At 42.9% G+C, this 68,419-nt stretch overlaps 1 protein-coding gene across 3 annotated transcripts; it reads right to left on the reverse strand.

Moving 5' to 3' along the window:
- Positions 1–21,843: 21,843 nt before the first annotated feature.
- On the reverse strand, positions 21,844–60,500 carry Aebp2 (AE binding protein 2). 3 transcript variants are annotated; one of them, XM_038318999.1, is made up of 9 exons: positions 59,837–60,500; positions 50,976–51,183; positions 42,447–42,554; positions 37,931–38,117; positions 35,728–35,852; positions 31,236–31,303; positions 29,592–29,705; positions 26,651–26,677; positions 21,844–22,081 (listed from the first exon to the last, which is right to left on the reverse strand). In XM_038318999.1, exons 1-9 carry the CDS (start codon positions 60,481–60,483, stop codon positions 22,072–22,074), a joined length of 1,494 nt encoding a protein of 497 aa, XP_038174927.1. In that variant the 5' UTR covers positions 60,484–60,500; the 3' UTR covers positions 21,844–22,071. The 3 variants fall into 3 exon arrangements, with proteins under 3 accessions (XP_038174927.1, XP_038174928.1, XP_038174926.1); XM_038319000.2 differs by lacking the exon at positions 21,844–22,081 and adding an exon at positions 23,609–23,814; XM_038318998.1 differs by lacking the exon at positions 21,844–22,081 and adding an exon at positions 23,609–26,120.
- Positions 60,501–68,419: the final 7,919 nt, after the last annotated feature.

Raw genomic sequence — 68,419 nt, forward strand, 5'->3', positions numbered from 1 at the left:
GTGTAGTATGTTTAAGGTCAATCTGGGCCACATAGAAACCTTGTCTCCAACATCAAATTGAAAAATAAAATAGCAAAGAATTTCGTGCCGCTCTTGGTTGATCGGTCTGTCTTTGTACATTTTTCTCCTCTTACTGAACCAGTCAGGAACCTCTGGCTCAGATACCACCTGCACTCTACGTTCCACGACTCCCTGGAGTTGGTGGATCGGGACCAGATGGCCCGTCATGAAGGGAGCTGAAGAATAAAGGGTGGAGCCTAAAGGGTGGAGCCTAGTGGACGTCCCCTCCCAGTTACCTTCAACATCTCCAGCCATGCCTGTCATGCCATGGCACCAACTCACACCCTCAGGCTGGCAAGAGCTCTATCTCCCTAGAGAGACCCTGATCTCAGGGCGCCAATAACACTGGCTGCAGTCAAAGTGGGGTTTGGCTCACCATTGCCTGTGGCTTCCCACAGAAGTTCCAACACGTTCACGAACCTCGATTTCTGTGCTCCCGGTTGGTGGTGAACCAGCTCTATGCATCTGTTCATGCTGAGGTGACAAGGCAGACGTGGCTTCCTCAGCTTCTGCAAACTGTGCCCTGCGAGGTCACAAGACTACACCCTTCACCTAAACCACACGTACACACGCAGCCTGTGCTGTATTCAGCTGTAATGTACATGAACACACGCAGTATATGCTGTATTCAGCCGTAACCTGCACGTACACAAGTGTCCTATGCTGTATTCAACATAACCTGCACATACACACATAGCCTATGCTGTATTCAGCAGTAGTCTGCATGTACACATGTGTCCTATCCTGTATTCAGCCATAATGTACATGTACACACGTGGCCTATGCTGTATTCAACCATGATTTTTTTTAATGCTATCTTGGCGTACAAATACTCAAACAACCACACTGGCAGTCCACCATGCTTATTTACCAGGCAGTACCTGATATAATAGACCCCTGTAGTATGAGATGATTCAGGTCTGATCCTATGGTTGTCTCCTGACCCAGGTCCGAATGCATTTGCCCAAAAGGATAATTTTGTCTGATTGGTCTCTGAAGGATGGTAACATCTGGAAATTAATTTAAAAAGAAATCTGTTTGTGGGGCTGAAGATATGACTTAGCAGTTAAACAACACTTAGTGCTCAGGCAGCGAGAACTCGGTTTGGATTCCCAACACCCACATTGTGGCTCATAACCATCCATAACTCCAGTTCCAGGGGATCCAACAGGCACACAATGACCATATGTGTATGCAGGCAAAACATTCATATACATATGGTCAAATATAAATCTAAAAGTTTTAATGAATAATTTTAAAATATCTCTTCTACAGTGCACAAAAACTCCTTAGTGTCAGAAGGGCTTCATACCTGCTACATCACACACACACACACACACACACACACACACACATACACACACACACACATGCACATGCGTACATACATGTACACATACGCTATTATGCATCTGAAACCATTTAATTCTTCACTTTCTGCTGTCATTTCCTAAGGACGATAGTGTACCACTTAATGGCAGGGCTAAGCTCTGAGAAATGCTTCATTATACAACCACCTTACTATTTTAAGTATAATAGCCAAAAATCACAGAAACTATGATGGGTCTATGTCATTGCATGATATGATCTTTATATTGCAGTCCTGAGGATCCAATCAGAGTCTGAGACTTGCTGGGCAAACTCCGCCATATGCATGCCCAAGCCCTGGAGAGGAAGCCTTTTCTGTCAGAGGATTCATGGGGCCTCTCCCAGTCGAGATACTCTTTTACATAATAGATACAATGCCTGTAGCTTGTGGGTCGGTCTGCCATCCCCATATGCTGTCATCTCTTCAAGAGAAAGGACTGTGTCTCAAGTTGAATCTGCAGAGCTAAAAAAATAAAATAAAATAATAATAAAATAAAATATAAAATAGAACAACAACAAAACGTGGCACACAGTTCATGCTCAAATGTGCTGATGGGATGAAGATGGGATGTGTCTGAGATTTATCGACCACTCTCCCAAGAGTTGACATATTTCATAGTCACAGAAATGACTGTGAAATGAGACAGATTACTTTGCTATGACAGTTTATGATCCGGGTATGTTGGTGTCATGCACACTGAATCCCAACACTCAGGAGGCTGAGACTGATAGGCTATTGTAGTTTGAAGCCTGGATGACATAGTGAGATCCTGTGTCAGAAAACTAAAAAGAAAGCAAGAAGATTGGGGGGGGGGGGGCGGGGGACAGGAATGGTGGGAGGAGGGGCAAGAGAAGAGTGTAGAATTTGACCCAAGACTAAACCCTACACAGCAATCTAAGGATCCAACTTGGCCTGTTGTTACGCCACCACATTCCTGCGAGGCTTTTAAGGGCTTAGGAAAACACCGCCCTTCTTAGGGAGATTACTGTCAAAAAGTTCTTTGCTCTATGGAAACAAATTAGACAAAGCCCTTCCTGCCAGCTAGCTCAGGCGATGCTGCACAAACCCGCACCGAGTTCACGCCCACGACCAGAGCTTTCCACAGTCCATGTGGGAACAGGGGTTCATGTTCATTTCCATCTCGTTTTCCTGAGCTTCCTTTTCCAACTCTAATACATATTTACTATAAAATGCCTTTCCTGGTTTTTGCTTTTTATAGTATATGTAACTCTAAGGCACTGTTGGATGGCGGTGTTTTTAGCCACATCTCAAGGAAATCACTATTTCATAAAAGTCATTTTCTCGCTCTTCGGTCGCCTTCAGCTTCAGATGCTTATATTTCAGATGGAGCCAGATGTGTTTTAAATAGATGCACAGCCTCTTTCCCATAAATCCTCCCTGGCAGGTAGACTTCCCAGCTCAGGAAATGGGACATTGCCTCTTGCTGGATTTGGTTCTTAACGAGTTCATCTGTCTTTGTGCCTAGTAGAATGAGCTGGGGACACCTCTGCCTTTTGTCTGTTGTCAGCCTCCACACTGTACTTTTAATTCTCTTGGCTTTTAATACAGAACAAGCAGATTTAACCATTAAGGAAGCAAAGTGACCCACAGTCCACATACTGTGCCTCCAGTCAGGTCGACACCTTTTTTAAAAGAGAAAATAAAATCACTGTGTGTGTGTCTGTGTACCTGTGTGCCTGTGTGCACATGCAGGTGCGATGGTCAGAAGATGACTTGCAGAAGTTGTTTCTCTTGTTACACCGTGGGGGTCCCGGTCATCAAACACAGTACCTCAGGCTCTGGTTGAACCACTCGCCAGCCCAGCCCAGGTCTGCACTGACACTTGACACACTTACCTTGAAATCATTGTGCGGATGTGAGACATAACCAGCCCAAGCTCCTGAAAATTGTAGTAGTTCTTGCTTAGAAATACACACACACACACACACACACACAGAGAGAGAGAGAGAGAGAGAGAGAGAGAGAGAGAGAGAGAGAGAGAGAGAGAATATATGAATGATCACACGTTTTGTAAGTTTCTGTGCTCTTCTCCCCGGTTTCAAAAGGAAGCATAAGCCTACGCCCTGTTTTAGATTGCCCTCTTTTTTTGCCATCTCTGCGAGGGTCCCTTTCTTCACATCTTTTTGGTGGATGGTTACAGATACTGCTGGGATTTATAAAAAAAATCATTTCCTTTGCATTAGTGAAAAAAAGCCCTCTTGCTTGCCAACTCATTAGAAACAAAAGTTATGATCTTAATTTTGCTCTCTCTTTTCTGACTCCAATCTTTACCGTATGCTCCTTTCATCCCACTTTTTCTATCTTTCTCCATCCTGAGGATCAAGATCAATCTCCCTGCGCCCCCTGCACTCCCCGCAGTTTCCCAGGTCACCCTTTAACCTTTGCACACACTGGGAACGCAACAACTTCAAACGTATGCACAGGCCCAGTCAGCCTCTGCTTTTCCTTCTGTCAATCATTCATCTGGGTTGGACAAATCTTCCCCATCTCCTCTCTAGGCTGCTCCTACACACTTACACAATCTCTGTCCACTCGAGGATGCAATGTGGCCACATGAGCTGATCAACTTCACGGAATTTTAAAAATCGTCCTACTGATCAGCAGTAAGATGGAATGAGAGTGGGAGATAACTAGGAGTCATGGCAACGCCTGCAGAAAACACAGTCAGGTCTGATGGAGGGAAGAGCAAAAGGCAGTTTAGGAGAAGAGATGGCACTAGGTCACCCTTAGCTGGGACAGAAGAGATGGCTTGGTAGTCAACAGCACTTACTGCTGCTGCAGAGGACCCGGGCTCTACTACAAGTGCCTGGAGACCCTGAGCAATAAACTGACAAGACTCTATGATGAGAACTAAGGTCAAACAAGTTGGAGAAAATAGTTCAAAGTTGGGCTGTTGGGCTATGGTGCCTGAAGATGGGGTGGCAGCGGAGGTTGGGGGTTGAGATGGTTGTGCAGCTTAACAGAACGTGTTGCCAAGCCTGAAAACCTGAGTTTACTGAGTTTAATCCCCAGGGCACATGCAGTAGAAGGAGAGACCTGACTGTTGCATACAACAACATACAACTCACTGTATGCACTCGCACGTGTGTACACACACCCACACACAAACACACACACGGGGCTGGGGGGGGGAGTTATTAAAACAACAACAAAGAGTACAACCCAGAAAAACAGAGACATTTGGGTGGAGACAAGATGGATCCCTTTTGGAAGATGCCTGCGATAGTCAATAGTCGCTTTGACGGAAGGGATAAGGTCAATGGTGAGAGGAAGGCGTGGCCACTGGTATGTGAGGATGCTTCCGGACAAAACATCTGAGTGGGTCGGGAAAGGAAAGGGGTTCAGCACCCCACTTTCTTTCTACTGTTTTCCTTTTTGCTCATCCTAGGCCTCCAGTCCTTGAAATGGTGCCATCCACAGTGGGTCAAGCCCTCACCGGCACGCCTAAAATTGAGCCCCAAGGCATTTCTTCAGCCAAAGCTGCAAATATCAAGGCGCACACTCCAGTAGGAAGAACTGGTGAACGGGGATGGGTTGCCAGTGTATCCGATGTCCTGGGAGTGACACGGGGAGGATCTTGGGAGAAACTACTTTTCAGACATAAGCTTCAAAAGGAGAAAATGAGAGAAATAACCCCAAAATATTAGTAAGAAAACAGTCTTTAGATATGAAGGGAAGGAACTAGCCTCCAGCCCATAGTCCAAAAGATAGAATTTTAAATGCACGGTGTCTCCAGAATTCTTTCTCTCTAGGGTGGGGTTTGGTATAAGCAAACATCTGTGCCCTCCTTATAGAGACCAATGACAAACCAAAGTTCAGTTCCACAAAATCCTTCTTGGGGAACCAAGGAGCTTACTGGGCTTACTTAGAGATGAAGGGCTTCTTACAGAGCACGGAGACAGCGAAGCAGCCACAGCACAGGAAAGTCTCAGTCCTACGTGGTTGACGACGTCCCCCGCCCCTTCTGTTAACTTTCTGCTCCCCCTCTAGTACCTCCCGCGAGCCACGTGCAATTAAAGCAAGGTTGCACACAACTGGCCGGGAGATGCAGGAGGCCGCGGCTGGACTCTCAGGTGGGGCTCCAGTGACCCGCACCCACGACTGTGAAGGAGCATCAACAGTCCGCAGACCTGATCTCCAGAGTCTCTTGAGTAGCCACAACTGTTCTGACACCACTGGGAGGACAGCATTCTACACCACCTGTAAACAACGATTGGGTCGCATAAATATTTGCAAAATGAAAGCATGTAAATGAGAGGTGGGGCGTGTCCAGATGCTGTGGGAACCTGGACAGTCATGTGCTTCCAAAGAGAGCCAGTTGTTCTCATGAAAAAACGGAAAGCTATTGTTCCCAGAGCAGCAGAATGTACAGGTTTTTCTGTCAAATTCCTCAATGCTTAAGTGCTGGCAACTACCACATTTTGTTTTGTTTTAGGGTGAGGGACTGACTCGGTATGGGCCTAAAAACACACACACACACACACACACACACACACACACACACACACACACATATATATATATATATATATATATATATATATATATATATGGAAGTTGGTATTAGCTAACAGATTACAATCCTGTGGTTCTTTTCTAGAAGCACAGGGAACTAACATCCTCATGTCTAAGGGCTGGAGAGATGGCCCAGTGGTTAAGACCCTATTCACTTCTTGCAGAGGACCTAAGTTCAGTTCCCAGTACCCATATCAGGCAGCTCACAATCACCAGTAGCTCCAGTTCCATGGGATCCGATGTCCTTTTTGGTCTCTGTAGGCACCTATATTCATGAGCATGCATGCGTGCGCACACACAAATTGAAATCAATCTTTTAAAATCTTCACATTTTCAGTCAGAGACTCCTCAGCTGTAGCTTCAGAAAGTAGGGTGCACTGAGGGGAAGAGGGGATGTGGAGAGAGAAAAATTAGGAGGCAGGAATAATCCCAGCCCTCAGGAAGACTGCTACAAACTCAAGGCCAACGGCGTGGGGGAGGAAGGCCGCACAAATGAGTACCAGGCCAGCCAGATCTACAGAGCAACCTTGTCTCAAAAGGAATGGCAAAAGAGATAAAAATGAAGAGAGACACTGTAGTCTCCTGCTACACAGTGCCGGCAGGGAGTATTTGGAGAGCCTACCCTCTGTGACACTCACAATCCTTTGATTTTTTTTGAGTCAGGGTCTAAGTAGCCCAAGCTGGCCTTGAACTCACATCAATCCACCTGCTTCTGCCTCCTCTACCTCCTAAGTGCTAGGTTTCATGACGTGCCCTACCACCTCCTGCCCATTATTAATTCTTAGAACAAAGGAACAAAATTAGACTGGTGGCCCATACCTTTAATCACAGCACTCGGGAAACAGAGGCTAGGTGAGTCTCCACGAGTTTAAGGCCAGTCTGGTCAATATAGTGAGACCCAGGAAGGGGAAGGAGGCAAAACTGTCTTGATCATTTCTCACCAAAATTCAGTCATAAACAATCACTGCAAATATCCTTATTTCTGTAAATCTTTTTTTTCTCCCTTTTAAGATAGTTTCTCATATAGGCCAAGCTGGCCTTGAACTTAACGAGAGTAATTAACTACACAGCTAAACTTCATACCCTCCTGTTCCCATCTCCCAAGATCCGAAAAAGTGATATCTTATCTATCTAATCCATTAAAAAAAAAAGAAAAGAAAAATCAGGCTGGAGAAATAGCTCAATGTTTAAGAGCACTGACTGTCTTCCAGAGTACCTGGGTTCAATTCCCAGCACCTGCATGGCAGCTCACAACTGCCATGCAATTCCAGGGGAACCGACACTCATGGCAAAACACCAATGCACATAAAATAAAAATAAATTTAAAAAAGAAAATGGTCTGGTGTTGAGCCGCATTCTCAACTCCAGCTAGATGCCATCACGCCCATTAAAAAAAAAATCTTGCTACAAACTCCCTGAGATGGAATGAATTTACCCCTTCATTTAATGTCATAACTTCCTTTTCTGTTGCCGATGAATGCCCGAGACCACAGTAATAAAGGAAAAGCATGCACAGCCGGAGAGAAAGACCTCTTACCCTTGGTTTCTGTATTTTATCGACTGTAGAAGAAGCCACCGGAGTTGTTTTCCGCAGATGGCTCCCTCGTGCCCAGGCCTCTGAATGTAAAATCAACAGTGCAGGCCATGAGGCAGGTGCTTTCAACACGGCAGTGCATTTCGGGAAGCTCTCCACTGTGTTTACAGTCATTTAAAGACATATCCGATCTATCCAATTCATTTTTAGCCTTTAACTTTTTGCCCTTTATTTATTGTTTTTTGAGAGAATGAGAGAATTTGGGAGGTGGTGCTTTTGGTTTTGCCTTAAGCACTCCTATGGATTAGATGCAAGGCTTCATGCCTATTAGACGGAGCTCAAACTTTGAGCCCAGCCCCTAGGAAATTAAATTTCTAAAGAGAAAATGGGACTCGGGCGGGGGGGGGGGGGCTGACCACTCACTTTTCTGAAACCCTAACCCTACTATTTCAGTGTGCGTGTTAATACACAGTCACCAATCACTTGGCCACTGTGGTGCTTGCTGAGAAAGGCATCGTCAGGCAACTTCATCCCTGTGTCACGGTAAGACATACTTATGGGACATATAACACAAGCTCTCTCGTGTGTGAATCGCTGTGCACAGACAGTGGCATCAAGAGAACTTCAGCCACTGTTTCAGATTTTTATTCAGATTTTTCTGTAAACCAACTCTGTGCAAGATAGATTAAATATTTTGTTTCTAGTTCTAACCAATGAAGCCGTTGAGAAATAATAACGTTTTCTTCAAAGCACAGACAGAGTCTGCCAGGTGCTGGCCACGCTGAGTCTTACCCCCTTCCACGAGTTCACGAGGCATGCCCAGGCATGGAGCCAATTCCATTTGTCCCCAGAGTGAAAAGGGAAATGAGGCACTGCATCAATGTCACACTTGGTGCCAGATAGGCTTTGAAGATAGGCCAAGATCCGGGGATGCTGTCGGTCATACACAGTCCTGGCTAGCATGGGAAGAAGCCAAGCCTCACGTACAGGCAGGAAAACTCTGGCTGTTTCCTCAAGTCCTGAGCTCTGGGCTCCGTTCCAGCAGCTTCCAAGCATCTTGTCTTTCCATAAGATGTGTATGGATAGAACGCTGGCACTAGAAACACTGATCTTATTACTAGAAAATTCCCCTTCTCCGTGGGGATAAAAAACCAATGCTCACGTCCACCATGTGTTCTTACTTTGTGGGGCCTCCGGGAAAGAGAGTACTGCTCCCTCATTGACATCAAACAGCAAAATTCCTGGGAATCCTTCTGGAATCGTGACAGGTGGAGATATCTTCCAGACATCCAGAGTTGAAAGTCAGAACACACTTTCCCACAGGAACAAACAGTAGAGTTTATAAAACCCTGTTTAACCCACAACATTCTTGGAATACCCCAGAAAAGTCTATGTAAGTCACTGAATACGCTCTTGCTTTCCCGGCTGATTGTTTTGATGGGCTAGAGTACCTAAGATCTGAGTCCCGGCTGATTGTTTTGATGGGCTAGAGTACCAAAGATCTGACTTTCCCAGACTCCACACTCTTCTCTCACACTGATCAGTTCTCATACACCCAATCTGCCGGACATGCAAAACAGATGAGGCTCATCTGAGAGACGCTGGCTCCAGCGTGGTCCTGCCAGCAAGAAGGTGTGGGTGTGGCCCAGAGCTCCCTCTCTTCCTTCAACATTCATAATCTTCATCTTTCAACGAAAGCTGGGGGAAGGCGAGGGCTCTTTCATCCTACACGCTGAGCTACCGCAGTTGGATTCACCTGGATTTGGAAACGGGACGTTCCCATCATGTAATGAAGAATGGATAACGCCAGTATTGAGAATGCTGCTCCCTTCAGGGTAAAACAAGATCTGAATCCTAAGATTCTCCAGCAGAGAAGCGGATGGGCCTTGCCAGCACTTGGGCATCTTAGTGCGTGGGCTGGTCAGACCCACTGCGCATGGCTGGGGCCCTGAGGGGTGAGGAGTGGTCTCAGAGTGTTAGCTTTACCTTACCTTACACAGACTCAGCAGCCTCCAGGAAATTCACCAGGATCCTAGTGTTGACCCAAAGCTTCCCTCTCTCCCCCAGAGGAGGACCAAGCACCCCCTAACCCTGAGCTTCTGAGGTAGAACTCCAACCTCCCTATCCCAGACACCTGCCCTAGTCTCTCCAAGGCAGCAGATGAAAGAACGATCATTCTTTCTCAAGGTATGACTTCTGCAGCCCCCATCTCCTAACGTGTGTGTGTGTGTGTGTGTGTGTGTGTGTGTGTGTGTGTGTGTGTGCACATCCTGGTTGGAAGAAGAAAGGAAACTATCATGTTTTCTCATATGCAGAATCTAGATTGAAATTTATGTGTATTGATGCTTTGCCTGCCTGGGTGCCTGTGCACTATATTCATTCAGGGCCCACATAGACCAAGAGAGGATGTCAGATTCCCTAAATCTGGAACTACAGACAGCTGTGAGCCACCAAGTGGGTGATGGGAAATTGAACTTGGGTCTTCTACAAGAACAAGTGCTCTTAACCTCTGAGCTGCCTCTCCAGCCCCGAGAACCTAGATTAAAATATGTACATGTGTATACACACCAGATTGCGAAGTTGGTAACATGCTTGTTACCTAGGTTCGAATCCCCAGCACTAGTGTAAAGAAAAAACTAGGGTGGCAACACACACCTGTAACCCCAGCACTGGGGAGGCAGAAACAGGTAGATCCCAAGTTCAGCCAGCCCAGCCTATCAGTGAGCTGGCTGAAAAAAGGCCCCGACTTCAGTGTGATGGACACCTGTAATCCCAACACTCCAGAGGCTGATAGGGATTTCTAGAGAGAAAAACCAAGAAGAGAAGGAATCTAGGTGCACAGGATTTTGTTCTTAAAAACTGTAGCTGATGCAGCTGCCAGCCCAGTGGGCTGGCGTAGCTGCACGGAGACTCGCGGAACACGTGTGACCAAGGTGGTGGGTGAGCACACGTGAACAGGCAGAGGCGAACGGCAGCGGCAGGTTAACGGCACAGACACAGAAAATAGGCATAAAGCTTTATTAAAGGAGAGAGGGAGAGGGAGAGGGAGAGGGAGGGAGGGAGGGAGGGAGGGAGGGAGAGAGAGAGAGAGAGAGAGAGAGAGAGAGAGAGAGAGAGAGAGAGAGAGAGAGAGAGAGAGAGAGAGAGAGAGAGAGAGAAGGGAGAGACGGAGGCGCGTGCGCACACGCAAAAGGGGACAGTGAGAAGAGAGAGGGAAGATAAAAGAATTCAGGATGACTCTGAGAGACCAGAGGTCGCTGGGAGTGGGCGTGGAAAGGGGCGGGGACACCAATGGGAAGCAGAACAAGTTGGACACAGAGGACAGAGAAAAGGTAACCAAGCCACGTGATAGAACTAGAAATAGGCGGTGGTAGCGCATGCGCAGACGCAGGCAGATCTTTGTGAGTTTGGGGCCAGCCTGATCTACAGAGAGTTCCAGGAGAGCTAAGACTACACTGGGAAACCCTGTCTCAGAAAAAAAAAAAAAAAAAAAAAAGCAAAGAAAGAAAAGGAAAAAATTGAAGAAACAATTAAGTCATAAAAGCTAGTTAGAAAAATGCCTAAGCTTTCATAACTAATAATAAGCCTCTGTTTAGTTGTTTGCAGGCTGGTGGTCCCAATGAAAAAAATATCACTAGAGCTCTCAGGAGGAGAAAGAAAAAGGAGTTTCAAAGGCGCAGAGTATTGGTCATGTGGTGGCCGTTCACTGGCGTCTTAGCTTTTCTTTCGCTGTGATAAAACACCTTGACCGAAGCAACTTAGGGGAACCGGATTATACTGGCTTCCAGGACCAGGTTATAGTTCCTCGTGGGGCAGGTCGCAGCAGCAGGAGCTCAAGACAACTGGTCACACTGTAGCCACAATCAAGACGCAGAGAGCAGAGACAGGTGTTTGCATGGACACCCTCGGCTCACTTTCTCCAGTCTCACACTGTCCAGGAGCCCTCTGCTCAGGGAAATGGTGACTGCCGGTGTGCCTGGTGCCTGTGGAGGTCAGAAGACGGCATCGGATCCCCTGGAACTGGAGCTGTGTGTTGAGGACTGGCCTCAGCAAAAATACTTATCAGGGTAGGGGTGTGGGAATTGAAGAAATATAGGTAGAATATGAAGACGCATAAAAATAATAAGACAGAAACATAAAGAGTATCGGGAGGGCATTCCAGTGACTGAGAAGATGATAGATAGATAGATAGATAGATAGATAGATAGATAGATAGATAGATAGATAGATAGATAGATAGACAGACAGATAGATAAGTAGGTAGGTAGATAGATGATAGATAGATAGATAGATAGGTAGGTAGGAAGATAGATAGATAGATAGATAGATAGATAGATAGATAGATAGATAGATAGATAGAGATAGATATTATAATTCCTGTGATTTTGTTTGGTTTTAGTCAGTGGACTTGGTTATTGTTTGTTCCTTTCTTTCTCTCCTGTAATATTAGAGCTCTCCTGGCTATGGTGGACATCCTTCATTCCTCTTTCCTCCTACAAAATTACTCTCTTCCTGTGCCTGTGATTGAGGCTGTCTTCCTCCTTAGTCTGAAGTGTTCCTTTTAGTATCTTCTGCAATTCTGGCTGACTGATCATGAGCTGCCTTCATTGGTGTTCTTGTTTTTAAAGCAGGTCTCACCATGTGGCCCCGGCTGACCTCCAGTTCACAGAGATCCTCCTGCCTCTGCCTCCCACGTGCAGGATTCTGAGTGTTTGTCTTGAAGCATCCTTCTGTCTCCATCAGTCAAAGGATAGTTTTGCAGGGGTCATCTTCTCTGGCTGTTCCTTCTCTCAGGGCGGCCCCAGCTGCTAGGGCTGCTGAAGAAAGGGCTGATACAATCTCTGTGGGCTTGCCTTTGTCAGTGAATTCTGGTTTGCTTTCTGGTCCAGGTGTACTTGGTTATTATGAAGGTTAATCTTCATTGTTAATTTGACCTGGACTGAGAATCATCTAAGAGACGTACCTTATAGTCATGTGTGAGGAGTTCCAGAGAACTCAGAGGAGGGAAATCCTACTCAGAGTTATAAGTAACGTCATGCCATTGGCTGCAGTCCTGGACTGCATGAAAAGGAAAAAGAGCTGGGGGCTGGGGGTACAGATCAGCTGTATTGGAGGCTCTTGCAGTAGATTCATTTGGTTCCCAGTACACATGCAGTGACTCACAGATACTTGGAACTCCAGTTCCAGGGGATCTGACCTCTGCACGTTCCTACATGAATATAGTGCACATACATGCACCCAAGCGCGCGTATTTTTTTAAAATTTTATGTATATAGGTGTTTTACCTTTGTGTATGCCTGTGCATCACTCACAGGAAATGCCTGCAGTGGCCAGAAGAGGGGGTTGGAGTCAGTCATTAGCTGCCATGTGAGTACTGGAAATTGAACCCCTGTCCTCTGGAGCACCAATCAGGACTCCTGACCACTGAGCCATCTCTCCCACCCCATATTTTTAATTAATTAATTAATTAATTAATTAATTAATTAATGGGGGAGTGGGTTGAGCACCAGCATTCATCTCTGTTTCCTGACTGTGGTCTCAATGTGTTCAGCTGCCTCGTGACCCTTCCACCCTGCCTTCCTCACAATGATGGACTGTATCTTCAACTGTCGGCCTAATATAAACCCTCCCTCCCTCCTGCTAGTTGTTGTTTTTGTTTGTTTTCAAGCATTTTTTTTTGGTCACAGCAACAAAACGAATGCAGTTTAGAGCAAACACACAAAGCCACCAATTGGGGCTTGTTCCCTTCCGACAGCGCCCACCATCACCATGGCAGGCACTGGCTCGCAGCTCAGATTATCAAACGAACTGAGACTCAGATCTGCAACTGGGCGTAAACCTCTAACTCCTCATTGTCACCCGGAAGCCATCCAGTTGCTGAGCATATTTTTATTTTATTTTATTTATTTATTTTATTTATTTTTATTTATTTTTTTTCCGAGCATATTTTTAAATGGGGGTGTGGGGGACAGAGCTCAACAAGCACCGAGGGAAAGGCCGAGGGCCTCAGAACACACTTTCATTCTTCACTAAGATTTAGAAAATGCTGTGGTTTGAATTTGTCCTCCCAAAGTGCCTGTGTTGAAAACTTGATTTTCTAATTTGTGTTGTCCATGAATTTGGAGGTGAGGCTTTGGGGAGGTGTGACTGGATGACAAGAGAGGCTTCCGGAGGCACCCTGCCCAGCCTGCTTTCTCTTCCCGTGAGGCCCTCTGCCATGCTATCGTGAAAGAGACACCTGAACAGATGCCATGCTGACGCCACTACCGCACTCTTGAACTCTCACGAGCAAGATAAACTTTTATTTATGCTACCGAGACTCGGGTCATTTGTCACAGGAACAGAAAGAGAACTAATGCCTCTTGCCAGCAGCTTGGTTTAAAAGAATTCTGTGGCAAAACAAGAAAACTGTTCCTTGCATATTATGTGTGAGTTGGCACCCCATATCCCTCTAAAGGCAAAATTCCCTCTCACAAGCAAACAAACAGCAATTCTACAGAGCTCCCTTAGAATGTTCTCATTGCCTCGCTTTAGCTGGAGTTTCCTTAGACATCTTTGCTGCTTTTCCTCAACTGGACAGTACTAAAAGCAGGGGCTTCTTTGCTGCTCTCTCAGGAGGAAACAATCTGTGAATTTTTTAAAACTTATTTCTATTTCATATGCATTGGTATTTTGCCTGTATGCGTGTCTGTGTGAGGTTGTCTGAACCCCTGGAACCGGAGTTACAGTTGTGAGCTGCCATGTGGGTGCTGGTAATTGAACCCGGGTCCTCTGGAAGAGTAACCAGTGCTCTTAACTGCTGAGCCATCTCTCCAGCCCCACTTCTGTAAATGTTTAATGCTAAAATCACAAATGATCTTTATTGCATCATTGGAAACTGGGAGTCCAGTCGGGATAGCTGTGTGTTCTGCGCAGGAAGCATTCGAGCCCTGATAAATCTTGAGTAGAAATCCAAAACAATTCTTTGCATGGTTTCCTGAAGATGGCAGCTTTTCCAGGCAAATAAGGAGTAAATACAGACAGGACCTCAGGCAGCAATCAGCCCACCTGAAGTAAACTGATTTATGATTGTAATAAAGGGACATTTTGTTCCCGCTTCACAGAGAAAAATCCAGAGCAGGATTTTCTGGCTATTTGCCACCTTGGTGTTGGTATACGTTCCTCGTTGTCTTAAGCAGGTTTTGTCAGGCTAGAGAGATGGCCCAATGGTTAAGAGCATTGGCTGTTCTTGCAGAGGACGTGGGTTCAAGTTCCAGCACCCATATGTTAGCTTCCAACTGTCTAATACTATGCTCTCTTTTGTCCTCCTGGGGCCCTATGTATACAAGTGCTGCTTACATACATGCAGGGTAAACACTTATACACAGATCTTTTTTAAAAAAAAATTGAAAGTACCTTTGCCATCCGACTAACAAAATAACCATGCATTTAAGTTTTAGAGCTCTTAGGTTAAAAAAAAGTTCAGAAGTTAGACTGTTAAGACTGTTATAATGATGTGGGATTTCCCTCTGTATGCTATGATTACCAGTAATGAATAAAGAAACTAGCTTGGCCTGTTGATAGGGAAGAACTTAGGTAGGCGGGGAAAACTAAACAGAATGCTGGAAGAAGGAAGTCAGGAAGAGAAGCCATGTAACCCTGCCAGAAACAGATGTCAGAACCTTGCCAGTAGGCCACGAGCCTCATGGTAAAATATAAAATATGGAGATGAGTTAATTCTAGATATAAGAGCTAGCTAGCAATACACTTAAGTAATTGGTCAAGCAGTGTTTTAAATAATATAGTTTCTGTGTAATTATTTCAGTTCTGGGCGGCCAGGACAAACAAGCGGCCTCCCTCCAACATTATAATCCCAAGTATACTAGAAGCCAAGGCAGGAGGATGACAAGTGTGAAGCCAGCTTGGATGACTTAGTGAGACTTTGGTTCAAAAAAGGTCTGAGCCTAGTGCTAGAATACTTACCTAGTACACACAAGGTCTTAAATCCATTCCCAGATTACAACATAAAATAACAAAAGCACTCACATGCTGCCCTCAAATGGAAATGGTGCCTATCAACTGTGTTTAATACCCACAATTTCCCATAAGTACTCAGACCAAAGCTAAGAGCAGGTAAATTAGGCAAATATGCATGGGACAAACACCAATTGCCTGGCTTTGAAAAACCCTCCATCATAAGAACCTGCCAGTTAGGGCTGGGTATGGTGGTGTATGCCTTTAATACTAGCTCTCGGGAGGCAGAGGCCTGCTGCATAGTGAGTCCCAGGAAATTGGGGCTATTTGGAGAGACCCTGTCTCAAAGCAAAACCCAAACCAAAACAAGCTTAATGGTTATAGTAAGTACTCCGGAGAATTCTGGGTGTCTTTAGCTGCAACAGGGAAGCAAAGATGATGGAGGCCTGCAGACTTCTGCATCTTCCTTCCTACGCGAAGGAAATCAAACTGGTTACAAAGGAAGTCATAAAACACGAAGTGTTGAGCCTGGCATGGTGGGTACACACCTTCTGATGGAGGACAGTTATCTGTCTATGTTACTTTCATTGGTTAATTAATAAAGAAAACTGCCTTGGCTCTTTAAGAGAACAGAAAATTAGGTAGGCGGAGTAGACAGAACAGAATGCTGGGTAGCAGGCAGTGGGGAGAGGCTTCAGGCAGTTGCCATATGCAGTCTCCATGCTTCTCCTCTCCGAGATGGGCGCAGGTTAAGATCTCTCCTGGTAAGCCACACCTCGTGGTGCTACACAGATTACTAAATATGGGTTAAAGGAAGATGTGAGAATTAGCCAATTAGAGGCTGAAACTATGGGCCAGGCAGTGTTTAAAAGAATACAGTTTCCGTGTAATTATTTTGGGCAAAGCTAGCGGGTGGTGGGACACAGCCCGCCGCTCCATCTACAACCTTCAGTCCCAGCATGTGGGCGGCAAAGGCTGGGAGGTCTCTGTGAGTGTTCTCAGTGGGCTTTTAAAGAAATGGAATTTGTGGAATATTTTAAATGCTATCAGTTGATGTAATCATTTATAGGATTGTGAAAAAATTTAATCATGTGTATGTGAGTGGGTGTGAGCAAGCACCTATATCTGCCAGGAAACGGCAGTGGGTCCCCTGGACTGGAGTTAAACAGGCAGTTCTGAGCTACATGCTGGGGATGCTGGGGACCCAAACTGTAAAAATTATCTATCATCCTGGTTTTATCCCAAAATTATACACACACACACACACACACACACACACATTTGACAAACTCTAAAATAGAATCTTTCTGGTTTGGAACTAACTTGCTTCCAGAGGGCCCCTCCATCCAAAAACCCACACAATGAACTCCTATATATAGGAACAGAGTTTCTAAAGTTATATGGGATGCCTGGAACTCTACTGTGCTTTTCTGTCACTTAGCATTTCTCTCCTGTTCTGTATTTTACAAGGAAACAGAACTGAACCTCGGTCCTCACTCACGATCTCTCTCCAATGGTGCTCCGCCCCAGTCCTATCTACTTCTCGACTGTGACAGAAGAGTCTATGTTGCCAGGTAGGGCTTAATCGTGAGATCCTCCTGTCTCAGCCTCCTGAATATCTGGGATTACAGGTCTGAGCCAAGAGGTCCAGTTGCAAAATTTCTTAAGAGGGTTGTGATACGGATGTACTCCATCCCAGAGACACTCATTTAGTGCAGCCTTACAAAAATACATTTAAATACATGACCACTTGTCAAACAGGCATGCTTTGTTTGGGGATAGCAATCTGCAAGGAAGGCTGGCTTAGTTACCTGCCTACGCCTCCCAAATGTTGGGGTTACAGGCATACCTGGCTATATCTTGGGGTTCAGTCATTTGCTGGTATGGATTCAGGCAAGTTACCTGAGTTCCACTTGGAATGCTTACAACAGCTGTTCCAGAACAGTCAGGGCTACACAGAGAAACCCTGTCTCAAAAAGGAAAAAGTTACCTTACTCATTTCATGAAATTGTTACGGATTGGGTGAAGGATAAAAGCGTTAAGTTTCATACTTTTGCCAAGGGTTGGGTGAAATGGTCCTAGACAGTAGCGTCTGAAGTGTAGGAGGCTGAGCCCTTCCTTGGTCTAGCGCTCAACTGAGAAGGGCTGGTCCCCTTTCTCCAGCCACAGGAGTTACTTAAGACATGGGTCTGTTTGTTTCACTTTATCCTGATTTATCTTGAAGGTTTTCAGTTAGTTAGCGCTCATTAAATGTCTGGCAGTTCCTTGTGACCACTATCGACCAACCACTCCACACCAAATGTCATTTCCTATTTCAGGCAATGTCATTTTGATAAACTTAGCCCCAAGGAATTAAAAAAAAAAACTAGCCAAACTTATTAAAGGGCAAAAAGGTAATGTTTAGCTCAGGCTAATTTTCCGCCTATCCATATATTTAGGTAGGATTTCTGTCAGGTTTGAATATGCCACCTAGGAAGGCAAGACCTGTTTTAAGAATTTTGTTTTGTATCTTTGCACAAAGCTAAGAGGGACATTTTACTGTAACCTACTTTACCCTAGAATGTTTATATCCTATGTAAAAAGCTGACCAGATATGGTGTCGCGTGTCTTGTAAATGCTGGGAGGCAGGGATAGACAACTTCAAGAACAGCCTGGGAAACAGTTAATTTCCAAGTGAGCCTGTCCTAAAGACAGGGAAAGAAGGGAGGGAGGGAAGGAGGAGCGAAGAAAGGAGAAAAGGGGTAGGGAATGAGAGAAAAGGGGAGAGAAAACAGAAATCTCTTCCTGTGGGCTGAGACTTCATGACTTTTCCAGTGTTCCCAAATGTGATGTCAGAGTTCACTTTTTACACCTTGCAAAGTGGAGGACAGAGCCCTGGCCTCAGAGGGTCACAGAACTGCCTGACACTTGGCTTTTGGTATCTACTCCATATTTCCACACAACGTTAATGGTAGCTTATCCCCATTATTTCACAGGACTCAGGATGCTGACTTCAGTATGGATACACAGGACGGCAAGGCAGTTTTGATGCATGATTTGAACTATAGAGTGGTTTGTTCTTTCATCATCTGGCACTGGTAAGCATACCAGTTTATGGGGAGTAGGAGGGAGAAGTTAAGAAGCTGGGTGTGGTGGCGCACATCTTTCTTTAATCCTAGCACTAGGGAGGCAGAGGCAGGCAGAGTCTGAGTCCAAGGCTAGCCAAGGATACAAGACTTTGCCTCAAAACAAAACAAAAGAACCACAAAGTTGCACTAGGTCATAAGTTGCATCCCACCTGCTCCTTGGTTGTTTAGGTGTCCAAGGTTCTTACTAAGTTCTGCTTAAGCCCAGACTCACCCAGACTTCTACAGAGAGGGAAAATAATAAACTCTTAACAACGTGCAACGATCTTCCCAGACATAAACGAACAGGGAATCCCACCTTCTGTTGAACTCAGTCCTGACACTTGGCTGTCTCCTCAGCACTAAGATGGAAACCACCAGTCTCATTCCTAGAATGTCCTCTCCCCGCCCCCCCCCCCCCAAGCTGTGCACTGAGCTCCCAACACCAGCCAGTTGGTCTTTCCAGTTTAAAGCAAAGTGCCTTTGAGTCATCAGACTCTAACACTGAAGCAATTCCCAACAGCCGACTTCAAACAACACCCAAGACAACCACTTCTATAAGACAATTTTAGTGTGCATTGTGGGTTTAATGACAAAACCATCTCTATTCTACTTAGGTTTTTAAAGAGTCTTCTAACTGCATTTCATGATTCTCACTCAGCCTAATTTAATTCTGCAGCAGTTAGCATGACTGAGAGCGAATGGGTGATGGAATGTGTATGTGTGCATGCACGTGTGGGTGCTGGAATGTGTATGTGTGCATGCATGTGTGGGTGCTGGAATGTGTATGTGTGCATGCATGTGTGGGTGATGGAATGTGTATGTGTGCATGCATGTGTGGGTGGGAGGCCTGTGATCAAGGGTCTTCCTCAATCCCATTCTCCCTTATTTATTGGTTCAGGGTCTTCTCCCTAAACTTCTCACCAATTCATCTAGACTGGTAGGCTCCAGCCTCCTGAATAAAAAAGATAACAAGCACATAGTGCCATGCACAGCTTTTCATGTGGGCTGGGTGCTGGAGAACTGAACTCAGGTCCTCATGGATGCATAGCTGAGTCCTCCTCCAACCTGCCATAGCCCTTTAAATATATATAGCCAGATTTTAACTTTACTCTGCTAAACAAATTATAAAGTCCTTTCCTATGAACTCAGACTTAATCCAAGCATAACACTGCCCTTTTCTTTTTTTTGAAGTTTTATCATCCCCAGCACCTAGAATTATGTCTCCAATAGTATGCGAACAATGCACATCTTAATATTAAAAATCTAGTCTCTCGGTCTTTATTCTTGCTGTGCCCTGTGCTGGCGATTCTTTTCTCTTAGTGTCTGCACAGATTCTCAACTCCTTTATGGCTTTGATCACAAGAGCTTATGTCTACCTGTTTAAAAACCATACCACAAATTCACTTAGCCCCATTACTTTATAGCATTTGCATCCTGATGCCGTACCTCATTCACTTGAATACTGTCTGCCAACTCCCATCCACATACATCTAAAGCTCAAGAAGTTATTGGAGCCAGATAAAGTGGCAACATATTTTTTATCCCAGCACTCAAGAGGCTAAAGCAAAAAAACCTAAGTTCAAGGACAGCCTGAGTGTTGGGGGCGCACTGGGAACGCAGCTCAGTGGCGTGCTTGGCCCAAATTCAATTCCCACTATCAGAGGGATAAGGGGTAGGAATTCACTAAACCCAACTGAAAGGTTTTTCGAGGAAAGGTTTCTCTGCATATACTTTCCCTCCTTCAAGACAGGGTTTCCTCTATGTAACAGCCATGACTGTCCTGGAACTAGCTCCATAGACCAGGTTGGCCTCGAACTCTGAGATATGCCTACCTCTGCCTCCACCACCCGGCTGAAATCTATTTCTAAAATCTACAAAATGGACTGCTTTACTTCTGAGGATTCTATATATAGACATTATATATAATGTCTCATAGCACTGTTAGGGAAACAAGCTTGTTTCTAAGAACTACTTGCCCCAGTAGCTCCCATGTTGGAGTGTAGGGAAATCCATCCCAAATCACATTATCTAAAATCTGACAAGGCAGAGTGGTGCTTCAGCCAGAAACAGGGGTTTGGACAGGCTGAGCTACAGTGAACTTGTGTGACAGAAAATAGCTTGGGGTATAGCTCAATGGTAGCAGTAGCCTAAATGCACAGAGCTCCTGGCCCCAGCAATGCAAAACAAGTCAGCAAATTCTTATCTCTTCTGTTTTTAAATATTTAAGAAGGTCTTAAGTCAGAAGAGTCAGTTCAGCTGCTCTTTAATTTTACGACGCCTACTTCAACTACAACTGGCTCCGGGGGAAGTGGGAAGTCCAGTTTCCGCTACTGCCAACTCTTCTTAGTCATTCACTTGAGTGACAAGAACACTGAGCTCTTGAAAGAGCCCCACCTAGAATTCGAAAAGAAAATGAGACCCAAGTCATGAAAGCAGAAGGCAGGGCAAGTGGAGTATGATATGCATGAACAAATGTCACCATCAAGCCTTTCTCTGTGTATTATTCTGAAATGACGAGGTTGATTCCGGATACCATTCTCTCAGTTCTAACCTGTACCACGAGGTACAAGTTAGTTTTCATTGATGATGAGCAACAGCAAATTGTTTTTAAAATGTATGTGTTTGTGTAGGTTAAGTGCAAGCCCATGGAGTGCTGGATCCTGTGCGGCTGTAGTCACAGATGCCTATGAGCAGCCATCATAGGCACTAGAAAGGACTTCTGCAAAAGCAATATACTATTTTCCCCTAAACGTGTAGCCCAGGCTAGCCTCAAACTCATGATCCTCCTGCCTCCACCTCCTTCAGCACTCTTAACCACTGTCCACCCTTCCAGCCCTCTTTTTGTTCTATGATTTATGATACTTATTTCTGACTGCATGTTCACCGTTTTACTCAGTTTAGATCCACGTGTCATTAAGTGTGTGCTCCACCTTAATTACAATTCCAACCATATCCTTTTGTTCAGAAGTCAGATCACCAAGCTGACCTAGGAGAGGGCATATGCTGTGAGACAGACAACTGAGACACGCGATTATTTCCAGCCACCATGCTTGCACCAGTGGTCATCAGTGAAGAGAAGAGGACCTTAGAACCTTCCCGCACAACATCAGAGGTGTTCCCAGGTAACTCCCTGAAGATGCAGGCTGGAGGGAACTCCCTGGGAGAAGGCTCCAAGTGCACAGCCCTCGTGTGTTCTTTCCTAGTAGTATTCCCTAGCTACATAGATTCCCCAACCATGATTCAAGACTCCCCCAATGTAATCAAGAACCACAGGCATCCGAATATAAATTTGTGAAATTTTTCTTTACGAGAAACATAGAAGTCATTATAAAGTTGTAAGATTTCAAAAACAAGTTTTCTTCAGTCCAAAGAGTGTAAACAATAAAGAAAAGGAACATTGCAACAGAGGACAGCAAGGCTCTGCAGCCACGAAAATCACAGGCCAGGCAGATCCTCAGGACAGGGTTACTGGAAACGCCATTCACAGCAATTTCATCAAGGTCTTACTACTCTTAAAGGGTTCTGCCAAAAACAAGTATTTTTAATGAGATTAAATAAATCAAAATAATTACATTACAACTGAGTTCATGAAATGTAACATCAGTAATCCGTCACATTGAGGATGTTTAGGTTTCCAAGCACAGGTCCCTTTGTTAAGTCTGTATGTAAATGCAGACATCAACCCCTACCCTCAGCCCTAGTGTCTTCTGCCTGTAGTTCTCCACCGCAACTTACTACAACACATTCCTCTTTACAGCTCACCAAGTGACACACACTTTATTTTCTGTTGAATATAATCCTGGCACAGACTGTGCGGGTCAAACACTGAAGACAACTTCACAGCGATATTGAACACACATTTGTCATCATCTTGCTCGCTCTGAAAAACCATCTGGTACAGCAGGGTCTGACCTAGAAAATAACTCCCGCACTAAACTGCTTACAGCCTTTTCCAGATTAACAAAGCCACGTGTGGCACTGTACAAGCTTGACTTGGGAAAGAGATCACACTAGGTAAGTTTTGTTTGTAAATTTTAACAATTTAGAAAAATCAGAATACAACATTTCATGCCTATATTTTAAGGCTCATAGGCTCAAAAGGAAACATTAGAAATTACAAAATATTCTCATCTTTTTTATTACAAATAAAAACTCTGCAAATGATATTTATATTAAAGCTGCAATGTTAGAATTGCAAAATGCCCTACACCAGGTCACAAGATTCAACAATTAAGGAAATATATTTATGCACAAACACTTTCCAATTTTTTATTATTTTATGAAATGGAATAGAAAAATATCTTAAATTAAAACCCCACAAAGTGCCATTCCTCTAAAAAAAAAACCCTCCAAATAATATATGGTTTTAATTATTCTTTATAAATAACCTCTCTATATATATTAATATGTATATGTATTTCTGCAACCTGAGGCCTCCTTAGACACATCAACATGTCAGGCTTTGCATTACAAATCTAAATAGGCTAACATTTGGTTTACCTTTAGAACTTATACGAGGATTATAAACATAAAAAATTAAAGCTGTGACTACAAAGCCACTCAGAGTATTTAAACTAGCTCTCAACCACATTTACCCATTCTGATATTCACTCAATATTAAATATTATCTCATATCTACTGTTAACCATGCATCAAGAAAAATAACTCAAAACACATTTAAACTATGGCAAATCCTACCATCTGTGTGTTTAAAATTTTACTGGTATGTCTCTTTACTTGGGGGTGGGGCAGACAGGACAGCTTCAGAGCTCTCTCCTCATGCCATGTGGATCCCAGGATGGAACTCAGACCGTTAGGCCTGTCACCAAGCACCTTTACTGTTGAGCCACTTCGATGGCCCCTACTTTATTAATATGTAAGACAGAGGGGGGAAAACTATAGCTATGAACATTTTTTGGTTTGTTCTGACTCAAGGTCACACTCTGGGCTTTAACTCCTGGTAATCCTCCTGCTTTGTCCTCCCAATTGCAGGCTTAGTCAGTGATCCCAGCTTTCTACTGTCAATGAGTTAGACACATTTGAAAATACTTGAGGGTTAATTATTTTCCACTTTATTTTCCTTTCATCTGAAATTCAGAATTAATGTGTAACTACATTAGTGTATGAAAAGGTTTAATAGAAAAATAAAGAACTTTAAAATTTTACAATATTTCGTATTTCAAGATTCTTTAGATAAAACCAATGTTACTTGTGGTTGAAACACAGAATCCGATTTACAGATTCTCACTTAATCCCTGTAAGAAAAAAACACAGTTGGTAAAATGGTGGGTTCTCAACAATATTAAGAAATCCAACATGAAAGCTCCACCCAAACACCATGTGTCTCTGGTGCCCATGGGAGTGCTTCTGCAAAGTATATGAGACGGCGTTCTCGGGAGCTTAGTTAGCACTGTGCGCACTAACAATGTCACAACACTGCCGTATTAAGTACAAATAAATTGTATGGTCTAGGTTTACTGCTCCAAAATTTATCAGCTACGCAAGAAAAGAACAAACATTTTTTTATGATGCAGACACTACCTCAGGCTTGCAGGCCCCTGAGGTCTCATTACTCCAGAATGAAGGGGAAAAAATCAAGTAACATACATGAAAATGAATAAATGTGCCTGTGGGCTACAGACTGTCCAATGCTGGATGGACTAGACATGGATTTGTAAACAGAAACATAAGCCTCGGCCCACCACAAAGTGTCATGTGGGCACAGGAAGAGCACACAGAGCTGAGGAAGAAGAAACATTAATGAACATTACAGACTAAAATGTCCACACTTTCCAATCAGACTTGAATGTGTGTCTAAGTATGCATACATACAAGCTATACAACTAGCTTGCTTACTCCATAGTCTTCTTGGTGTGCTAGTAACAGTGTCAAACCCACATCACATCACAAGGGACCATGAATAACTGAGTACTCAGAGGCTAATCATAACCAGCAATATGGTTTTGACATCTAAATTTTTCTATACAATGACAGTAACTAATCTGCTCTATATACACTAAAGAATGTTGGATGTGTATTTCCAGATGTCATCTGAAAATTAAATTGAATTGTTACAATTTGAAGCTAAATGTGATTTGCTTTGTTTTATTAGAAAAAATACTCAAGCAAAGTCTACAATCATCGGTCAATTAAGAACATGAGACAGTAAAATAAAAATACAGGTACAAACTCTATGTCTGAAACACTTCTATTTGGCAATGTTATAACAAACCAAAATTTAAAAGGAACAAAGGAGATTGCAGAGTACTTCGCAGATATAGAATAAAACAAATGATGAAGTGCTTAAGCAAAAGAAAAGAAAAATAGTAAGAACACACTGCTTTTCTTCTTCTGAAAATAGACTCCCATTTGCTACAGAGCACATTAGACGGCCGTTCCAGAGTGTCCTCATTGGCAGTGCTTTCCCATGGGTCCCTCAGCGTCGATGACTCTTTCCATGTCTATGTCTTTCCCCCTGTCCTGTTCAAGCCTCCAATACTTTTAGTACCTTTTCTGTGTGTGGTTTTTCTTTTTAAAGCAAATGAGAAATGATCATGGAACCCTTCCCATTTTGGAACCAAAGGTTTAATTTTATATTGTTGTCTACTTTCTTTTAAAAAATTGAGTGTAAAAACTGCTGGTTTGCCTGTCAGTGCAGGAGTGGGAACTCCCGAGGAGGCGCGCTTCTGCAGTCTAACTGCACAGCACGTGTTTTACAGGATGTGCTCCCACAGTGGGAACAACCACCCAGTCACTGTCAGGGGAGGGCCACGACCCCCCAGGAGACGGTCTGGAAGGACGTCCAATGCTTTGTTCTTAGACATTAACAGTAGTACACAGTCCCTTCCGTCTGCAAAGACATCTCTTGTTAAAGGTGCTTTGTTAGCAATCCCTCTGGCAGCACTAGTGAGTTACAATTTCCTTCAATATTATTTCTACCATAATATATACACCGACTTTCATGCCTCTAAAAAACATCTACAGTACATTTCATAATAGAAAAATATATTACAAATCTGCTCAATTATTTACAAGCAACACTCTATTATCTCTATGCGACATTTGTTTGATACAGTACTGACAAGTTACACATATTTTCCATTTCTGTAAAGTTAAAAAAATTCCATATGGCTTCTTGCTTGCCAAGCAAGAAAGTGATTTTATTTTCCTTTTCAAAACCAACTTTGGTGCATAAAAGATTCGGTTTGAAGATACTTTAAAAAAAATACTTTTTTTCTTTTACATTAAGAAAAAAAAAACTCAAAAAACCAACACTCAGGAAAAAAAATTAGAGTCATAGGTTAAGTGAAAATATGAAGATTATTCAAATAATTTGAAATTGCGGTTTTTTTCAAAAACCATTAACAAGAGTAGTTATGTAGGTAAATATAACACACTGTACCCCATGAAAGACCCTACGCCTGAAAAGGGAGCCAACAGACATACGGCAACACTCTAATAGTAATTCTCAGACCTAATTCAATAGACGAATTTTTAGTTGATTGCAAATGTCGTTCACTGTTTGCTTAAATACAAACTGAACATTTTTCTTATCAGAGTTCTGCAAAAGAACACAAATGGCAACCAATCACATCTATTTATCATAACTGAAAGATTATCTCTCGGTAATTTCCACTGTCTAGATATTTTCTATTAGGACTTTAAATCAATACACACTGTCAAGATAAGTATCTTACAGTGCTTTCGGTATTTTTAAGGTCAATTGTTTGTCTTTCCAATAAAACTACTGTAATCACTAAAGGGAAGAAAAAAAAGCAGCTTAAGCAGCGAGCGCAAGCATGCAAAGCCTTTCAGAAGCTGTTCAACTGAGTTGCCAGAGTGTCTGCGCAGTCTCCCACAGAGCCATTCCATGACATGTGGACTACAGTAATATATTAATATATTCCACAGAAGACCTACTTCATTCACAGAATGTCCACACTAAGCATAAATATTACTCTAAATACTGGACTTAAAAATAAAAGAGGAAGGGGTTGACTCTAATGTGCAACTTTCCCTAAGCCCATTGTCAGTGACTAAGACTGCAGGTGGCCCCGCTTGTTTGCTTTTATGTATTTATGTATGCTTTACCTCTTCAACCTCTTCTGTGGCATTGTTCTAGAAAAAGAAAAAGAAAGAGAAATTCTTTATTCAATTGAATCAAAAAACAGTGAGTACTTCCACAGAAACATTAAAAATCCTTGTAGATCTGAACGCAGTGATGATGACAGGTATTTCCAAGCCTTCAGTCCCAACTACTCAAGACTGAGGTAGGGGAGTACTTGAGCCCAGGATTTCAAGAATATCTGAGGCATCATAGAAAAACCCTATCCCAGGAAACAAACATATATTAAAAACAAAAGTAATTATTTCTAAAATGTACAGGTATAATGAATATAAATTTATTTACATGTTTTTAATAAAAATCTCTATAATCTGATGTTTCTATTTATCAAGAGTTCCACATCTAACAAACATTTTTAACTACTACTTTAAATGTATATTTAAATTTCAAAGAAATGCTCTTATAGTTTCATTGCAAATAAAGTGTGTATTTCTAGTGGAACAGTAATACTTTCATTTTGAGATGTATATTAGCAAGACATCATTCCTCAAAAAGCTGAAATAATGGTTTTCCAGTCAAATTCCAGACCCTTAAACCCTAATCACACCAAGAAACACCCAATCCTTTATGAATGCACTACATTAAAGTACCCTCTCTGTTCCAACTTCCAGAAGAGAAGAAGCACCAAAGACAAAATTCAGTGCTAAGGTTTGAGGGGGAAGGGGTTCATTTTGGCTGGTTGTTTTCACAGCTAACGTACAAGCCAGATGTGCTGAGGCATGCCTATAAACCAAGTTACTTGGGAGACTGAGGCAAGAGAATGTGGAATTCCAGGATAGTCTGAGCTACATAAAAGCACCTCATGTCTTAAGAACGTCCTCATTTCCCAAGAAACCTTTTAAAAAACAGAAGAATCAAATATCTTGAACCAGCTAACCTTGCTTCTATCAACTATTTCTGAATATAAATTCCGAGCATGGAGAATATTTTAAATCATCTTCACTAACACATCTAAACTGCTTTGTACAAAGCACAATAGCACAAAAATAAGTTGATGTGTGAAGAAAGAAGAAAGAGAACACAGATTAGAAGCATGGGGACGCATCCCAACTGTCAACTCTGAGGGTGTTTACAGCCAGTTCTAAGACGGCTCTCCCACAACACTGTTCTCCTAGGTGCAGTTTCAATCACCCCCAGTCAGCAGAAGTGAACTCCCAACCATCTTTCTCTTAAAGTATGACTTTCCCATATTCTTGGTATGATTTCCTCAATATTCTCTCCTTTACAATCTATCCCATTCTTCAAAGAACATGCTTCATTTCAATACAGCACCTTCCACAAAGGATATTTATAAAGGCGGAAAGCAGGGAAAGCTCAAGAGCCCATGAATGTTATAACTTTGCTCTCTAAAGAATGTCTCAAATAAGAATCCTGACACACTGAACAGCATCATAACCAGGAGAGTCACAGGAGGAGCAGAGCCTCTGAAGGTATTTTTGATTACTGTCTTAGGGACAAGGCTATAAACAAGCTGGATGCTGGGTCCCGCAGTTTAATCCCCATTACTCTAACCTATACTACTCCAAAACAGCTCATTTATGACAGTTAAAAAATATGCCAGGTGGTGGCGGCACACACCTTTACTCTCAGGGAGGAGGGGGCAGGTGGATCTCTGAATTTGAAGGCCAGCCTGATCTACAGGACAGCAAAACATTCAGGAATTATCAGTATCATATCTGACTTCTGGCCAACCCATTCTCATGAGAAAAACATTAAATGTGTCTTCGTTTTAAAAATATGAAGTCAAGTGCCTTTTTAATCACTGGTTTAAACACCCAAACAGTCAGTCTGTTATTTGGATACAGCATTCAAGTGTGACCTTGGACTTCCTACTGCAGTTTCCAATCTACATTGACACCAGACAGGCTGCTGTGCTGAGTACTAAGCACTTACAAAAGTGACTTCTCACCTAAGAAAAACTCCTGGCCACTTCTCTTCCTAGCGCCACCATCTAGAAGAGCCAGGTCAACCAAGCTTAGAAACAGGAGCCTCTGAAATACTTAAGAAGCACACTGCTACTTAAATTGCTCTTTGGAAAAGTTTGTGGAGAAAGGAAATGAAATACATGGCATTTAGGACACATTCATTTTATTCTCTGGCCCACAAAATTCTGATTTAAATACCGATAACCACATCTGTTTAAATTAAGGTTTACATTTATTAACAGGTTTGTGAGCATATCTGAGTGAGTGACGATCATATGTGCACTGGTGTCCATGGGGTCAGGAGGTATGAGATTCCCCTAGAGCCAGAGCTAATGTGGGTGCTTAGAACTAACCTGTGGTCCTCTGCAAAAGCAGCCATTTTCCCAGCCTCAGTATCACATTTTCAAAATAATTTCAGAATACTTATGTATCATAATCTAAGCCATTCAAAATAAATTTAGAATTAAACATGCATATAAACTTTATCAAAATACTGTTTCTGGATTCTAAAACTCTTAGCTCTTTGTGATATCACACCCACACTTTTAAAAAGCACGGAATACCAATGTGTTATAAATGCCCCCAAACTACTGGTGAAGCAGCACTGACTACATAGCAAGTCTGGGTAGCCTGAGCTACATAAGACCCTGATCCCCACAAACCCTGTACCCCTCAAAAAAGTAAATAAAAAAATACTACAAAGTCTATTGGACAGAGAAACCCAGAACAAGTTGATGGTTTCAAGTCCAAAAATCTACCCTCTCGAAGTAGATTCTAAAGGTAGAATCATCAACATGATTTTGAGCATTCTGATGAAAGATGCTAAGTTAGCCATGTCTAGGTAAAATGAAAACAAAAGCTCAGCATTTTGGATAAGGAGTAGTCAATATGTACTGAAAAATCAACCCCAACTTATGCAAAATTTAGAAAACTTCAAGATAGCAATTCAAAATGGAAAGCATATTGTCATGAAATCAATTACCTGTAAATGTTTGGGTCCAACAGCAAGGCAGTATCTTTGGGCAGCTTTGATAAATGAACTACTTTAGTTTTTAACTGATGTCGTTCACTTTCATTCACCCACACATCTGGCAGACTATGAATTAAAGAAAAGCCAATAATTTGCAATTGTTCCAAATTAATTGTCCCTTGGTCTTCATACTCCCTAGGCTTTCCTGTCCCTTTCTTTGACAGGGACACCTATGTACTTCTGCAAAGACAATGTGTCAGGCCATCTATATTCAGGAGCCAGACACAGACTGCAGCACACAGTAGGGTGGACTAGGAATTTGTATAATGTGGCTTCTAACTGAGAGAAATTAATGAAAATCTAACTATTTCTTCACTAACAAAGGAAAACTCCATCAATCCATGAGCTCAGCAGTACAGCAAATACCAAGAGTACCAAGGACAGAGAGTCCCCCTCATGAGACTGAGCCCATATTGAAAGGAAAGAAAATAAAATGTATATGTAACCAAATTGTGAATTTGAAGATATTTAATCTTACAGAACATTCAAAGTACTTTAATATCTATACTGTTCAAAGTCCACAATAGTAGGATAATAAAAGCATTTAAATTTGACATGTTTTTAAAGATTTGTTTTTATATGTATGAGTGTTCTGTGTGTCTATCTGTGTACTTACTATGCGTGTGCCTGGTGCCCTGGGAGGTCACAAGATTATGAAAAGTGTGAGGAGCCATGTGGTTGTTGGGTATCAAAAAGCTCCTCAAAGATCATCATCAACAAAGAATAAATCTAAAAATATTTTTATAAAATCAGTATCAAACAAGGAAGACATGGTAGTACAAGCCTTGAAATAGAAAACAGAAGAGGCAAGAACTCAAAAACTGCCTAGGTTCCATATGACCTTGTCTCAAAATCCCTTCCCTCCCTCCAAAAAAAAAAAGAGAGAGAGAAAGAAAGAAAAACAATCAGTACAAGTACAACAAGTACAAGGCAGACATAGTGGCTAACATCTACAATCCCATCACTTAAAAAGGCAGAGGCAGGAAGTTCATGAGTTCACCGATAGTGGGTTAAATGAAGAGACCTTATCTAAATGAAAACTTCCGATAGTTGCATGGATGTTACCCATGAGCAGCTTTCTGAATGAATGCAAGACCCACTTGACAGAGATGGTTAATGCTGGCCTCCTAACCTGGCCAGGCAGCCATGGAAGAAGGGGTCAGAAGCCCCAGGGAGAACCTGCTGCTAATCTTTACTGAGGGGACAGCTATCAAGCTGCCCTGAAGTTATACACACTGACTAGTGCTCCTCTTAGCCCTCATAAGAAGCTTCCTTATGAAGTGGGTGCAGTGAACTAAAAAAAGTATAAAAAGCTCCTAGAACATTCAGCTGCCAACTCAACAACCTCAAAGCACAGTACGATTCAATTTCTCTTAAGATTTCTATTTTAATAAATTAAATAGTTTTTACATTCAAGATTTTGAGACAGGGTTTCTCTGTGTAACAGCCCTGGTTGTCCTGGAACTTATGTTCTAGAGCAAGCTGGCCTCAAACTCAGAGACCTCCCTGTGTCTGCCTCTCAAGTGCTGGGATTAAAGGTGTGTGTCACCTTCAGCTGGCAAAATAAAATTTCTTACACACAGTGAAAACACTTACATGTCTTCAGGCGTCCAATGAAGCAAGAGCTTTATCTTTCCAGATTCTTCCTTTCTCTTAGCTATTACCTAGTAACATTACAAAAAGAAAGAAAGGACAAAAACTATGAGACACCATTTTTCTACACTATTAGGAAGAACTTGAAGTGGCCATGCAGCAGCAAAGGCACTGCCGCCACAAAATTCTTGTCATTCTGCTTTGTACACTCCAACCTCTTCCCATAACACTGAAATCGCCATAGGCTTGCACTAATATGAAAACACCGAAACATATACTCATGATTTTAAAATAAATAAATGAATTTTTAAAATTACAAAACAAATGTTAAAGCAACTAATGGCTGTCAAGATGAATCAGCAGTTAAAAGCACTTTCTACAAAAGCTGAGTTTGACCCTTGATCTACATGGGAGAAAGTGAACAAACTCAAGTGTCTTCTGATCTCTACAAGGGGAGATGAACAGAACAAAAAACAAAGAAGCAATAATTAATGCCAGAAACCAGGCTTAGTGGCACACACCTATAATCCCAAGCAGGAGGGTCAAGGAGTTCAAGTCTATTCTTGGCTACATGGTTAGCTTCTACATAACCTGGGCTACAGGAAACCCAAAACTGCTGCAAAGAAAAAGATCTACTCTACAACTGAGACATCTTTCTGCTGGGTTTCTACTGCTGTTCTCGGTGGGCCAATTCATCTTTAAGTCTACCCCTAAGTAACCTATGGATCTAGTCAGTGTATTAAACCACGGTCACATTAGCAGTCTGAAAACCAATGTCCACTCTAACATTGATGCTTTAGCTTGTTTTGTTACAATGTGCCAAATACCATTTACCAAATTCAAGTTACAAATATCCAAATAATAATACAATGTTATTCTGAAAACATACAGAAACTGAAAAGAGAACTTTAAATAAAAACAGTTACTTCCTCCATTATATAAAAACTGGTGGTTGAATAAATCCCTAATTTTAGACTTGGCAATTAATGATAAAGCTCAAAAGTAGATTTGGAAGTACTAAAGCAGAACCCTACAAATGACAGAACAACATAAGCCAAGCAAGCACAGTAACCCAACTGGAAATGAGGGTTCTGCTGACCTCTTCTGGAGAAAACTTCAATTAAGACATGCATTAGCACACGAAAGCAGTCTAAACTGTTTCATGACCACTAAGGTTATTTCCTATGACAGTTACAGGGAAATTTACATTTGAAGTTTGTATTAAGCATTTTCACTTAAAGTAGATGTTTAAGATGTTCTGAGATGGTATCTTGTTATGTAAACCTGGCTGACCCAGAACTCAAGAGATTCATTTGCCTCTGTCTCCCTAATGATCAGATTAAATGTGTTGCTTCCTGGTGAGTGTGCGTGTCTCTGTGTTTTAGCAGGAAGCCAAAGTCTGTATAGACTGTAATTAAATATGTGATTCACTAAACCTGACATGGGAGGGAGGGACGCGCATATGCAGTGAGGGTTTGTGTATATGCGTGAGTACGTGTTGTTTTAGCAGGAAGTTGAAGACTCAAGTTTGAAGCCAGCCTGTGTAGACTGTGATTAAATGTGCTTCATTAAACCTTACAAGGGCAAGGGGTGCACGTGCAGTGAAGGTGTGTGCACGATGCATGTGTGCAGTGTGTGTTTTAGCAGGAAGCTGAAGTCTGAAGTTTGAAGCCAGCCTGTGTAAACTGTGTTCCAAACTTTTTTCTTATTTAAAGGTGGCTTATAATTAACACACTGGTATCCACTGAAGTACCACCTTGAGAACTTGCTCTCTAATTCACGAGGATGCCCTGCCCATCACTGGCTTTCCCAGGCAGGTTCAGTTGATGCCCTCTCCACCCTCTTCTCAGGCTGGGGCTTATGTTCATGGACTTACAGGTTTGCACTGCTCAATGCTCAATTACTAAGCATACAAGAGACACGAGAATGCCATTAATTTCCTATCATTCTTTTTTTTTCTTTTCTTTTGGAGAAGCAGGATCCCTATTTTCTCCTAGTGAGCCTAAGTGTTATCAAAATGATAGGGATATTTAATTGGGGTTATTTACACACGCAATACATAGAAAAAAACAATCGACCAATCAAAAAAAATATGGGGCATGCATGTGTTCAACACCCACCCACACACACACTCACTCACTCAATAAGGTGTCTTCCTCAATTGTTTATCATATTACTTTTAAATAGTTTTTTAAGGTCAGGATTGGTGAAGCACACTTTTTGTTACTGCTGTCTGTTTTTAAGACAGGGTTTCTCTGTGTAACAGTCCTGACTGTCTTGTAACTCATTTGGCAGACCAGGCTGGTCTTGAGCTCACAGAGTTCCTCCTGCTTCTGCCTCCCAAGTGCTTCCTTCCTCTCTTTCTCTTGTGTCTCTGTCTCTCTTCCTCTCTCTATTTGCTATGTGCACTTAGTTCTCTTCTAACATATGGGGCTCCGGGATCAAACTCAGCCTGTTCGGCTCGGCAGCAGAGCTCTCACCACTAGGCTGTCCTGCCAGCTTTCCACTGCATTAGTTTTGTTGTTGCTGGGTTGTCTGCACAGTGCCTTTTGAGATAGGGATTCTCACTTAGCCTGGAACTCACTGACTGGCAGACTGGGTGCTCAGTGAGCTCCAGGAACCCTGCTCGTCTCACTCAGGCCTTAAATCTACCTTTCCTCTTGCGCTTAACAAGATTAAACGTCGGCTCTAAAAAAGCTGCAGAGAAACCCTGTCTCGAAAAACCAAAAAAAAAAAAAAAAAAAGATTAAACGTCAATTAACTTGTTATCAAACCAGAATCTAGGATCTATACATATTAGAAAAAATTTAAGTGGGGCAGTGGCAGCTCACAAGGAAGGCAGAGACAGAGGCAGGCGGATCTCTGTAAGGCCAGCCTGGTCTACAGAGCAAGAGTTCCAAGACAGCCAGGGCTACACAAGAAACCCTGTCTAGAAAAACACAATAAAACAAAACCAGTAGGTTCCATAGGCTGGGCACAGAAGCATAGGTGACTCGCTCCGCTCATTTCCCCACATCTCTCACGTATCTCTGACTTCATTTATACTATCTTGTTTTTTAAGCATAGTCAAACCTGAAATACTATCAACAACTCAAAGTGTTTTCCTTAACCTCTGGAGCTATGACATTCATCCCTCAAAAACTGAGTGAAACAAATGTCATTATAGGAGATAAAGTGAGATGCCAATCTATGATCTACTCCAACAATTAATACTTCAAATCTTCATTTTGCTGAAATGGAAAGCAAAAGTTGCCCAATTCTAGCTTATGTGTTTCAAAATGAAAACTAAACTAGAGAATGGTAATTGGTAAAGACACTTGCTGCATAAGCCTGGCGATCTGAATGTCATCCTTACAAACTATAAAGGTGAAGGAAAGAACTCTGCCTCCTCACATGCATCACAGTATGTGCACTCGCATATATATCACAACTCTGTACAATCAAGATTTCTACCAGAGAGAGAGAGAATGACCACAAACCACAAGAGGGTGTTGGTTCCCATGGAGTTGAGTTACAGATGGCTATGAGCCACCTGACACGATGCCAGGTCCTCTGCAAGAACAGCAAGCACTCTTAACTACTGAGCCATCTCTCCACAGCACCAATCATAATTTTAAAAGACAAAATTACACATTCATTTTTCCAAGAATTCGAAATGCCAGAAGTCTAGAAACCTTTGCAAAACTACATCCATTGACTGCAAAGAGACAAAGGTCTCTTTGGCTGCCCTTGAAGAGAACTTGAGTTCAGATACCAGCAACCATGCAGCACCGTACAAATGTTTGTGAATCCAGTTTCATGATATTCAATCTTCTCAGACACCAAAAACACATGGTACACAGATGTACATCCAAGCACATATACATGTACATAAAATTAGTTTTTTTTTAAAAAAAAAAAGAATGAACAATAAAATTAGTTCCTAGCTAACCAAAGACTAAACTGATCTTACAGCTTTGTTTTTTCAAAGTGGCATTCTCCTTATTCTGAGTTGAAGGCTTAGCCCCTAGAAATAGTGACTATTCACAGTGTGCTGGTCAGCCACAAATCTAGAAAACAGGGTTATACCTATGAAACAAAGCACGTTTAAGTATCTCCTCCTGCCTTGTGATTTGATGACCTCAATTACACCTCCACCCCCAGCCCTGCATGGCTTTGGTTTCTGGTACTAGGGACAGGGGATTGAAGATATATGTATATGTATGCTAGAAAGTGTTCTATCACTGAACTACATCCCTATTCTTCTTTTTGAGTAACTCTGCTGCCTGGATTGGCCTGATACTTCTTCTGTAGTCTAGGCGGGTCTTTACCCTAAGATGCTCCTGCTTCAGCCTGCACAGTACTGGGATTGCAGGCATGTACTACCACATCCAACATATTTTATGACTGTTAACAAAATTTCCTAAATTTTGAGCAATTCAGAAATATAATCGTGAAAAACACATACTTCCCTCCCCCAAATCCATATAATTTGAAAGAAAAACAGAATACTTACAGTACTATGAAAAACAACACTGTGTCCCTTCCCTAAACTTTCTATATGAGCCGAGAGGTTAAAGCATATGGCTCGATGTCTTATGGCATCCAGTGTTTGTGCATCGAAGAAATCATGTGGTCGTGCTAAAAGTCAACACACAAGAAAAAGTTAAAAACAGTTTAGAAAATTTCAACAATCTGCTAAATGCTCAGGTATTTACCAAACCAAGGAGAGCGCTGCAAGTCCTGCCCAGTGCCTAGTTGCATGTGTCTTTGTGTTCAGGGTAGAGCTCTGATAAGTTGAGGACAGGCAGAATTCCAATTATCAGTGAACACAGCAACTCCTTTATTCCCCCAGCTTCTTACCCACACACTCCACCATTCTATACCCCAGCAGCTTTATTTTTTCATAAAAATCCTCAAAACCAAATTGGGTTTTCAGCAATAACCATTTCACCATCACCCAGTACAACAAGGAGGTTTCAAACTTGCCTTGTAATTTCATGAACACTCTATTTTTTATGCTATCAAAATCTTTCCAAATTTGTGACAAAGAGGCAATATTAGTTCCAAGCTTTCAACCAGTATTTTCTTGATAAATAAATGTCCCAAGTGAAAACAATTTAAGAAAAATTGTACATAAAAATCTGAGATGGCACGTATGTTGCCAATCAAGCCTTGGAACACTAGAGAGTTCAAATAATCCTTTCACTTTAGCCAGACACAAGCCACTGCACTCAGCCAAATATGTAACTAAAATCCTAGGGACTGAAGCCAGGGCCTCCAACATGTAAGAAAGGCACTCTACCCCATCAATACATTTCTAAATAACAATTAATTAGTTCAAAGTCTCAACCAGTTCTCAACTGTGTAACTGTGCACATGGCTTAACCTTAACCTTCATTCATAGATTGTTGTTGTCTTTAAAATCTTTGATTTCACTATAGAACCCAGGCTGGTACGAAATGACTTATGCAGACAGCCAAGGTTGGCCTCAAACTCACAGCAATCTCTTTTTTTAGTATATCAAAAATAAAACCACAGTTAAGCCAGGTTCAGCAGCTCACTCTAAACTCTTGGGAAGAATGAGAGCAGAGTCAGGAGTTCAGGGCCTGTACCAAGATCCATTCTCCAGACACTCAGAAAAGGTAATCTCCAGTTAAATATTGATAACCCTGATTCTAATCCAGCCTTTACCGGAGAGGAGACAGGAAAGAAGTAATGCTTTAGTTCTACTGAAGACCTACGATAGATGAAGTAAAACAACTGCATTAAATTCCTGGAGTAAAATACTGACAAACTGACTCTCAGAATCCATGCATGGCTATGTGTTTTAGAGGAAAAATGGAATTCAAACCACAGCAGTATCTGTCTGAACAGTGGTCCCCAAAACTGAAAGGCTCTGCATGTTTTAAAGTTGAGAGCAACATCCATTCTCCCCAAACAAACAAACCCACAACAGTAAGAAGTGCTCACTCCCATCCACAGCTGTCACTAGCACTCGGCCCCTCAGCAGCTGCCTTAACAGAAACTGCAGGGCAGAGCACCATCTCCTCAAGCAACACGTATGCCAGCCCTAAGCACGACTGGGGACTCAACTATGCCCACTTTCACTTTCTAAGAACGCTCAACAGGCAGAAGTGGGATCAGGGAATAGAGTTGGAGGCCAGCCTGGGCTAGGCTGAGAGTGCCGTAAAAAGAAACCAAAAAGGGGGTCTAGGTTAGTGGCACACAGCTATAATCTCAGCACTGGGAATCTCTAATTATCTAATTATTTTGACACTAAGTATCAAAGGAGTATTTTATAACCCACTAATTAAGAACAAAATATTCATATGTTCATATTGCAAACATACATTCTACATTTTGGTTGATGGATTACTTAACTTTTATGTAATTTTTACTTCTGATACACTCGGTATTTTTCTAAAGTATTCTGGAAACAAACACTGCTGTGTTTAAAATTTTCCTAATTTATAATAAATTAAATTACCCTGGCATCTGATTCTCTAAATATATATAGTTTATATTCTAAGATCACATATACTTAACACTCTTCTAGCTTAGCTTCTACAAACATTTCTCACTAGGCTCTCATGTTGACAGGCAGGTACCGTATGTATATTACTTCCCATGGATAGCAACAAGCCAAACTCAATACCAGTAAGACTGGACTCGCATAAAGCCCTTTTTCTACACAGGCTTTCTAAGTGAACACTTACGTAATGAGCGTCGTCTTTTGTTCTTTAGTTTCCTCCTCTTGTTCATTCCAGCTTTAGAAGGAGATTCTTCTTTGGCCTTTGGCTGGCTAGAAACTTTTGAGGAATTCTGTTGACTGAAGTGTGTGGGTACATGGCGAGCGAGCCCTCCCTGAGAAGCAAAGCTGGCATTGCAGCCACCAACTACACACTAAAAAGAAAGAAAGGGGCTGTCAAGGTTACATATGAAGTGTGAGCAGAACTGCAGGCCAAGGATGGTTTTAGCAGTAAACTCCAGCACAACAGAACTGATTCTAGAAAAGAAACATGAAGCACTTCTTTTACAAGCTTACTTTAAAAACAAACACGTTATCCAACAAGTACACCACTTAGCAGTGGCACGGCTATTTCCAAACTTAATTTCTCTGCTCTCCCCACTATACAACACCTACAGGATCAGTTTCCTAGAAGAGATGATTTTGAATAAACCATGTTTATAACCAGGACAGGAAGGTTACTCCCCAATGGTTACTCCAATTCCTCGAAACTGTTGATTTTTATTAAAAAAATAAAAAATTAAAAAAAAAATCTCCCTAAAAGCCCTAGCTAGCCTGAAATTTACTTCTAGAACAGATTGGCCTCCAATTCAGAGATCCTCCTGCCTTTCCCATCAGAGTACTAGGATTAAAGCCATGCTGCATAACCGGCTGGGCGGCGGTGGTACATGCTTTCAACCCCAGCACTTGGAAGGCAGAAGAAGTGACCTCTGAGTGTGAGCATGAGGTGTGTATCCACAAAACCTTTCAGATGCCTCCTTGTTTTTCTATGCTGTTTAACAAGTAGGAAAGAAATTTGAAAAGAATTTGAAAAGCTTTATGTAATTGTTAGACTTCTGGATCTAATGTTATGTTAGAGGACATTCTCATAGATCCAATCTATTCAGTTTCTGACTTAGAAAATAAACTACAAATATGTAATTAGTAAAGTTCAACACTAAAATGTCCAAAATACCATCCTCCATGCTTCCCGGCTCTTCTATCCAAGACACTACCAATCCTAACTTCAGAAAAAAATCAGCACATTATGCTATCAGTGAGTACCAAGCTGTGTCCTCACCTGGGTCTGCCATTACACATTCACTGTGTATACAAACCCCAACACACACTTTCAATGTATCTTGGAAATATGAACAACTTTATACATATTTTAAGCCCAGAACACCTTGTGAATCAGACATGTTTTTGTATATACTGGAATGATCTTATCAATGGGACTATCCTCAAATAATTGTGTTAAATGTAATTAGTAAATTTCAATTTTCAAATGTGTCAGCAACATATAATAAGAAAAGATAGCCTGGAGCTGGATATGGTTCGGCAGCTAAGACATGAAACCAGCCACACTGAACCTTATAGAAAAGAAATGCATTGGCACAGGAGACCACTTCCTAAATATAACCCCAGCAGCACAGAGAGAAACAATTAATAAATGGGACCTCCTGAAACTGAAAAGCTTCTGTAAAGCAAATGACACAGTCTGCAATACAAAACAACAGCCTACAGAATGGGAAAAGATCTTCACTAACCCCACATCAGACAGAGGTCTGATCTCCAAAATATACAAAGAACTCAAGAAATTACACCAAAAGATCACATAATCCAATAAAAAAAGTGGAGTACAGACCTAAATAGAGAACTCTCAACAGAAGAATCTAAAATGGCTGAAAAACACTTAAGGAAATGTTCAAAATCCTTAGTTATCAGACAGATGCAAATCAAAACAACTCTGAGATTCCATCTTACACCTGAAAGAATGGCCAAGATCAAAAACACTGATGACAACTTATGCTGGAGAGGTTGTGGGGAAAAGGGAACACTTCTGCATTGCTGGTGGGAATGCAAGCTGGTACACCCCTTTGGATGTAAGTGTGGTGATTTCTTAGAAAATTAGGAAACAACCTCCCTCAATACCCAGTAATACCACTTTTGGGTATATATCCAAAGGATGCTCAATCGTGCCGCAAGGATACGTACTCAGCTATGTTCACAGCAGCATTGTTTGTCATAGCCAGAACCGGGAAACAACCTAAATGCCCCTCGACCGAAGAATGGGTAAGGAAAATGTGGTACATTTACACAATGGAGTACCACAGTACAGCAGAAAAAAATAACAACAGCTTGAATTTTGCAGGAAAATGGATGGAGCTAGAAAACATTATTTTGAGTGAGGTAACCCAGACCCAGAAAGACAATTATCACATGTACTCACTCATAGGTGGTTTTTAAACATAAAGCAAAGAAAGCCAGCCTACAAACCACAATCCCAGAGAACCTAGACAACAATGAGGACACTAAGAGAGACTTACATAGATCTAATCTACATGGGAAGTAGAAAGTAGAAAAAGACAAGATCTCCTGGGTAAATGGGGAGCATAAGGACCTTGGGGGAGGATTGAAGGGGAGAGGGGAGAGGCAGGGAGAGGAGAAGAGAAAAATGTAGAGCTCAATAAATATCAATTTAAAAAAAAAATCAGCCTCACTCATGGGAAACATGGAGTGGAAGCAGAGAGCCAGACAGAGCTTTGAAGAAGAGTGCTTACCTAATGTGCAAAGGCCATTGTGGGAACACACACAGATGAGAGCCTGTTCTATCTTAACTGGAGGTCAGAGTTTGAGTGTTTTTTTTTTTTTTTTTTTTGTTCTCTCAAAGCTGTTGACAAAAGGTTGCTACAAACAAGACATTCTGACCTACGGTGTGGTTAATTAGTATTTTGGATATAGAGGTGAATCTGCTCCACCTGGACCAAAGGTCGGAGAATTCAAGTCTATTCCTTATATCATGCTAATGAAATCTGTTGCATACCCCTCCCCTTTTGGAGTGAAATATATAAACATGTGGAAAATAAACAAGGCGAAATCAGTATTAACTGAATGTCCCTCCTGATGATGTTCTGTGTTTCTGTCTCTTTTTTCTCTTATATCTCTGTTCCTTTTTCTTACTAATTCTAATCCTCATGCTCCTACCCTGGAATGTACAAGTCAACAGGCCATGCGGTCACATCTCTGGAAAGATCAAAATTTAAAGCTATAATGAGGAAAGATTATTCAAACTTCTTAGCCAAAATCAGAAATACTGGTAATATTAAGACATTGTGTACAAAGAAAACCAAATGTGTGTGTACAATCTAGAGGTGAGTGGAAGATGTTCATAGGCAGCTTAATGAATAGCAGGCAAAGATCAGAAACAATCCACAGCCAGTGAGAAACAGGAACAAACTGACAGAAACACTGTAGTAGTTTAACGCTTCTGTGGAACCTAACACAGGTATTTCGTAGAAAGGAAAAAATCCTGCTTCATACAATTTTGATTTATCTTACCAATAACTTACTGAATGAAAGAAAAAGCAGAGCAGAGGGCTTATTCAACTAAAGCAAGATAGCAGATAGCAGAATAGGAGTGACCTAGGACAAGGGACAAGCTGGTTAAAAGAATGGAATTTGGTTCTCAACACCTGTACAGCTTGTAGCTAACAGCTCCTGGGGAAATCCAACTCCTTGGAGACATTGGTCTCCAAGGGCAAATGCATTCATATGCACTGAATCGAGACACAGACACACTCAAAGATACATGGGGGGGGAGGGTATACGGTAGGTATGCCTTTAATCCCAGCACTCAGGAGGCAGAAGCAACAAGATCTCTGAATTAGGAGGTCAGCTTGCTCTACACGGAGACTATCTCATAAAACAAAATAAAATAATAATAATAATAATAATAATAATAATAATAATAAATTTTTAAAGGCTAATTTCCTGAAGGGGAGAAAATCTATTTATCTAGACAGCACTGTTTTACTTATTTATGTGATTCCTACGGAGCAACCAAGAAAAGGGAGCTTGATTAGATGAGTACATGCTATATACATACAAGTGTTTATCAAGCTGAACCCAACCAACAGAGAGAATTATTGTAACAGTGAAAATATGGGTTTCTGTAATACTCTAAACACACTCCTAACACCTTTAGAAATACTGCCTTGCCTGTCTCCAGTGGGAGCTAGGCACCGGGAACCGTCTGTGGGAAAATGTTTCAAAATCCTATTTTTGCACCTCAGCACTGAAAAGAAATGTTTAGAAGGGTCAAAGCATGCTCGGGCCGGGCGGTGGTGGTGCACGCCTTTAATCCCAGCACTCGGGAGGCAGAGGCAGGCGGATCTCTGTGAGTTCGAGACCAGCCTGGTCTACAAGAGCTAGTTCCAGGACAGGCTCCAAAGCCACAGAGAAACCCTGTCTCGAAAAACCAAAAAAAAAAAAAAAAAAAAAAAAAAAAAAAGCATGCTCGGTACACAGGTTAGCTAGACATGGTGGCTCAGCCTGTAACCCAAAAAACTGGAGAGGCCAAAGCAGCAAGGCTGTCAACTTTGAAGCCAAAATTTGGCTTACATTAGGAGTTCAGGATCACATGAGCTAATATTAGGGTGAGAGCTAACCTTAAGAAGGAGATGAGCTCACGAAGCGACTTTAAGAGGGCTGCACATACGTACCTTGAAAGGTTTGTCTCCACTGTGCGTCAGCATGTGCCGCTGCAACCAACTCTGACTGGTGGACGGGGTGTTATACACCTTACAACCTTTCCACAAGCAAACAAATACCTGCAAGGAAAGCAATGGCTGTCATTTATCTCAATAAAGACTGATCACTCAAAATTTCAAATATGATGAAAATCTTATGAAAATATGATGCTCAATCAAAATACATTTAACCCTAGTTTCCCAATAGGGAGCAGTTTTGCCCCACTCTCAATGCTAGGTCCTTTTCCCTTGGTAAGAAACTAGCAGACCCCTCAGGACGAGGGTACATAAAAACTTCCACACACTAAGACAAGCTTACTTCTGTTTTTATAAAGGATTTGCTACTTCTCAATACTAAGAAAATATAAAAACTAAAGATAAACATTAACATAAGCTTTTAACATCAAAGAAATGAGTCAAAAAATACACTTTGCATAAGTCACATTCAAATTTTAAAAGAAATAAAAATTTTGCTGTCAAGCTTTTCTATTCATGGGTTCCTATTCTGACATGCCTAACATTCTACATTCCTATACTGTTCTTCCCATTAAGAAGTATTTTTAGCTATCTTAATTCTGTAGCAAATATATGAAGCTAGGGAACAAAGACTGATCTTTCATTGTGAAGAACTACATTCTCAGCCTCAGGAAACCAAATCTGACCAGGTCTGGAAAATTCCAGCACTAGCAGCCTAGTCTTCCCTTCTGAGATTTCCGAAGGATTCCAAACACTGGCAACTGTCCCATACACTGCAGTCTCTGAAAAAACTGGCACAGAGTGAGACCCTGCCTCAAAACAAAAACAACAAAAGAGCTACTTTTGAGAATCTTCTTCCTATGAATAATTACAAACAGAATCACTTCAGTATTACAGAGTACTACATATAAAACATACCGAAAAACAGACTGCAGAAAAATATTTTAAGGGCTGAGAATGCAGCTCTGCAGTAGAGTGCTTGCCTACCATGCACAGAGCCTGGGGCTGAATCCCAGGAAGCAACAAGAAAATAAACTAAAAACAAAACATGGGGCTGGAGAGTCAGCTCAGTGTACAAGAGCACTGGCCACTCTTGCAGAGACCTGCGTTAAATTCACAGCACCCACTTGGTGGCTCCCATCAATCTATCTCCAGTTCCAGAAAATCTGACATTTTCTCCTGGTCTCCTTCCTTGAGAATCAGGCACACATTTGAACATCCAGGTGCAGCAAGCATCTCAGTCTGTGAACTAATAACGAGTCAGGTAGACTCTGATCTACTCTGGCTTCTGGTTTTCTCAGGTAGAGCTATGTGCCATTCTAACACAAGCTGGACCTGGTGACACAGGCCTGACCCCAGTTTCTTAGCAGGTACTACAAGATCTGGGACTTCTGTATGACCCAGCAGTTGGTAAAGTACTTGCCTAGCAACTGGGAGGTGAAGGCAAGGGGATCCAAAGTTCAAAGTCAATCTTTAGCTACATAGCAAATCTGAGGCCAGCCTGGACTACATGAGACTCATCTCAAAACAGAACTGAGTCTAACAAGGCAGCATCACTGCTGCCCTCCTAAATGACTGATCCTGTGGTACTACACATAAATGTCAGTTAAGCAGACAGTTCATTTCAAAACACTTCCTCTTCCTCCTCTCACCAATTTCTGGCCCTCCTATATTCATCCTATGTTTCACAGTTCAAGTTTTAAAAGTTACTTTAAACAAGCCTGGCAGAGCAGGCCTATAATTGCAGCTGCTCAACAGGATGAAGCAGGAAGATGAATGCAAAGCCTGCTTGGGCTATAAGCGAAGTTCAAAGGGTAAATCACAGAGGACTCATGTTCAATAGACCCACCAGAAAAACATTTCCAAGATTACTTTCAGACCAGTGAGGTGGCTCAGTAGACAAAGGCATTTACTGCCCTGAGTTCAATCCCTAGACCCACATGGTGGAAGAGCCAATTCTGGCAAACTTCATTCTGATCGCTATCCATTCCCCCTCTTCTCACACTCACTCACTCACTCACACATACACAAACACACACACAAATAAACACTGGATAAATTTAATACAAACACATTTAAACAGATATTTAAGAATTTACTTAAATCTACTGGGTATAGTGAGCGACACGCCTTTAAACCTATCACTTTGGAGGCAGAAGCAGGTAGATCTGTGAATTTAAGGCCAGCCTGGTCTACATAGTAAAACTCTATCTCAAAATTGTTTAGATGGGGGGCTGGATGGCTCAGAGGTTAAGAGCACTGGCTGCTCTTCCAGAGGTCCTGAGTTCAATTCCCAGCAACCACATGGTGGCTCACAACCATCTAAAATGAGATCTGGCGCCCTCCTCTGGCGTGCGGGCATACATTGAGGCAGAACGTTGTATACATAATAAATAAATCTTAAAAAAAATTGTTCGGATAGCTTGGTTTTTTGATAGGTACCCTCAATGTAGCCCAAGCTGTCCTCTATGATCCTCCTGACTCAACCTCTCCTGCCAAGAATTTAACAGATCTGCTCTATTAATCTAAAATTTTAAGTGACTAGTCTTAATTAAAAAGGGACCCTGTTTCTCAAAGCAAGAATCAACAGAGAGGGGAAGGGAAGAGAGAAGGATCAGATACAGAAGGGGAAGGCAGAACCTAAGGCTATAGATGCATGAATGTAGTTGTTCATGCGTGGCTATGGTTTGCTTTATGGTATTTTTTTAAATACTCTTTTTAAAATGTGTGTTTTCCCTCAATCCACATCTGTGCTCAATACCTATATATTGCCTTTGGAGGGCAGACGAGTAGACCGGAGTGACAGACAGATGTTAGCCACCAAGTTAAGTGCTAGGATGGAACATGAGTCCTCCAGAAGATCAGCCTGTGCTCTGAAGCACTGAACCACCTCTCTCACATGTAACCTCAGAACCTCTCTAAGTAGGCATCATCCTGCCTCAGCCTTGAAAAGTACTTTTATACTTGATTTTTAGAAATACTTCTAACATAAAATGATTTTATTTTTCTGCTGCTGTTGTTATTGTTGTTGTTCTGAGGCAGGGTTCCACTATGTAGTCTTGACTGGAACTTGCTATGTAGACAAGGCTGACCTCAAACTCACGAAGATCCAACTCTCACGGCCTCCCAGTGCTGGGATTAAAGGTTTGCCTCACCATATTCAGCAGTAGGCCCTATAAATGAATTAAGGTTTATCTATTTTAATAAATACACAGTCCATTCTCATGTGATATGGAGAATCTTGTGTACTATTAGGGAACACTGGGCAAAACAGTAACAGATTAAACAGAACTCAGAAGACAAAAAGTGCTACAAAGTCAAGGCCAACAATAAGATAAACCCAAAAAGTTGCAGGCCAGAATCTCAAATCACACCCACGCCACTACGGGAGTATCCAAAGTACAGACACAATTTATTATACGTGACACAAAAGCTTCATTTTTACCCCTTTTTTAATTATACAAAACATTCTCATGTTTTTTTATGATTGTTGTTATTCTTTGATACTAATCCAGTGTAGCCTAGATATTCCTACCTCAGTCTGAGTGCTAGAATTATATAACACCCAGGCTGTCTCATAATTCTCTGAAGTATATTCATAATCTATTGCTTAAGTAATTTAATCTCTCATATGCCCATCCACACTTACATATAAAAAGTCAGGAGGGGTACTGAACAAACGGCTCAGCAGTTAAGAGCACTGGCTTCTCTTCCAGAGGACCTGAGTTCAATTCCCCGCACTCAAATGGCAGCTCAAAGCTGTCTATACCCCCAGTCTGCAGGCACCAGGCAGGCACCAGGCATGCACAGAGAGCACAGACATGCATACAACCAAAACACCAACATACATAAAAATGAACAAAAATTTTAAGGGGTTGGAAAGATGGTTCAGCAGTTAAGAACACTTGCTATTCTTGCAGAGACCTGGTTTTAGTTCACAGTACCCACATGGTAGCTCACAACCATCCACTGGCAAGCACAAAATATACAGATATATAAGCAAAACATCCACAAAAGTAAAATAAATGTCTAAATTTATGATTTTATTATTATTATTATTATTATTAACAAGATAGGCTGTCCTAGAACTTGCTCTGTGGACAAAGACTGCCCTTGAACTCAAGCCTGCCTCTGCCTCCCAAATGCTGGCATCAAAGGCAAGTGTCACCACTTGCCTAAAAAACAAAAACAAAAACAAAAAAACTTAAGAAAAAAAACTACTGTTCAGTAGCCAACAAAAATTAAAGCTCACACGGACATGGCAACACAGCCAACTCGGAACTGGTAGAGGGGAGCTCTTACGTCTCCCAGGGTAAAGATCAACAGAGGAAGAGGAAAACAGAGCGGGAGATAATATAATATTCAGATCGTACTCACTTACTGCTCCAGTAAAACTCATCTTTTTCTGTTTCATGATGGCATTTTAACCTCTAAAGGCAAAAGAAATCTAAAAACATCACTAGGCAATCAAAGTCAGATATTCCCTACTCATGAGGTACAAAGAGGCTGTGCCTTGGGCTCAGTGTTAAGTTGCTTATCAAGCATGTTTGAGAACCTAGCTTCTAGATCCAGCATTGGAGAAAATACGAGTCCTCGTAGAAGATATGTAGACAACATTGAGACAGAAAGTGGTCACCAAAACATCCATTCACTTAAGGGGATGAGCGTAAGTGGTCCAGATTTCATCAAGATGATAATGGAAAAGCCATAAAAACAGATAACCAAAACTACACAATGGTATAGACTTACACAGTGCCACTGAATTACACACTTAAAAACAATTAAAACAATTTCTTGAGGCTGGAGGGATGCCTCCCTAATTAAGAAAACTGGGAAAAGGTAGTTATCACTTACATCTTTAATCCTAGTAGTACTTAGGAGGCAGAGGCAGGCAGATCTGTGAGGCCAGCCTGGACTACAGAGTGAGTTCCAGGACAACCAGGGTAACAGAGAAACCCTGTCTGGAAAAACAAACAAACAAACAAAATTATAGAAATTCTAAGGCTTTGTGGCAGGTCCTGTAATACCATTAAGACACCTGTACTAACAGTCATCAAATGACATATCAAGTGACAGAATTTTTATAAAGTTTCACCTAATGAGAGGGCTACAGAGATTGCTCAAGAGGTTAAGAGTATTTTTCTGCTCCTACAAAAGACTTGAATTCTGTGCCCAACACACGGTACATATACATACACTCAGGCAAAAACACTCATACATACATAAAATAATTCTTTTAAAAAAAAGTGGATCTCTGTGGGTTCGAGGCCAGGCTGGTATGCAAGAGCTAGTTCCAGGACAGCCAGGACTGTTACACAGAGAAACTGTCTCGAAAGGGAGAAAAAAAAAAAAAAAAAAAAAAAAAAAAAAAGCCAGGCCAGGCAGTGGTGAAAGAGGTAAGGCGAACAGAGCTCACCAGGAGACCAAGTGGAAGTATGCCACTTGACTGGTCACTCAGACATGAAACAGTGGCACTGGTTTTTAATCCTAGCACTTAGGAGGCAGAGGCAGGTGGATCTCTATGAATTCCGAGTCCACCCTCATATACAGAGCAAGTTCCAGGATAGCCAATGCTACACAGAGAAACCCTGCTTCAAACAAATGAAATATCTTGAACCACTAAAATTTTATATATATATATATATATATATATATATATATATATATATATATATATAAAACTCAGGCATTCATTCTCCCATCTCTCTTTACCCTGCCCTCTCCTTTTCAGGAAGCCCACACCCAAGCAGTATGTACTGTCCATCCCTTTCCTAAAGAACTCCACTTCTATTTCTGGTTTAACTCTCTCTCTCTCTGCTTCTATGTGTTTGATGTGTATCACAGCTCATGCAAGGAGAATAATTTTGTGGCATCAGCCCTTCGACCTTTGCCTAAAATCTTCGGATTTGAGCACAGGTAGTCAGGCTCAGGATTGGCCACTACCTCTCTTCATTGCATGTCCAGTAGGTTCCTGGAGGTTTTGTTTTTGGTGTTTTGTTTTTTTTTTTTTTTTGGTTTTTCGAGACAGGTTTCTCTGTAGCCTTGGAGTCTATCCTAGAACTAGCTCTTGTAGACCAAGTTGACCTCGAACTCACGGAGATCTGCCTGCCTCCTGAGTACTGGTATTAAAGGCATGTGCCACCACCACCTGACTGACACTGGAGTTACCGATGGACATGAATGTAAACTTAGGTTCACTGCAAGAGCAACAAATACTCTTAAACACTACTAGGCCAACTGTCCGGCCCCAAAACTCTTCATTACTATTATTCATTTTTTTTTTTAGATTTTATTTACTTTTATGTGTTTCAATGTTTTACCTTCATGTATGTATGTGCACCATGTGCATGCCCGGTACCCTCAGAGGTCAGAAGAAGGCATTATACATGACTATGGGCCACCACGTGGGTCCTGGAGACTGAATCCAGGTCCTTCACAAGAGCAGCCAGTATTAACCACTCCAGCACTGTTGAAATTGTCATTGCGTGTACGCAGGCTTTCGTGAAACAACATTCACGTGGAGGATACAGGACAACTTTGCGCAAACCCATTTACCCACTGAGCCATTTCATCAGCACACAAAATTTTTTAATAATAAACTTCAACTTTGTTTCACAAAAAGGAAACTTAGTCTCACTTCATTTTTCCGATGAGATTCAAATAGCTGAGAATATTCACAAAGGCTGTGTGCTAATTTAATTCATAGGATCCAAGATTCAATTCTCTCAAACCTACCAGGAAATGCCGAGTGATCTCTATGTAAATAGTGATCCTAAGTCTATATATAGTAGATAAGTCAAGTGCCAAAACTGCTTATGCCACAGTAGGAAGTAACAAATACCAAACAGGCATGTGCTCATGAAAGGCAGAATGGTGGTACCCGGCTACAATTGGGACATAAAGCTAAGGTAGGACTGTGGATGCCAGACAGCCTGGGCTACACGATGAGATTGCATCTGTAAGAGGGTGCTATCTAGCCAGGCGGTGATGGCGCACTCCTTTAATCCCAGCACTTGGGAGGCAGAGGCAGGCGGATCTTTGTGAGTTTGAGACTAGCCTGGTCTACAAGAGCTAGTTCCAGGACAGGCTCTAAAAAAGCTGCAGAGAAACCCTGTCTCGAAAAACCAAAAAAAAAAAAAAATGCAATGGGGGATTTAGAACAAAGCTGCAGAGAAACCCTGCCTCGAAAAGCCGAAAATAAATATAAAAATAAAAAAAAGAGGGCATTATCTGTAACAGGAAACCAATGTGGTTAAGATATGTTAAGATACTAATATTTGCTGGACCAGGTGGGGAACTGGATTTCACTCCTGTCAGAGAGGTAAGGTGATCAGAGTTCACCAGTAGACCAAGTGGAAGTACACCACTTGAGGGTCACTCAGACATGAAACTTAGACAACCATTTACTCCTCGGGTTCCTCATTATAAGAAGGATGATTATTTCTTAAAAGAAATTTTGGTTGGTGTTTTTGATTTTTCTGAGACAGGGCTCACTATGTAGACCAGGCTGGCCTCAAACTCAGATGAGTCTGCCTGTCTCCCCAAAGTGCTGGGATTAATGGTGTGTGTCACAGCATCCAACTTGAAAGGCAACCACACTGATGACAAAATGTTAGCCAAGTCTAGTCCCCATGACTCAGCAATTCTCTCACCCAAGCATTCTCTCAGAGTTACACACTCCACCTCAATATTTTAAGTATCGATCTGGCTCCAGAGAGTCACTCACTTGAACTACAACAATTTAAATCATATTAGCATCAGTCTACCTCACAGTGAAGAAGACAACAATGAGCTCTAGGCCAGCCAGGACTACATAGTGAATGAAACCCTATCTCAAACAAACAAAAACAGTAAAGGCAAACTAATAAGATATACGGCCTAGTATTATCTGTATTTACAAGATAATATCAGTTTCTGAAAAATGTACTAACTATGGCCAACTAGACATAGTTGAGAATAATTACTCAGGCAAGGCTATCCTAGATAAGAGAGTAAGACCCTACATGAAAATAAAACAAAAAAGTTAATGTACTTTGAACTTGACTGACTCTATATCCACTGCCCATCCCATTATATTAGATGACAAATTAAATATACTCCGGAAGGTACAGGTTAGCACTGACTAATCAGAACCTCTTCTTACATGAACCCCTGACCTAGGAGGGATGTCCAGGCACTGATCACAAATGAGAAGCACCCTCTGCAGTATGAGCTCCATGTGCTGACTGAAGTTCTTCCGAGAGTCGCCAGGGTGCTTTCCCTTCGGTGTCTGAACCTGGGAACTCACTGCATCCATTTACGTATTTCTAAGAACTACAACTTTAAAAGGTTCATTTCTTCAAAACATTATCTAGGAGGAAACCAAAACCCAAAAAATTACATATCCTACTTTCATATAATCCTTGCAAGTAACAGAAAATGAAGGGGAAATTCCCAATTCCTTTATTAAGAGAAAAATAAAATTCTATTAGCAATTATAAATAAATATAATCAAAACAGAATGAAAAACAAAATGGTAAAACCAACCCCTCCGCGCTGACCATCTACGTGTATGGAACGGATGTGGTCTGCCAGGTCTGGGCTAGAGTTGAAGCACGCCTGGCACTGGTCCCAACAACAATTATAGGCAATGTGCTTGCTTGAAGAAGTAGTGCTCCCTTGTCCGTTCATCATTGCTGGAGTTGAACGCCCACTGGAAATTGTGCTGTCTACGTCCATTAGAGTACTGCTTATGCTACAAGAGAAGAAAAAGGCTGTTACTCCTAGAAATTTACCAACATAAATATGATCTTACAAATACTGAATTACATATAACATTCTGTTCTATACAAATAACAGTGACCAAAATTCTCCATTCAACTGCAACACTTTGAAATTAGCTGGCAATAAAGTATAAGGGCCTCAAAACTAAATACAAAACTGGGTGCCGTGGGTACTGACTATAATCCTAGTACTTGGGAGGCTGAGGCAGGATTGCAAGAATTTGAAGACAGCTTGGAAGAGAGTAAGAATAAGATCCACTGTGAATAAATCTTAAAGGAGTAAACAGTGTCCAGACATGTAGGCAATGGGAGAACATTTCTTAGCATAAGCTAGACCCTACAAGTCAAACCATTACACACTTAACACACACCACACACACACACACACACCACAGAATGAGAAAGAAAAAGAAAAGAAAAAACACAAAAATTGGGGGGGGGGTGGAGAAAAAAAATGAGCTAGGGGCATAGCTCAGATGGCTTACCTAGCATGCACAGACCTCCTGGGTTCAATCTCTAACACCACATAAACCATAATAATCCTACTACTTAGTAGGTGAAAATAGAAGAATATGAAATGCAAGATCCCCCTCAACTACAAACAAATTAAAAAGAAACACTCACTTTGAAACTGGGAATGGGAGTTCACACCTGTAATCCCCACACTAAGGGGCTGAGAGGATCACCATGGCCAACCTGGGTTACAATCTGGGACTGTCTCAAAACAAAACAATGTAACATCGATAGAGCTGAGAGACACAGCTCAGTGACTAGGCACTTGTTCAGCATGCTCAAGACCTAACATGAGGAAGCAAACAGACTTCTGCAAAGCTGCTCTGACCTCCACACCCATGTTTCAGCATGCATGTCTTTACACATGCACATGGAGTAAATTAAAATGCAACATAATTAACAATTTTAAAGATATGCCTCCCCAATCAATTGTAATTAAATATCATTTTAACTTTTATGTACTGGGGTTCCATACAAATTTTCATTTGAGGAAAAAAATTCAACCATTACTGGAAATTCTTAATTTTTAAAATTTTGATTGATACATAGCTGTATATATTTATAGGGTAAAGAGATGTTTCAATAACTGTACAAAGGATGATGAGCAAACAAGACTAATAAGCATCCCATAACCTTGAACATTTATCATCTCTTGTAGTACACCTAAAACTCTCTCCCAGCTATTTTGTTATTTACAATAATTGCCCTGCTGGGCAGTACAGAACACTAGAATTTATTCTAACTGCAGCACTGTACCCTGTAAATTGTTTTTAAATTCTATTTTCTCAACAACAGACATCAAAATGTCCACTACTGTGATAACAGCACTTTTATATTAAAGGGCTGGAAACCACTGAGCACTTAGCGTGACAGGAAAGGATTAAGGTACCATGAACTTAAGAGAATGCACACTCCAAACCCTTCAAGAAATGAGGCTTCCATTAAGAATTTCCCTAATCTCTAACAGATCAAGCTTTCTTCCCCCTATTAACGAAAAACACGATCTTTAGGACCACTCCAATTCACCTAGTTATCACAAACTCCTGGTGGCTGTAGGGAGAGAGGGACAGAACCACATCTATAGTCTATAAAACAAGTCTTCCAAAAGTCCCATTTTTAGGACAGACCTTGGGCCAGCCACCTAGTGTGACCCGTCTGTAACCCTCTAGCGGGGGAGGAGGTCAGCCTCAAGAGGCCAGGTACGTGACTCACACCTGGAAACCTGGTTTCAGAGGGCGGCAGGAAGATTGCAGAAAGTTCAAGGGTAGTCTCCTACTTAGCTTCTGTTGTCTACTGAATACAACCTCAAGTTACCTGAGGGAAATCTTAATTGGGGACAAGCAGCTTGATCAACCGTCAATTCCACACCAGTCTGAGCAAACAGTGAGACCCTGTGTCTCAAGAAGGGAGAAGGGAAATGAACAGATGACCACACATATGGAATAAAAATTGTTTAAAATGGAGGGGAAAATTTTAGGTCTAAGCGAATTTAACAGGATCATAGTGAACAATATAACCTTAGGGTTTTTTGTTGTGTTGTTTTTTACTCATGGTCTTGCTGTGTAGCCCAGGCTGGCTTTGAGATCATAAAGCAAGAGCCATGTCTAGAAAACCTGCAGCTTCCTGAGTGAGGAAGAGCAAACTACTATTAAGAGAATTGTAGATAACCTTAAGACCATACAAAAGATCCTGAATTTAACTGTTAACAGGGAAAACACAATTTTGGTAACAGGCGGTTCTGTTTTCACCTATAATACTGCCACTTACTAAAAGGATTGCTCTAGCTAGGCATGGTGGTGCAAGCCTTTAATGCAAGCCCTTTGGGAAACACAGGCAGGTAGATCCTTGAAAGTTCCTAGTCAGCCAGAGACAGTATGACACTGTCTCAAAAAATAAATGAAAACTCAGGGTGAGAGGTTGGAGAGAATGCTTAAGGTAAGTAAAATATATGGCTCTGTCACACTGAGCTGATCATAAAAAAAATTAGAAGCACATTAAAAATCATTAACCAAAACCAAGATAGCATTACTATTATTACTCTAATTACAACCCATTATCACTGTAAACCAAACAGCCAAAATGGGTTCTTCTAATCAAAATAAAAAAAGATTACTGTCTATCCTCACAATGACTTCTCTCGAGAAAGACAAAGGATTTTTCTCCCCAAGACCCAGCAGCATTCACTAAATTGGTCAAAAGGGACTTTATGCAACAATGATGAAATGCAGTCTGTGGAAAACAAACAAGCTGCTTTACTCTCCGGCCACTCACTCCCCATTTCAGAGTTTGTTTCTGAAGCACACAGCCCTTCAGCCTGACTCCATCCTCAGTTCTCATCTCGTCAGAGACAGAGCAATCACAATCGTGTTCAAACTAAGAGTGGAAACACCTTACTTTAATACAATTCTAAAGTATGACCTTTCACTTTGTTAAAAAACATTTCCAGGGGGCTGAAGACAGCTCTTGCACAGAGACCCAAGTTCTGTTCTCAGTCACCCACTGAGCGGCTGCTTCACGAGCAACTCCAAGGGATCTCATCTCTGACACCTGCACTCACACATACCCAACACAGACACAAACACACAAACAACAAAAACAAAGTATTTTTATAAATCCCAGAAAAAGTAATATAATCAAAAATAGACACTGAAAAAAAAGGTGAGGTGAATCTCTGTGAGTTCAAGGCCAGCCTGATCTACAAATCGAGTTCCAGGACAGCTAGAGTACAGAGAAACACTCTCGAAAAACCAGAATCTTCCAGGCCAGTGAGGTGGTTCAGGTGGGTAAAGGCACTTACTGACAAAGTCCAGGTACCTGAGTTCAATCCCCAAAATCCACATGAAAATAAAGGGAGAGAACTGACTCCTACAAGTTGCCATCTGATCTCTACACACAAATAAATGTGTAAGAAAGTAAAAACAAAACAAAAAAATTCTTTAAGAACTGCCATGGGGTATAGGTGACACTGTCTATAATCCCAGCAACCAATTTGTTTGAGGCCAGCCTGGTCTACAAAGTGAGTTTCAGGTTAGCTTAGACTAGATTTTTTTTTGGGGGGGGGGGGGTGCTGGAGAGATGGCTCAGGAGTGAAGATGATGCAGGTTCGATTCCCATCACCCACATGGTGTCTTGCAACTGTCTCTAACTTCAGTTTCAGGGGATCTAGACAATGAGTACAGGGCTGGAGAGATGGCTCAGAGGTTAAGAGCACAGACTGCTCTCCCAGAGGTCCTGAGTTCAATTCCCAGCAACCACATGGTGGCTCACAACCATCTGTACTGAGATCTGGCGCCCTCCTCTGGCGTGCGGGCATACATCGAGTCAGAATGTTGTATGCATAATAAATAAATAAATCTAAAAAAAAAAAAAGATTTGTCCTTGACAATGAGTACAACCAAGTACTAACACGATAGAAGGAAAAACCCAACTCCCACAAGTTCTCTGCTTCCAACACCAGAATATACACACACTCCAAAATAAATAAACAAACAAATGTAGTGGAAAAATTTTTTAAGGGAATGGTGGCTCATGCCTGCAATTCCAGCACAAGGGAGACTAAGGCAGGACAATCAACATGGGCTCAAGGCTAGCCTGAGCTAAAAAGTTAAGTCCCAGGCCACCCAAAGTGGCCAGAAAAGCAGTAAGTTGTGTTGTTTGTATTTGGTTGCATTTTGGGAGGATGGGGTTGGGGGGACTGCTATGTGACAGAATCTAGATAGAAGCCCTGGCTGGCCTGAACTCATGGAGGCTAAGCCAACCTCATACTAGCTGCATGGTCTCCCTGCCTCTGCCTATCAGTGATGAGATTACAGGAGTGTACCACACTCCCCAGGAAAACTGCAGAGTTTTGAGGGTTTAAAAGCTTGCTTCACTCATAAGTGAACAAGCAATTAAATGTGTCAGAGACTAAATAAAATAAAAACAGAAAAGGCTTAGAGGAGCTGCAGATCACATGGTTGGTAAGAACACTAGCTACTCTTCCATAGAACCTGAGTTCAATTCCCAAAATCACATGGTGGCTCAGAATCATACATAACTCCAGTCCCAGGGCTCCCAATGGCACCAAGCACACACGTGGTACAGACATAATCACAGACAAAACACCCATACACAAACTAAATAAAAAACTTATCAGAGGTCTAATCTGGCTCAAAGAGCTCTGTGGCTTTCCCTTTGCTCCTTCCCAGTCCAAGCTAGGTAAAACCACCTAATCCATATTGATGCTGCAAACTACCTTATGCAAGTGTTGAGGCACTGAACTTAAGCTCCTGCCAAACTGCATAAGTGGTCTGTGCTGAAATGGCATTTACAGTCCACTGCACTATAACTAAATTCTCCACTGCAACTTCAACCATAACAAATGCGACTTTCCATTTGGACTTTATATCCATTTGGACTTTATATCTTTCCATCCATTACAGAACTTACAAGTCCCTTCCAGGAAATCAACTATGAATCTACAGATTGGTGCAATCTAAAGTGGAAATCAAGAATTTTGGCTATTAGGCAGCATGACAGCTCACCTGTAATCCCAACATTCAGAAGACTAAGGTCGAAGCAGGAAGACTGCCGTGAGACTAGCTTGGGTTACATAGTGAGCATCAGGCCATTCTATATCAGAAAAAAAAAAAAGAAAGAAAAAAAAGAAAAAAAAGAAAAAAAAACAAAAAAAAAAACTGGATCTTTTCCCAACTTAAACCAACTCAACATATAAAAGTCAAAGCCAACAGGAGGTATTTCAAAACTATCAAGGTCGGATCTCTGAGTTCGAGGCCAGCCTGGTTGGTCTACAAGAGCTAGTTCCAGGACAGGATCTAGAAACTACAGAAAACTACTGTCTCGAAAAAAGCAAAAAAAAAAAAAAAAAAAGCAAAAAAAAAAAGCAAAAAACTATCAAGGCTACAATCCAATTTCATTAGTAAGGGTTCTTCACACCGGTGATAAAGCTACTGCCTTGAAATGATCACATAGCCTTTTTTTTCAGTGATTAAAACATTATGAAAGTAAGAATGGGCCAGTGAGGTGGTTCAGGAGGTAAAATCATTTGCTGCAAAGCCAGCTGACAGGAGTTTGATTCCCACAGACCATACAAGATGGAAAGAGAGAACTAGCAAGTCCTTCTCCACAAGTGCGCCATGGTATACGTGCACGCCTACCAATACATAAAATGTTTAAAAATTAAAGGAAAAATGAAGTATGTTGATTGTTGTTTTAACCTTACCTGAAATATTGACAAGTTATTCTTCACTGAGTTATATCAAAATTAAGACATTTAATAACAAATGAAACCAAATTACTGAACTCCTGCTTAACCAGAAACTCAATGTCTCTTGAAAGGAAGCAATGGGGGAGGGGGCAGCAACACCTCTAAGGCACACAGCTTCCCCAGCCATGAGGGACTTTATTCCTCCCTCCCACAACCATGCTCTGGACAGCTCCCTAGGGTGTCTGGTACAGGTGTGACCCAGTCCAAGCTGCTTCTCTCGGCCGTGTGTTGTCCAATGGAAACAGGCAGGAGGATCTCTCAGTGTGAGCCTGGTCTACAAACAAGAGTTCCAAGACAGCCAGGACTACACAGAGATCATATCTAAAAAACAAACCCCAATGCCCTGCCTGCATGCTGCCATGTACTCCCTGCCATGATAGGTGGTTCCACCCCCCAGAACTGTAAGTCAAAATAAACCCTTTCTTCCTTAAAAATTAAAAAAGTGAACTATTCCAGCTCTTGTGAGGAAGAAGTAGGAGCATTGAGAACTCTGTTTCACATCCAGCTGCACCTCCACAAGCACTGTTTTCAGTAAGACACTCAATTTGCTTCCCTATCTGCTAAGTGGAAGTTAAAATAACCCCTTTCATGCATCATAAATGTGAGGATGAAATGGAGACTGGCAAATATGAATGTGGACATGTGTGCACTAAGAGCAAACAGAAGAGCTGCCTACACTTCGTGAATAATAGCACATGCTTCACTGTGTAGTTTGAAATCAACTAGTGTTTCTCCAGGACAGACAAGTTTTTACTGAGTAACAGCTTCCTGCAGCAAAGAGCAACGCCCCCCCCCCCATAAGCACTCCCACATGAACTTTTAATTCTTTTTAAAGGTACTAACTCCAACTACAATCCACCCAGTTCAGCACAATTTTTCTACATTTTTCTAAGGAGCAGTCTGTTTTACACCCATTCAAGATTCATTTCGTGAGTTCCATTCAAGATTCATTTCGTGAGTTCCATATACGGTGACTCTTGCATTTGGGAGTCTGAGGATTTCTGTGAATCCCAGACTAGCCTCGGCTACAGAGAGAAACCCTGTTGTAAAGAATGGAGGAGTGGGAACAAGTATTCACTTGTCTAGGTTTTAAAGTGTCAAAGAGAATTCCTATATCGTTAACTATGTAACATGGTCATTTTTATTAGTTAGCAACCAGAATTCCTGAAGACTTCAGAATGCTTAAACTTAAAATCAAATCAAAATCCAAACATGCTGGTGGGTGTGAACACAGTATTCAGAGGCTAAGTAGGTAAGAAAGACTGGATTGTCAAGTGACAGCAACTGTGTTAATGTTATTACCCAGATACCCAACACCACCCCCCAAAAAATACAATCCAAGGAGAGAAATCACTATTGGCTTATAAAATCCTCATCAAAACACTAGCAGATGGCCAAAAGTAAATGCTAGTGCACTTTAGGAGCATAATCAACATGAGATTCCTTTAAAGTACATTAAAAATAGACCACTTCGATTAAGAAATCCTACAAAGCAATCAGAAATTAGAGCAGCAACCGAAGCATGCTACATTTCTTAAATGTTCTATCTAGCAAAATGGTAGTGCATTGTTACTTCGAACAAGCTCTAGAAAAGAGCTAATTCCTCCAGACACCTCCCCCATACGTGACTTAAAAAAAAAAATCACCAAGGGGGACGTGACTCCCACATCAAAGTATCACTATATAGTGCCGTTTTTAAGGCCACATCCTAATTTTTTTAAACCTTCGCGGCTGCATCTTGTGACTTCAATTCTTTCCGATTCGGCAAAGTTACTGTAAAGGACATCAGTTCACACTGTTCCTTTCCACAATGGTCTTTCTGTGTTTTAAACTTTCGCCCAGATTTGATGACCAAGATTCAAATCCCCTAAGAGATGATACAACTGACTTACATGAGGGATTTGGGGGAGCAGCGATTACATATAACAAACCAACAATCTTTTCAAAAGTAAAGAAAAGCCAGGGTTAGGGGTCTCCTCCCTGCACAAGTTAGTTCTGTGAGATCCAGGAGATCAGCCATATTGGAAAACACTTGTCAATTACAGTTCTGACAAGTGTTCCCGAACACCGATGCACGAAGCTAACCTTGTGTACCGAGGTGTACATCAAGGGCCTCTGGAGCTCGGCTGGAGCGTCTGGGCCACTTTGGGGGGCTGTCTCCGGGACAGAGTCGTCCTTCGGTCCAAAGGGAAAGCCGCGCCGAGGGAAGGAGGGTGGGGAAAGGAGAGTTGAGGGGGATGGTGAGGAGTTGGAAGCCGCTCAGTGGCGAGAGAGGGGCGCGGCGGCCGCCAGGGATTTCCGAGTTGAGATCTGGGGGAGGGGCCGAGAATTCAGGGGGCGGGAGATCGCGGAGGGAAAGTATTACGGGTCTGGGGTCCCAAAGTCGGGGGCAGGGGGAGATTGCGACGAAGCCGTTCCCAGGGCAAGCCAGCGAGCGGGCGGGGTCGGAAAGGAGGGGCAAGAAACGGAAAGGACCGCGGCGAGAAAGTCCCCTCGGACCCCTTGGCAGAGCCGGGGAGTCTAGATAAGAGCGAAGGGATCGCTGCAAGGAGGGCCCGCTGGCTGGGCCAGGGCAAAGGGACCGCCCCGATGGGGTCCAAGAGGAGTCCCCTAGAGAGGGTCCAAAGGGAGTCCCCTGGGCCCCCTCGGTGGGGTCCGGGAGGAGTCCCCTAGACGAGATCCACGCAGAGTCCGAGAGAGAGAGAGAGAGAGAGAGAGAGAGAGAGAGAGAGAGAGAGAGAGAGAGAGAGAGAGAGAGAGAGAGAGAGAGAGAGCGAGATTCAGGAAGGAGTTCCTCGAGTCCCCACGACTGGGTCCTGTAAGAGTCCCCTCGGCGGCGCACTGACCTGTCCTCCGAGTCCATGCGGCTCAGTGGCTCCCCGTCGGACGACATCTCCAGGCTGCCCCTCCGGCCCCCGGAGGTCGCGCTGCTCCCGCCTCCCCCGGTGCCGTAGCCCTCGTCGCCGCCGCTCGACACCACGCTACTGCTGCTACTACCGCCGCCACTGCCCGGGCCGCCCGGGCCGCCCCTCGGTCCCTTGGGCTCCTCCAGGCCCTCCTTCCCGTCCCCATCGCCGCTGCTGCTGCTCGCCGCGCCCGGGCTCAGCGAGCGCGTCTCGTCGCCGCTGCAGCCGCCGCTGCTGCTGCCCACCAGGCTCTCGGCGCTGCTCTCCTCCTCGGCGCCGCCGCTGCTGCTGCCCTCGTCCTCGTCGTCCTCCTCTTCGTCGTCCTCGTCCCCGCCCGCCTGGCTGGCGCTCTCGGGGCTCGGCTCAGACATGGTCTCCGCCTCGCCGCCCCCCGCGCCGCCGCCCGCTCCGCCGTTCAGCAGCAGCGCGGCCACCGCCTCCGCCTCCGCCTCGTCGTCGTCGTCCTCCTCCTCTTCCTCCGGCGGCTCGGCCCGGCCGCGCGCCGCGGACCCGGGGCTGCCGGGGGGCAGCGGGCTGAGGCGGGAGAGCTCCTCCAGGTCGGCCATGTCGGTGAGCGCCGCGGCCATGGCGGTGACTACTGCTCCTCCGCCTCCTCTCGCCGCCGCCTCCTCTCGCGGCGCGCCGCCTCGCCCCCCCTCCCGCCCGTGCGCCCGCCCGCCGGCCCGCCCCGAACTCCTCTCGGCCGCGGCCGCCGCAGAGCGGGAGGAGGGCCCGCGGGGCTGCGTCAGGCGGCACACGCGCTACGGAGCCCGCGCGGGGACACGCGCCGGAACGCGCGCACTCACGCGGAGGAGGCAGCGCGCCTGCGCGGCGGCCGGACCGCGGCGGCCACGCCTCCTGCCAGCAGGCCCGGCCTCTCCGAGTTTCTCGCGGCCTTCCCACGCCTTCCCGTGCCCGGTGGCGGCGGGACCGAGCCACAGAAACCCGAAGTCAGAGGGGGTTTTCACCGTCCTGTACTTCTCTAGAGAAAAGCATCCGCCCAGAGAGTCTGGGGAGGGTGTCCTGAAGAAGGGAGCCATAAGTGGAGCAAGTGTCTGGCCTTCTGAGCGTTTGCTGCACTCAGAGACAACCCACGAAAATGTGCAGAAAGTAAAATAAATCGGGTTTTTTGTTTTTTTTTTTTTTTTTTTTTTTTGCTTTCGGTTTTTGGTTTGTTGTCTGTTTTTTGAGGGATCGAGCCCGCGCACACAACAGGGTGCCATGAGCCTCACTCTCAGCCGGGCCTGCTTACCTGTCCCAGTGTCCCAACGTTCCAGAGGGCAGCTCAGACGAAGCCGGCAGCCATTCGGCTCCAGGCCCCCGGAGTTTTTAGTTCAGGAGCCGCTAATAAAAATTGTGGAAGAAGCAGGCTGTACGCATGCTGTGACTTCTTGCGGGTGGAGTGACAACGGTTCAGCCGTTAAGAGCAGTGGCCACTCGGCCAGAGGACCCGGCAGTCGGTTCCCAGCACCCACATAGCAGCTCACAACTGTCTCCACACCCGAAGATCTGTCGCCCTCTCCTGGCCTCAGCGGTCAGCAGTCACGTGGGTGGGGCACAGACGGACCTGCGGGCCAAGCCTTTAATACTGGCCTAACATGGGAGAGGCAGGAGGGTCCTTGAGATTTCGCGGTCAGCCTGGTCTACATACAGAGTTCTAGGCTGGCCAGTGATACACAATAAAACTGTCTTAAAAGAGAAAGGGAGGATGTGAAGAAAAAAAAAAGCCAGGAACTAGTGAAAGAGCCCCCCCCCCCCCCCGCCCCCCATCCTGGGGCCAGAGTCCCTTTCCTTCCGGGCGAAATTTTCAGTAAGGAAAAGTGGGGCCTTTGTTTTGTAAAACCAGGAGATTGCAAGGAAGGCTGGTGAAAGGTCAAAACACACCCTGACTCCAGGGCACGTCTCCTGAGGCTCTGGTGCAGGCAGGCATTCTCAAAGACAGTGAGCTTCCTCTCAGGCAGGCTTAGCTCCTCACACACACACCCAGAACTCCCAGGTAGAGCACTTTCACTTTTCTAGAATTCACTGTGCTAATTAAAAAAAAAAAAAAAAAGCGACGCATAGCCTACCAAGATATTCGCGGACTCAAGAGTGAATCAGAAGGATTACTGCGATGTTGAGGAAGGATTACTGCCAGCTAGTGTGGACCACAAAGTATCGCTGCCAATACTCCAGTACTATGGCCACAGCCCTAACCTTTGGAAATACCAGTGTATATAATGCGTTAATGCCAAAAGTGTTCCCCCGGTGGAAGGAAACATCTTAAAATGTTACTCAAGAGAAAGCAAAAAATAAAATAACAATGGGGGATCCTGTGTTTTACAATTGCTTCTACAGTGCAAGGAGCTGTCCTTAAACACTAGACCTCCAAGTCATCTTGGATTGTACGCCAAGAGTTACCAGAACCGGACTGAAATGCATGGAGAGTGTGCGCCGCTCGGTTGCACCCTGGAGATCAGGACTCATTGTGACTGACAGGAAATTCAAATCTTATCTCCCCCACCTTCTAAGAACCTTATGCGAATATTTTAATACTCCTCACCCAATAAAACCTGTGTTAGAGCCAGGCATGGTAGCGCATGCCTTCAATCCAAGCACTCAGAAAGCAGAGGCACATGGATCTCTGTGAGTTCCAGGACAGCCTGGTCTACAGATTGAGTTGCGGGGAGGGGGGAGGACCTGCATTTGTAAGCCCTATTCTAGGAATTTGATGGCCAGGAGCCATGACCCTTTTTTCCTCAGAGCAGTGACTGCCTTCCTCGATTTCCTGTGCACAGAAATCATTCTTTTTAGACTACCCAATTGAATAAAACTGTGAGGTGTGTCAGACCCCAGCCAAGGAGGAAAAGGCACCACCACCACCTGAGTTAGAATAAAACCAAACGCACTCTTGTCTCTGTGTTCGAACTCATGTGCACACCCTCTTGGTCAAGAGTTGCAGACCCTTCAGTAGCAGCTATGGTCTCTTTCTTTGTGACCCCAAGTTTCTAACATGCATAATTATCAATTGCCACTTCATAAGATATTTTGGATAAGGCACTACATTCAAACACACCAAGCACAGTACAAATGGGGTCCAGTAAATGGACCTCACTGATTCTAATGCCCCTCAGGAGCACCTAAGTTAATACACTGTGGGACCCTTGGGGTCTGAAAAGTCACTTGACTGCTGTTTGAGGCACCAACTATGCCTACCAGGATCGGAAATACAAACCAAATAGGCAGCACCAGCTCATACTCCGGAGAAACTGGGATCACTGAGTTGAGCAGCACTGGTAGGGGAACCGGGAGTGGACTGCTGTGCTCAGTGTTCCAGACTGTCTTTCTGTGAAACAGGTCTTTACGTTTTGCTCTGAGTTTTGTTTCCTTTAGAAACCCAGAGAGGTTTTCATGGGCCTAGACTTGCGGCAGATTTGAGTCACCGTCACCCCAAGCTGCATTTATGACTCTCCACCGAGTGACTAAGTCTTACACCGCTTCTCTCATTCTCTCTTCACCAAAATGAGTCCTGTTCTAGGAAGCAACCTCCACCCCAGGCTGAAGGAGCAGAATGTGCTCCCACAGCACCTTATCAGCCCGTTTGCCTGTCTTGCCTCAGCAGGTCAACAGACATGCCCAGGCGTGCTTGACCACAGAACGACAGACCCACTTCAGCTAGTGAACTAGAAACTTGGATTCATGCCACACTGCAAATTAGATGTTTCTAAAATTTCTCTAAAATTGGCAGCCGGGTTACATTTTGCACCTAGGTTTTATGTCCCTTTATTTAGTTTCTGTGTGTGGATACTGCCCCAGTGAGCAAGATCAATAGTACCAGGATGACCTCATCCCCTGAGCGACTTGGCCCTGCACAGAAATACGCATGAAGAGAACAGCATCTTACAGAAGTTAAAGCTAGAAACAATGACAAGAATTCCATGCCATCTTTCACATGATTATAGTTTTGGAGTTGAAGTTCATCACCATAACCTGGCTACTTTGAGACTGTATCCACCAGACCCCCATTATGAGGTCGTATTAAGCCAAGCTGTGCTGGTACATTTCCTGGTCTACAAATCGAGTTCCAGGACAGGCAGGACTGTTACACAGAGAAACCCTGTCTCAAAACAAACAAAAAGAGAGGGCATAAGAAGTGGTTATATGTATCGGTAGAATTTCTATGCTGAAGTTAGCCTTGAGTTTCTCCGTTTCCCTCTATCTGGTGTCCATCTTTCTGTCTGTTTGCCTGTCTCTATGTCTCATTTAATTTTTCTTTTCTTTTTTTAAAAACAGGGTCTCTCTTTGTAGCACTGGCTAGCCTGGAACTTTAACATGTAGAACACGCTGGCCTCCATTAAAGATGTTACATGCCTGGGTTGCTTAATTTTTGTTGCCTTGTTTTATTTTATGGGGCCTGGTATTTTGCCTGCATGTATATCTATGCATCACATTCATATACTATACCCACAGAGGCCAGAAGAGGCTATCAGATCCCCTGGAATCAGAGTTACAGTTGTCAGCAACCATGTGGATGCAGGAAATCAAAGCTGGATTGTCTGGAAGAGCAGTCAATGCTCTTAACTGCTGAGCCATTTCTCCATCCCTGCTTAGTTTTTGTTTTCTGAGACAAAGGTTTATGTGACCCAAAATGACCTTTAATTTGATGTGTATCTGAGAATGACCTTGAATTTTTATTTTAAAGGTTTTATTTATTTGTTGGTGTTATCACAGAGTCCCCCAGAACCAACTAGGAGACCGAGTTCTGTGTGTAAAAGCAAATAGCCTTTATTCTTACACAAGTTTGCAAACTTGAATTCTCCGTGTGTCCATTGTATTGGAGTGATGGGAGAGCCCCGAACTCAGTTAGAGTTGGGTTTTTATAGTAGCAAAGGTGGGGGTGAGGGATTTCTAAGGTTCAGGACCCCTGATTGCCTCACATTTGTCTAGGGGTGTCCTGGTGAAAAGCCATGGGTGTGTGCTGGCAGGAGATCTTGTCTACGGTGGTGGGAACGTAGGAATTTCCTTTGGATGGTCTGTTCCTGGCTGGTGGTCTCAGTTTAAGGTCTTTCTTGGAAGCAGGTACTGCCTTAGGGTAAACTACGGAGACTCAGGCCTCTATTGAGCTTATCGTTGCTGGGCCCTACACGGGGTGGTGAGGCACACGCCTTTAATCCCAGCACTTGGGAAGCAGAAGCAGGCGGGGCTCGGTGAGTTCGGCCAGCCTGGTCTACAAAGCAAGCACCAGGACAGCCAGTACTGTTATATAGAGAAACCTTCTCTACACTGGCAAGAGTCTGAGAAGAAAGTCAATAAACATGCCTGCTCTCATGAAACTTCCACTTTGGTCACGTGTTCACACATGACGTTCATGAAAGAGTGTCGGGGTGGTGAAGCCATCCTCAGGAGATCTGGGGCACCATTCATTTCACCAGTAAAAATATTTTTCTGACATTTCTGCCAATTAATGAACCTTGTGGTGTACATTTCAATAAGGATTCTTGAAATGCTTAAGTAGCCACCTGGGGAGTATGGATTCCTGATTAGGGCACTTCAGACTCTAACTATCTTCCCCCGGAGTGTGAGTTCCTAATAGAACTCTAATGGTAACTCACCTCCCCTAGAGAGTAGATTAAAGTTAATTTACACATAAATACATTACATTGTTTGTAAGGAAGTATTTGAAAGTAAATTATAGTCCAGGAACCTGATGCCAGGGCAGGATATGTGGTTTCCCTGGCTCAAGGGTCACAAACCACTTTTTATTTTATTCTTTTTTCTTTAAGACAAGTTCTCTTGTATCCCATGGTGGCCTTGAACGCAGTATGTTCTTCAAGATGACTTTGAATTCCCAATCCACATGCCTCTGCCTGCTCTGTGCCTGGCTATACCCTACCACATCCACATATAAGGAGCAAGAGATTAAACCCAGGCCTTCTTACCCTAGCCAAACTCTCTAAAGAACCGAACTATATCTATCCCGTCACTGCCTTTTAGTGTTTTGATATTGGGCCTGTTTGTTTCTTTTGGTTTTTGTTTTTAGAAAGTGTCTTCACTTTCTAATGTTCAAGAACCCAGTCTGTCCTGTGTTAAGCCCAGATCACAAAGTCCCCCGCAAAACCAACTAGGAGACCGGATACTAAACCCAGGACCTCAGCCGTGGTAGGCAAGCAGCTGTGGTTGGAATGCCTCAGTCAAGGTAGACATTTGTCTAGAGTGTCCTGGTGAAAAGCCATGGCAATGTGCTAGCAGGTGATCCTGTCCACAGTGGTTGGAATGTTAGGAATTTCCTTTGGATGGTCTGTTCCTGGGGGTGCCTGGGTGACGCAGTCTGTGGTCTTTCTTGCAACCAAGTATTGCTTCAGGGTAAACTACTGAGACTCAGGCCTCTATTGAGTTTGTCATGGCTGAGCCCTGCATCCTGGAACTCACTATGTAGTCTACCCTTACCTCAAACTCATGACCAGACTCCAGAAGAAGAAAACAAAATCCAAAACCAAGGCCAGCAAGATGGCTCAAAGGGTAAGGGTGCTCTCTACCAAGCTCAAACACCAGAGTCTGATCCTAGATGGTGGAAGGAGAGAAGAAGCTGCCCAGAGTTACAAATTAGGGCTCCGTCAGAGTTATCCTCTGACTTCTGCATGTGTGCCGTGCTCATGCCCGCACACACACAAAATAAGAAACATTTTTTTCAATCCCACAAACAAACAAAAAAATGCCCTGTCTCAAAGTTTTTCATTAAAGTAAGAAAAAGGAAAAAAAAAGTCTAGATTTTTATTTATTTTCTTGCTTGGTTTTCAGTTCTAGGGATTCAATCTAGAGCCTTGAACTTACAAACTTGCTTAGTAAGTACTCCCAGCCCTGAAATACCTGCTTGTAACTTTGTAAATCCAAACCTATATTTCAGGGGCTGGCGAGATTGCCCCGTGGTTCAGCATGCACTGCTCTCGCAGATGACTTGAGTTCTGCCCACAGTATTCACATGGCAGCTCACAACGCCCTGCAACTCCAGCTCCTGCACTCACATGCCCACCACACCCACGACACATGTAATTGCAAATAAAATAGAGGGGGCTGGAAAGATGGTTCAGAGGTTAAGAACACTTGCTGTTCTTCCCGAGGTCCTGAGTTCAATTCCCAGCAATCATATGGTGGTTCACAACCATCTGTAATGAGAAATGGTGCCCTCTTCTGGCCTGCAGCCATACATGCAGACAGAACATATATATAATATATAAATATATACATATATAAATATATACATATATATGTATACCTAATAAATCTTTAAAAAATAAAATACATCAGCCAGGCACTGGTGATCCCATGCCTTTAATCCCAGCACTCAGGAGGCAGAGGCAGGAGGATCTCTATGAGTTCAAGGCCAGCCTGGTCTACAGAGCAAGTTCCCGGACAGCCAGGACTGTTACACAGAGAAACTTTGTCCAAAAAACAAAAACAAAACAAAACAAAAAAAAAACAAAAAAAGTTTTATTTTAAAGGGTGTGTGTGTGTGTGTGTGTGTGTGTGTGTGTGTGCCTGTGCGTATTCAAGTCAGAGAATCACGGGCTGGAGAGATGGCTTAGAGGTTAAGAGCACTGGCTGCTCTTCCAAAGGTCCTGAGTTCAATTCCCAGCAACCACATGATGGCTTACAACCATCTATAATGTGCAGGCAGAACACTGTATACATAATAAATAAATAAATCTTTTTAAAAAAAAAAACAAAAATCAAGTCAGAGAATCATTTTCTGGTATCCTCTCCTTTCACCATGTGGTTTCCAAGGTTGAACTTCAGCCATCAGACTAAGTGGCAAGTATCTTTACCCAGTGAGCCCTCTCGGAAGCCCCCAGCTTTGTTTTTTTCAAATATGGTCTCATTGTATTGATCAAAGTGAAAGACCCCCAGTGTGGAGAGACTCTCACTCAAGTCTCAGGATAACATGACCCACCCCGCCCCCCCAGTAACTCACGAGAGACCGTCCTTGCTGCAATCACACGAGGTTTTAAAGATGAGATGAGACAGGAACCAGTGCACTGGGGCCGAGACTCATAACCCATCCAGGGAAAGAGTTTGATCCTCCGAGTGGTTGGGAGAAGGAGTTTTTAAGGGAAGAAACCACAGCCCAGTGATCCGAAAGGGGCAGGGAGGGTGTAGAAAATTCAGAAAATACCAGTGATGATCACAAGGGGGGCAACTCCCTGCCTCTCACGATCACTCTCAGGGTCATAATCAGCTAGTTCCTGAACCACAGTATTCCAAAATCCCAATGATAATCACAAGGGGGAAACTCCCTGTTTCCCAAGATTATTCTCAAGATTACAATCTAACTTTATCTTCAGCTAGTTCCTGAAACACAGTCACTGAACCAGCTAATCCTAGATTTCTGATTGTTCTCTTCCTGCTTAGATTTTTGGCTATTTTCTTCCTGCTGGGTGTGTGTGTGTGTGGGGGGGGGGGGTAACCTGGATTTATCGAGGTCTTTCCAAAGCTCCTCCAGCCTTTCCCTCCTATATGCTGGGATTTAGGATTTCAGATTCCTGAATC

The sequence above is a fragment of the Arvicola amphibius genome, chromosome 2, assembly GCF_903992535.2.
Source record: "Arvicola amphibius chromosome 2, mArvAmp1.2, whole genome shotgun sequence".
Lineage (NCBI taxonomy): Eukaryota > Metazoa > Chordata > Mammalia > Rodentia > Cricetidae > Arvicola > Arvicola amphibius.

Coding starts and splice junctions, on each gene's coding strand:
- Aebp2 (XM_038318998.1), bottom strand. CDS start 60,483: ATGGCCGCGGCGCTCACCGACATGGCCGACCTGGAGGAGCTCTCCCGC. Junction 38,118..42,446: donor GTGGAGACAAACCTTTCAAG/GTACGTATGTGC, acceptor CTTTCTTTTTAG/TGTGTAGTTGGTGGCTGCAA. Junction 26,678..29,591: donor TTGGACCCAAACATTTACAG/GTAATTGATTTC, acceptor TTCTTTTTCTAG/AACAATGCCACAGAAGAGGT.